Source organism: Salmo salar, chromosome ssa20 (genome assembly GCF_905237065.1).
Source record: "Salmo salar chromosome ssa20, Ssal_v3.1, whole genome shotgun sequence".
Classification (NCBI taxonomy): domain Eukaryota; kingdom Metazoa; phylum Chordata; class Actinopteri; order Salmoniformes; family Salmonidae; genus Salmo; species Salmo salar.
The window spans coordinates 89,355,887-89,427,975 of NC_059461.1; the positions used below are offsets into that span (position 1 = coordinate 89,355,887).

Genomic DNA, 72,089 nt, shown 5'->3' on the forward strand with positions numbered 1-72,089 from the left:
AGGTGGGTAGAATGTAACGCCCTGCTGCTTCTAGAGGAGGGTAGAATGTAACGCGCTCTGGCGGTGATGTGAATCGTTGGACCCTATTGTGGCTGAAGTGACGAGTCTCTTACAGACAGAAACACTTTGTAAAAGGTGTTTAATTAAAACTGGTTGAGAAACTTTTTGACTGTACCTCTCCTTATGACCTTTACCCTGCCGTACTCCTCACAGTCACATGATAAACCAACTTACTGTTTCCAGAAGGGCTCTCTGACATGTCCGTCTGTAATACCTCTCCAGACATCACCCCTGTGCCCATGGCTAACGGGGTGGCGGTGGCAGCTAAAGCGCGTCCTGATGGTAAGCCTGGTCTGATCTCCAACGGCATGCCCAGCACCGTGGTGCACTGCAGAGAGACCACAGAGAGAAGCCTGGCCAACGGAGGGGTGGGGGTGCCCAACGGACACGTGTCCCCCGTCCAGGACAGCCCCTTGATCGGGTACATCATCGCCATGCACAGGAAGATGGTGGGTACCACAGAATAAAATATTTTACAGAATAAATGAATTAGAATAGAATGTTATATTCACCTCACACTCACTGGCCAGTTTATTACGTACACCCATCTATTACTGTGTCGGACCCCCCTTTTGCCTCCAGAACAGCCTGAATTCTTCGGCGCATTCTACAAGGTGTCAGAAACGTTCCACAGGGATGTTGGTCCATGTTGACACGATGGCATCACGTAGTTGCTACAGATTAGATGGCGGTACATTCATGCTGCCAACAGCCCGTTCCATCTCATCCCATTATATTCTATTGGGTTAAGGTCCGGGGACTGACCAGGACACTCAGTAAACTGAACTCGCTGTCATGTTCCAGGTAATGTTTTACTACTCCTCAGTTGTCCAGTGTTGGTGATCGCGTGCCCACTGGAGCCGCTTCTAGCTGATAGGAGTGGAACCTGGTGTGGTCGTCTGCTGCAATAACCCATCCCTGACAAAGACCAACGAGTTGTGTTCCAAGATGCCGTTCTGCACACCACTGTTTTTCTGTGCTGTTATTTGTCTGTTTGTGGCCCGCCTCTTCGCTTGCACGATTCTTGCAATTTTCCTCTGACTTCTCTCATCAACGAGCTCTGTAAACCCTAGACACTGTCATACATGAAAAGCCCAGGAGGGCGGCTGTTTGTGAGATACTAGATCCAGCACGCCTGGCACCGACGATCATACCTCGCTCAGTCGCTTAGGTGACTCGTTTTGCCCATTCTAATGTTCAATTGAACAGTAACTGAATGTCTCGATGCCTGTCTGTCTGCTTTGTATAACACGCCAGAGCTACGTGACTCACTGTTGGTAGGAGCGATCCATTTCCGTGAACGAGGTGGTGTACCAAATAAACCATCCGGTGAGTGATTTATATATAGAGGGCCTTCAGAAACTCCTCACATCCCTTGACCTTTTTCCACATTTTGTTGTTTTACAGCCTGAATTTGAAATTGATTAAATTTAGATTTTTGTTTTGTCACCGGCCTACACACAATACCCCATAATGTCAAAGTGGAATAATCTTTTTCAAAATGTTAACAAATTAATAAAAGCTTTAATGTCTTGGTTTATGGGAAGCCTAAATAAGTTCAGGAGTAAAACTGTGCTTAACAAGTCACATAATAAGTTACATGGACTCTGTGTGCAATAATAGTGTTTAACATGATTTTTTAATGACTACCTCATCTCTGTACCCCACACATTATCTGTAAAGTCTCTGTCAAGCAGTGAATTTCAAACACGGATTCAGCTACAAAGACCAGGGAGGTTTTTCAATGCCTCGCAAAGACGGGCACCTATTGGTAGATGGGTAAATAAAGTAGACATTGAGTATCCCTTTGAGCATGGTAAAGTTATTAATTACACTTTGGATGGTGTATCAATACACCCAGTCACTACAAAGATACCGGCGTCCTTCCTAACTCGGTTGCCGTAGAGGAAGGAAACCGATCAGTGATTTTACCATGAGGCCAACGGTGACTTTAAAACAGTTACAAAGTTGAATGGCTGTGACAAGAGAAAACTGAGGATGGATCAACAACATTGTAGGGACTCCACAATAGTAACCTAATTGACTAAGTGAAAAGAGGGAAGCCTGTACAGAATACAAATATTCCAAAACTTACATCCTATTTGCAACAAGGCGCAAAAGGAATACGGAAAAAAATCGTGGCAAAGCAATTCATTTTTGTCCTGAATACAAAGTGTTATGTTTGGGGCAAATCCAATACTACAGATTACTGAGTACAATGCTCCATATTTTCAAGCATAGTGGTAGCTGCATCATGTTATGGGTATGCTTGTAATTAGCGATGCACGATATATCAGTGAACATATCGGAATCGGCTGATATTAGCTAAAAATGCCAACATCGTTATTGGCCCGATGTCTGTCTAGTTTAACGCCGATGTGAAAAACCGATGTCAAAGCTGAAGTGCATACCTATATAACGTAGGTACATGACGTAATGACGCATGTGTCATGCAAAATTTGACGTGGCAACACAGCATTCCTAACCTAGCCCACAATGTCTGCTGTGTGGATCGAGCAGTCAACAAGCCGAGCAGTCATTTGGAAGAGTAAGAAAATTTCAGCGAGACGACAACGCGAAAGCAAAAAATAATTAAAGCCAAGATAATGGAATTCATTTCCCTTGACAAGCAACCGCTCTCTGTCGTGGGTGATGTTGGCTTTCGCCGACTGGTCGAGCACCAGTACACACTACCGAGTGCGCTATTTTTCAGATGTTGCCCTACCGGAGTTACACAGTAATAGCGTCACTGCTATTATCTTCATGACATACATACTATGGAACGCCGTTTGGGTCTTTGCGTGTCAAAAAAGATACAGTAGCACTGTCAAAGCTGTACAAAAAAGTCTGCAAACAAGCAAACACCGGCCACGAACGATGTGTTTGCAATACTGCGTTGGTAATAAAGCATAATTTGTTCGACCGCAACTTCTGGGGTTGCTAGATTTAGCTTAGTACCTAGCTAGCACCAGTACAACCAGCCTGAAACAATGACCAGTAGAAACTGCAGGCATTTTCATTATTCTTAGCAATGATTTAGGAATCATTGTCAGTAAGTATTAGCTAGGTTGCCACTTGTTGTTCGCCAATTTAAATTGAACTTCAGTTCATGAAAATAAATAGCTTGCCAGCTACTTAACCCTTAACCCCAAAGCTAACGTTATAAGCAGCCAGCTAGCTTCATCTGGCTAGTGAGGCTCAACCTGACCGGGCTATGTTTTGTGAAGCTAGCCACAATAAGGATTAGGCACAATAGTGGAATTTGCAGTGTGCCTTCAAATTAAAACTATGTCATTGACAGTGATGCAAATGAATACAAATAGTATAATTGTGCCATACTTTTATTTTGAAGGCTAACCGTAAAGTCCACTTGTGGCTAATCCTTATTGTGGCTAGCTTCACATACTAAGATGGGTTCGACCCCAATTAATCAAATAAGAACTGTCTTATAAATGAGGGTTATTTTAGATGATGACACCTAGCTATATAGTTAGCTAGCTAACTATAGCTACTGAAACAGATTGTCATTTTGGGGGAAGAACATTGTTTGCATCCATAAGCTAGCTAGCTTTTTTTATAACCAGCACTGTAGATGCGCGAGACAACTTTACCAGCGTCATAGCATGCGTATCGATGAATCGTTGTGACATATGAAATACGAGTTTACTACATAAAAAATGAATGACCGTGTAAACATTTTCAGGTCCTGACTGGCCAACAAACTTATTTGACACGCAAAGAACCAAACGGCGTTCCGTAGCAGAGACCCCAAACGGCGTTCCGTAGCAGAGACCCCAAACGGCGTTCCGTAGCAGAGACCCCAAACGGCGTTCCGTAGCAGAGACCCCAAACGGCGTTCCGTAGCAGAGACCCCAAACGGCGTTCCGTAGCAGAGACCCCAAACGGCGTTCCGTAGCAGAGACCCCAAACGGCGTTCCGTAGCAGAGACCCCAAACGGCGTTCCATAGAAATCCTGGTTGAGAATGAAACGACTGAAGAAATGAACAATGAAACAGCACAGCAAGTAAGTGAAAGAAATAGGTTTTGATTATGTTTTACTGGTAATGGGGACATACGTAAATGCCAACAAAATAACTTTTTGGTCAGTGTGTGTGTGTGTAACCTTTATTTAACTAGGCAAGTCAGTTAAGAACACATTCTTATTTACAATGACGGCCTACCCCGGACGACGCTGGGCCAATTGTGCGCCGCCCTATGGGACTCCCAATCACAGCCGGATGTGATACAGCCTGGATTCGAACCAGGGACTGTAGTGATGCCTCTTGCACTGAGATACAGTGCCTTAGACCACTGCGTCCGTGTGTGTGTGTATTAACTATTTAACTGTACTAGAATGCTTAAAAGGCCACTAAAATTGCAAATATTGGGTATGTTTTTTGTTTTTTTTGCAAGGAAGATATCGGTATCGGCCAAAAATGTCATATCGATGCATCACTACTTGTAATCGTTAAGGAGTTTTTCAGGATAAAAAAGAAACAGAATGGAGCTAATCACAGGCAAAATCCTGGAGGAAAACCTGGTTGTCTGCTTCCACCAGACACTGGGAGATTAATTCACCTTTTAGTGGGACAATAACCTAAAACACAAGGCCAAATCTACATTTTAGGCTTATCAAGAAGACTGTGAATGTTCCTGAATGGCCGAATTAAATGTATATATTAGATAGATACAGAACCAGTCAAAAGTTTGGACACACTTACTCATCCAGGGTTTTTCTTTATTTTTACTATTTTCTACATTGTAGAATAATAGTGAAGGCATTAAAACTATGAAATAACACATATGGAATCATGTAGTTACGACAAAAGTGTTAAACAAATTAAAATATATTTGAGTTTCTTTGACGCAGCCACCTTTTGGCTTGACAGCTTTGCACAGTCTTGGCATTCTCTCAACCAGCTTCAAGGTGTGCCTTGTCAAAAGTTAATTTGTGGAATTTCTTTCATCCTTAATGCGTTTGAGTCAGTCAGTTGTGTTGTGACAAGGTAGGGGTGGTATACAGAAGATAGCCCTATTTGGTAAAAGACCAAGTCCATATTATGGTAAGAACAGCTCAAATAATAAGAAACGACAGTCCATCATTACTTTAAGACATGAAGGTCAGTCAATCCGGAAAATGTCATGAACTTTGAAAGTTTCTTCAAGTGCAGTCGCAAAAACCATCAAGCGCTATGAAACTGGCTCTCATGAGGACCGACACAGGAAAGGAAGACCCAGAGTTACCTCTGCTGCAGAGGATAAGTTCATTAGAGTTATCAGCCACAGAAATCATAAATTAACTGCCCCTCAGATTGCAGCCCAAATAAATGCTTCACAGAGTTTAAATAACAGACAAATCGCACAATCAACTGTTCAGAGGAGACTGCGTGAATCAGGCCTTCATGGTCGAATTGCTACAAAGAAACCACTACTAAAGGACACCAATAATAAGAAGAGACTTGCTTGTGCCAAAAAAACACGTGCAATGGACATTAGACCGGTGGAAATCTGTCCTTTGGTCTGATGAGTCCAAATTTGAGATTTTTGGTTCCGTCTTTGTGAGACGCAGAGTAGGTGAACGGATGATCTCCGCAGGTGTGGTTCCCTCCGTGAAGCATGGAGGAGGAGGTGTGATGGTGTGGGGATGCTTTGCTGGTGACACTGTCAGTGATTTATTTAGAATTCAAGGCACACTTAACCAGCATGGCTACCACAGCATTCTGCAGCGATACGCCATCCCATCTGGTTTGCACTTAGTCCCACTATCATTAGTTTTTCAACAGGACACAATGACCCAACACAGCTCCAGGCTGTGTAAGGGCTATTTGACCAAGAAGGAGAGTGATGGAGTGCTGCATTAGATGACCTGGCCTCCACAATCACCCGACCTCAACCCAATTGAGATGGTTTGGGATGAGTTGGACCGCAGAGTGAAGTAAAAGCAGCCAACAAGTGCTCAGCGTATGTGGGAACTCCTCGAAGACTGTTGGAAAAGCACTCCTCATGAAGCTGGTTGAGAGAATGCCAAGAGCGTGCAAAGCTGTCAAGGCAAAGGGTGGCTACTTTGAAGAATATGAAATATCAAATATATTTGGATTTGTTGAACACTTTTTTTTGATTCCATATATGTTATTTCATAGTGTTGATGTCTTCACTATTATTCTACAATGTAGAAAATAGTAAAAATAAAGAAAAACCCTGGAATGAGTAGGTGTTCTAAAAGTCTTGACTGGTAGTATGTATGTATGTATGTATGTGTGTGTGTGTGTATATGTGTATATATATATATGTATATGTGTGTGTGTGTGTGTGTGTGTATATATATAATAATAGCAGCACTATGTATGTGTATATATGTGTGTGTATATATATAATAATAGCAGCACTGTGTGTGTGTGTGTGTGTGCTGCTATTGTGGACAACAGGCACTCTCCGCGTTGCCACTGCCCTAGTGATGTCTTTTTAGGAAGGAAGTTGTCCAGGCCACTTTAATGTCTGTTTTTAGATGATATTATATCTACATGCACGCAGCAGTTTCCACACTTAAATCTCTCGACGCTTGTTTTCCACTGTGCCCTTAGTCATTTTAGAACGCTCCATTGTATCAAAAGTTGAGTTGGGCATCTTTGTCGTTAAGAAGAGGTTCAGTGTTCTGTTTATTTACAAAGCCCTCCTGCAGAATGTTCCCGACTGTATCTGTCGACACTGGTCAAGGTCACAACAATAGAATTCAGTACAAGAGCACAATACTGAGTAGTGCTAGAGGTTCCAATGGGGGCTTCTGATTTAGGGAGACCTGCATTTTTCTTTTCTTATGCTCCTGAGATGTGGATGTGTTGCAGGTGGGGCTCAGGGTTGGATGTGGGGCTCAGGGGAGGCTCAGGGTTGGATGTGTTGCAGGGGAGGCTCAGGGGAGGCTCAGGGGAGGCTCAGGGATGAATGTGTTGCAGGTGGGGCTCAGGGATGAATGTGTTGCAGGTGGGGCTCAGGGTTGGATGTGTTGCAGGGGAGGCTCAGGGGAGGCTCAGGGTTGGATGTGTTGCAGGGGAGGCTCAGGGATGAATGTGTTGCAGGTGGGGCTCAGGGTTGGATGTGTTGCAGGTGGGGCTCAGGGTTGAATGTGTTGCAGGGGAGGCTCAGGGATGAATGTGTTGCAGGTGGGGCTCAGGGTTGGATGTGTTGCAGGTGGGGCTCAGGGTTGAATGTGTTGCAGGGGAGGCTCAGGGGAGGCTCAGGGTTGGATGTGTTGCAGGGGAGGCTCAGGGATGAATGTGTTGCAGGTGGGGCTCAGGGTTGGATGTGTTGCAGGTGGGGCTCAGGGTTGAATGTGTTGCAGGGGAGGCTCAGGGGAGGCTCAGGGGAGGCTCAGGGTTGGATGCGAGGCTCAGGGTTGGATGTGTTGCAGGGGAGGCTCAGCCTTAAACATTAGTGGGGTGCTCTAACTGAACGTTTGCTTTGTTTTATAATGTAGTATTTTATTGTGTTTTGTACTGATGTGGGTGTTTGTATTGTGGAAAAGAGACTTGGTCTCTGACACCCTGTTAAAGTAAAATATATAGAAACCGTAAGGAGAGTCTAGTATCAATGAGGTAATACATTTCTCATGTTTCAGCATCGAGGTTCGTAGTTCTGACAGTTTTTTTTTTCATTCCTGTGTGTCCTCCTGTAGATGCGGACGGAGTTGTATTTCCTGTCCAGTCAGAAGAACCGTGCCAGTCTGTTTGGGATGCCTCTGATCGTTCCCTGTACGGTTCACACCAGGCAGAAGGACCTGTATGATGCTGTCTGGATACAGGTGGTCCGTCTGGCCAGCCCTCTGCCCCCGCAGGAGGCCAGCAACCATGCACAGGACTGGTCAGTACCCCACACACACACACACGCCGCACCACATCACAGACACACACAGGGCTAGTGGGCAAGTCTCCACTTGATTGACTGAACAGGGTTATTATGGCTATTCAGGACGTCTCCCGTTGATGGGAAGGTTATCTTGATTAAAGGTTATTTTTATTGACTGAATGATATTGATATTGTTTATAAGTTGTTAATAATGTAATGTGTGTATTGTGCCCCTACTACAGTGATGACAGTATGGGTTACCAGTACCCCTTCACACTGAGAGTGGTGGGGAAGGATGGCAACTCATGTGCCTGGTGTCCCTGGTACAGGTGAGGCCTTTTCCACAATCATCATCATCAAAACACACACTTCTCTTCTATTACTGTATCCATCTCATGTAGGGGAAACGGCGTGTGTTGGGGAAACGGCGTGTGTAGGGGAAACGGCGTGTGTAGGGGAAACGGCGTGTGTTGGGGAAACGGCGTGTGTTGGGGAAACGGCGTGTGTTGGGGAAACGGCGTGTGTTGGGGAAACGGCGTGTGTAGGGGAAACGGCGTGTGTAGGGGGCACGGCGTGTGTTGGGGAAACGGCGTGTGTAGGGGGCACGGCGTGTGTAGGGAAAACGGCGTGTGTAGGGGGCACGGCGTGTGTAGGGGACACGGCGTGTGTTGGGGACACGGCGTGTGTTGGGGACACGGCGTGTGTTGGGGACACGGCGTGTGTAGGGGACACGGCGTGTGTAGGGGGCACGGCGTGTGTTGGGGAAACGGCGTGTGTAGGGGGCACGGCGTGTGTTGGGGAAACGGCGTGTGTTGTGGAAACGACGTGTGTAGGGGGCACGGCGTGTGTTGGGGAAACGGCGTGTGTAGGGGAAACGGCGTGTGTAGGGGAAACGGCGTGTGTTGGGGAAACGGCGTGTGTGTTGGTACCATCTCTGTGCTTCTGCTCGTGTGTGTGTGTGACTGTGTTCAGGTTCTGTCGAGGCTGTGCGGTGGACTGTACGGAGGACAGGGCCTCGGTAGGAAACGCCTGCATAGCTGTCGACTGGGACCCTACAGCACTACACCTCCGCTACCAGACCTCACAGGAGAGGGTAATGTTCACTCACCACCCCGTTCACCAAAGTGATTCGCTCTTACAGACAGTGAGTCACGTAGCCGGAGCTTTCTATATAAAGCAGGCAGACAGGCATCGAGGCATTCAGTTACTGTTTTGATTGAATGTTAGAATGGGCATAAGGAATGACAAGAGCGTGGTATGATCGTCGGTGCCATGCGTTCTGGATCCATTATCTCAGAAACGGTTGACCTCCTGGGCTTTTTTACGTACGACAGTGTCTCGGGTTTACCGAGAACGGTGCTGTGGGCGAAAACTGCTCGTTGATGAGAGAAGTCAGAGGAGAATGGCAAGAATCGTGCAAGCTTACAGGCGAGCCACAACCAGACAAATAACTGCTCAGAATCAATCAATCAAATGTATTTATAAAGCCCTTCTTACATCAGCTGATATCTCAAAGTGCTGTACAGAAACCCAGCCTAAAACCCCAAACAGCAAGCAATGCAGGTGTAGAAGCACGGTGGCTAGGGAAAAACTCCCTAGAAAGGCCAAAACCTAGGAAGAAACCTAGAGAGGAACCAGGCTATGAGGGGTGGCCAGTCCTCTTCTGGCTGTGCCGGGTGGAGATTATAACAGAACATGGCCAAGATGTTCAAATGGTCATAGATGACCAGCAGGGTCAAATAATAATAATCACAGTGGTTGTAGAGGACGCAACAGGTCAGCACCTCAGGAGTAAATGTCAGAACAGCATCTTGGAACACAACTCGTCGGTCTTTGTCATGGATGGGCTATAGCAGCAGACGACCACACTGGATTCCACTCCTATCAGCTAAAAACAAGAAGAAGCAGCTCCAGTGGGCAGGCCGTCACCAACACTGGACAACTGAGGAGTGGAAAAACATCACCTGGTCCAACGAATCCTGGTTCCTGTTGTGTCATGCTGATGGCAGAGTCAGGATTTGGCGTAAGCAGCATGAGTCCATGGCTCCATCCTGCCTGGTCTCAACGGTACAGGCTGATGCCAGAGTCAGGATTTGGCGTAAGCAGCATGAGTCCATGGCTCCATCCTGCCTGTTCAGTACACTGATGCCATCAGGATTTGGCGTAAGCAGCATGAGTCCATGGCTCCATCCTGCCTGGTCTCAACGGTACAGGCTGATGGCAGAGTCAGGATTTGGCGTAAGCAGCATGAGTCCATGGCTCCATCCTGCCTGGTCTCAACGGTACAGGCTGATGGCAGAGTCAGGATTTGGCTCCATCCTGCCTGGTCTCAACGGTACAGGCTGATGGCAGAGTCAGGATTTGGCTCCATCCTGCCTGGTCTCAACGGTACAGGCTGATGGCAGAGTCAGGATTTGGCTCCATCCTGCCTGGTCTCAACGGTACAGGCTGATGGCAGAGTCAGGATTGGCGAGGTCCATGGCTCCATTCTGCCTGGTCTCAACGGTACAGGCTGATGGCAGAGTCAGGATTTGGCTCCATCCTGCCTGGTCTCAACGGTACAGGCTGGTGGCAGAGTCAGGATTTGGCTCCATCCTGCCTGGTCTCAACGGTACAGGCTGGTGGCGGTGGGGTACTAGTGTAGGGAATGTTTTCCTAGCACATTAGATCCCTTCATACCAATTGAGCAACAGTTGAACGCCACACCTTGTAGAATCCATTCCCTGAAGAATTCAGGCTGTTCTGGAGGCAAAGTTGGATCCGACCCAGTACTAGATGGGTGTACCGAATAAACTGGCCACTGAGTGTATATCATATAGAATATCCTACAGCCCTATACATACTGCTTCTATACAGCCCTACACCTCCCTCTACCAGACAGGAGCGTGTCAGTCATCAGATCCTATAGGACAGAATTACATCCACACAGGTGCTGGAGATATGTTGAGTATAAAGACGCATGATGGCACCAGAGACCTTTACCCAAATCAAATCACATCAAGGCTTCCTATCTCCCCTGGCTCTGTCCCTGATCTTAGAAATGTAGTGAGGAGGAGAGTCACAGGCCCCTCTCTATCTGTCCCGTCTAACCCTAACCCCCTTCTCCCTGTCCCCATCTGTCCAGTCTAACCCCCTGTCCCCATCTGTCCAGTCTAACCCCCTGTCTCCATCTGTCCCGTCTAACCCCCTTCTCCATCTGTCCAGTCTAACCCCCTTCTCTATCTCCCTGTCTAACCCCCTGTCTCCATCTGTCCAGTCTAACCCCCTTCTCTATCTCCCTGTCTAACCCCCTTCTCCCTGTCTCCATCTGTCCAGTCTAACCCCCTTCTCTATCTCCCAGTCTAACCCCCTGTCTCTATCTGTCCAGTCTAACCCCCCTTCTCCCTGTCTAACCCCCCGTCTCTATCTGTCCAGTCTAACCCCCTGTCTCATCTGTCCAGTCTAACCTCCCTGTCTCCCTGTCCACATCTGTCCCGTCTAACCCCCTGTCTCCATCTGTCCAGTCTAACCCCCTGTCTCCATCTGTCCAGTCTAACCCCCTGTCTCCATCTGTCCAGTCTAACCCCCTGTCCCCATCTGTCCAGTCTAACCCCCTGTCCCCATCTGTCCCGTCTAACCCCCTTCTCCATCTGTCCAGTCTAACCCCCTGTCCCCATCTGTCCAGTCTAACCCCCTGTCTCTATCTGTCCAGTCTAACCCCCTGTCTCTATCTGTCCAGTCTAACCCCCTGTCTCCATCTGTCCAGTCTAACCCCCGTCTCCATCTGTCCAGTCTAACCCCCTGTCTCTATCTGTCCCGTCTAACCCCCTTCTCCATCTGTCCAGTCTAACCCCCTTCCCCATCTGTCCAGTCTAACCCCCTGTCTCCCTGTCCCCATCTGTCCCGTCTAACCCCCCTTCTCCATCTGTCCAGTCTAACCCCCTTCCCCATCTGTCCAGTCTAACCCCCTGTCTCCCTGTCCCCATCTGTCCAGTCTAACCCCCTGTCCCCATCTGTCCAGTCTAACCCCCTGTCTCCCTGTCCCCATCTGTCCCGTCTAACCCCCTTCTCCATCTGTCCAATCTAACCCCTGTCCCCATCTGTCCAGTCTAACCCCCTGTCTCCATCTGTCCCGTCTAACCCCCTGTCTCCATCTGTCCAGTCTAACCCCCGTCTCCTCATCTGTCCCGTCTAACCCCCTTTTCCCTGTCGCCATCTGTCCCGTCTAACCCCCTTCTCCCTGTCTCCATCTGTCCAGTCTAACCCCCTTCTCCATCTGTCCCGTCTAACCCCCTTCCCTATCTGTCCCGTCTAACCCCCTTTTCCCTGTCGCCATCTGTCCCGTCTAACCCCCTTCTCCCCGTCTCTCTCTCTCTCTCTCTCTCTCTCTCTAGATAGTGGAGGAGCACTGTAGTGTGCAGCAGAGTCGCAGGGCCCAGGCTGAGCCCATCAGTCTAGACAGTTGTCTGAAGGCCTTCACCAGTGAGGAGGAGCTGGGAGAGGATGAGCTCTACTACTGCTCCAAGTGCAAGACCCACCGCCTGGCCACCAAGAAACTGGACCTGTGGAGGCTCCCGCCTATACTGGTCAGAACACTGACACACACACACACACACACACACACACACACACACACACACACACACACACACACACACAGTAGCTAGATGTTATGAGGCTGCCACCCATACTGGTCAGAACACTGACACACACACACTGTACGCTGTAGTTAGATGTAATGAGGATACCAGATACTAGTGTTGCACAGTATACCCAAACTTCGCGACTTTTTCGAAACGAGAAGATGAAAAACGGTTCGGTACTAGATGTGTCTCACTTCATGTACGGATTGAGAGGATTCAGTCTGTCTTGTAATTTGTCTGAATCTTCTCAAGGGGGCGGTAGTAAGCTAGCCAGGCTACTTGTCTTCTCTAGGGGGCGGTAGTAAGCTAGCCAGGCTACTTGTCTTCTCTAGGGGGCGGCAGTAAGCTAGCCAGGCTACTTGTCTTCTCTAGGGGGCGGCAGTAAGCTAGCCAGGCTACTTGTCTTCTCTAGGGGGCGGTAGTAAGCTAGCCAGGCTACTTGTCTTCTCTAGGGGGCGGCAGTAAGCTAGCCAGGCTACTTGTCTTCTCTAGGGGGCGGCAGTAAGCTAGCCAGGCTACTTGTCTTCTCTAGGGGGCGGCAGTAAGCTAGCCAGGCTACTTGTCTTCTCTAGGGGGCGGCAGTAAGCTAGCCAGGCTACTTGTCTTCTCTAGGGGGCGGCAGTAAGCTAGCCAGGCTACTTGTCTTCTCTAGGGGGCGGCAGTAAGCTAGCCAGGCTACTTGTCTCCTCTAGGGGGCGGCAGTAAGCTAGCCAGGCTACTTGTCTTCTCTAGGGGGCGGTAGTAAGCTAGCCAGGCTACTTGTGCATGCAGCTGACACAGCCCGAGCCACATTTGATAAGCAAGGGAGAGGAGAGAGAATGCCGACAGCATGGCTTCTTCTAAGGAAAACATCATACCTCCACGTCCGCAGCTTGTTGACAACTGGCTCCAGAAAACTGGGAGTAATTTGTTTACAAAGCAGATGAGGACCAGCCCACCAAAACAACTAAGCAACAGGTGTTACAAAGCAGTGCAGTGGAAGGGAGGTTTAGTTCCAGAACAACAAACTATTTTCCACATTACATTTGCATTGGAACGCTATTCTACTAGCAACTAAATTCGAATATTTTTTCGTGATAATGACGTGAACGTATCCCAAACATTAGGAACACCTTCCTAATATTGAATGGCACACACACACACACACACACACACACACACACACACACACACACACACAGTCTCAAGGTTTAAAAATCCTTCTTTAACCCGTCTCCTCCCCTTCATCTACACTGATTTGAAGTGGATTTAACAAGTCACATCAATAAGGGATCATAATTTTCACCTGGTCAGTCTGTCATGGAAAGAGCAGGTGTTCTTAATGTTTTGTACACTAAGTGTATTCAACATGACATTATGAGCATTATAATGAGCATTATAATATGATTACAAAAGTAATGTGAAATGCACTCATAATTTATCTATGACAGCAATATACTGTACACAACGCAACATGTAAAGTGTTGGTTTCATGTTTCATGAGCTGAAATAAAAGATCCCAGAAATGTTCCATGTGCACAAAAAGTTTATTTCTCTAAAATGTTGTGCACAAATTTGTTTACATCCCTGTTAGTGAGCATTTCTCCTTTACCAAGATGATCCATCCACCTGACAGGTGTGGCATATCAAGAAGCTGATTAAATAGAATGATCATTACACAGGTGCACCTTGTGCTGGGGACAATAAATGGCACCTCTAAAATGTACAGTTTTGAGGGAGCGTGTAATTGGCATGCTGATTTAAGGAATGTCCACCAGAGCTGTTGCCAGATAATTTTGTTAATTTCTCTACCATAAGCCGCCTCCAACGTCATTTTAAAGAATTTGGCAGTACATCCAACCGACCTGACAACTGCTGACCAAGTATAACCACACCAGCCCAGGATTTCCACTTCTGGCTTCTTCACCTGCAGAATTATCTGAGACCAGCCACCCAGACATATGATGAAACAGAGGAGTATTTATGTCTGTAATAAAGCCCTTTTGTGGGGGAAAAACTCATTCTGATTGGCTGGGCCTGGCTCCCCAGTGGGTGTCCCTATGCCCTCCCAGGCCCAACCATGGCTGCGCCCCTTCCCAGTCATGTAAAATCCATAGATTAGGGCCTAATGAATTTTATTTATATTGACTGATTCCCTTATATGAACTGTAACTCAGTACAATCGTTGAAATTGTTGCATGTTGTGTTTTTATATTTTTGTTCAGTATATTTACACTACTTTGCATTTGTCTGGGCTTGTTAGCAGTAGCCAGCTAGCAGCCCTGGGTGGAGCATTGCACCATGGGAGTTGAAATGCACTCTGGGAATTGTAGTATTTTGTTGCGTTACAGCCTGTAATTTTAAATGGATATTTATTTGGATTTCATGTAATGGACATATAAAAAATAGTCCAAATTGGTGAAGTGAAATGAAAAAAATTACTAATTACTTGCATGCATAAGTATTCACCCCCTTTGCTATGAAGCCCCTAAATAAGATCTGGTGCAGCCAATTACCTTCAGAAGTCACATAATTAGTTAGATTGCACACAGGTGGACTTTATTACTTTTTTCCCAAGATGGCGTAGCAATTCAGACGTCCTTTGTCTTCCTCTTGTCGTGTCCCGTGTATATATATATTTACATATTTTCTTCGCATATCTTTTTACATATTTTTTTTTTCTTCTAAAAACTCAACCTCAAAACACTCTCCTGCAACCCGCCTCACCAATTTAAAAAAGAAAAGTATTATTTACCTCATCTGAAATCCACAACAGAAGCTAGCCAGAGGTTAGCCAGTTCACTGGCTAACGTTGGAGTTCAGCTAGCCACGGTTAGCGGTCCTCAGCTATCCATTAGCTCGAAAAGCTATCGGCAATTTTTGTACAGCGCGACTCAGACCAGAGCTTACCGGACCTATTCTCTCTCCATATCCCCGGATTTCTACCGCAGGCTCTGGACGTTTACACCTGGATCTTGCAGCTAGCTAACTGCTACCTGAGTGACTATTGGCAACGTTGGTCCCGGAGTTAACATAAATCATTCCGGAGCTAGCCAGCTGAAGAGTTTCATCAGCCACTCCTGGGCTATTCCGGAGCTAGCCAGCTGAAGAGTTTCATCAGCCTCTCCTGGGCTATTCCGGAGCTAGCCAGCTGAAGAGTTTCATCAGCCACTCCTGGGCTATTCCGGAGCTAGCCAGCTGAAGAGTTCCATCAGCCTCTCCTGGGCTACAATCACCTATCCGGACCCGTTTTACTGCCGATGCGGAGCCCCATCGGGCCTTCACGACTGGACCACCGACGTTATCTGCCCGAGGGAGTTATCCAACTGGCCCCTCCGTTGCGACGTAACCCGAATGCCCATCTGCGGCCCACTAATCGTTAGCTGTCATATCGACTGCTATCTGAATAGGTCTGTCGGACAATTTTCTTGGGCCACTATAACTAACTATTTTACCACACAGAACCCCACTAATCTACAGACGGAATCGCACGAGGTGGCTAAAAACAGACCTCCATCTTCTACCAGCTTGCTACCTATGGCTCGGCTAGCTATCTAACTCTCACTTGACCCTTTGATCACTCGGCTAAGCATGCCTCTCCTTAATGTCAATATGCCTTGTCCATTGCTGTTCTGGTTAGTGTTTATTGGCTTATTTCACTGTAGAGCCTCTAGCCCTGCTCATTATACCTTATCCAACCTCTCAGCATGTGTGGGTGGAGGAACTATGACATCTTTTGGTTTCAATGATGTTTCTAGAGACAATATCTCTGTCATCATCACTCAATGCCTAGGTTTACCTCCACTGTACTCACATCTTACCATACCTTTGTCTGTACATTATACCATGAAGCTATTTTATCGCCCCCCCAGAAACCTGCTCCTTTTTCTCTCTATTCCGGACATCACAGACGACCAATTCTTATAGCTTTTAGCCGTACCCTTATACTTCTCTGTTCCTCTGGTGATGTAGAGGTGAATCCAGGCCCTGCAGTGCCTAGCTCCACTCCTACTCCCCAGGCGCTCTCTTTTGATGACTTCTGTAACCGTAATAGCCTTGGTTTCATGCATGTTAACATTAGAAGCCTCCTCCCTAAGTTTGTTTTATTCACTGCTTTAGCACACTCTGCCAACCCAGATGTCCTAGCAGGGTCTGAATCCTGGCTTAGGAAGTCCACCAAAAACTCTGAAATCTTCATCCCTAACTACAACGTTTTCAGACAAGATAGAACGGCCAAAGGGGGCGGTGTTAGCCTGCAGAGTTCTGTCCTACTATCCAGGTCTGTACCCAAAGAATTTGAACTTCTACTTTTAAAAATCCATCTCTCTAAAAACAAGTCTCTCACCGTTGCCGCCTGCTATAGACCACCCTCGGCCCCCAGCTGTGCTCTGGACACCATATGTGAACTGATTGCCCCCCCATCTATCTTCAGAGCTCGTGCTACTAGGTGACCTAAACTGGGACATGCTTAACACCCCAGCCATCCTACAATCCAAGCTTGACGCCCTCAATCTCACACAAATTATTAATGAACCCACCAGGTACCACCCCAAAGCCGTAAACACTGGCACCCTCATAGATATCATCCTAACCAATTTGCCCTCTAAATACACCTCTGCTGTTTTCAACCAAGATCTCAGCGATCACTGCCTCATTGCCTGCATCCGTAATGGGTCTACGGTCAAACGACCTCCACTCATCACTGTCAAACACTCCCTGAAACATTTCAGCGAGCAAGCCTTCCTAATCGACCTGGCCCTGGTATCCTGGAAGAATATTGACCTCATCCCGTCAGTAGAGGATGCCTGGTTATTTTTTTTAAATGCCTTCCTCACCATCTTAAATAAGCATGCCCCATTCAAGAAATTTTGAACCAGGAACCGGTATAGCCCTTGGTTCTCCCCAGACCTGACTGCCCTTAACCAACACAAAAACATCCTATGGCGTTCTGCATTAGCATCAAACAGCCCCCGTGATATGCAACTTTTCAGGGAAGTTAGAAACCAATATACACAGGCAGTTAGAAAAGCTAAGGCTAGCTTTTTCAAGCAGAAATTTGCTTCCTGCAACACAAATTCAAAAAAGTTCTGGGACATTGTAAAGTCCATGGAGAATAAGAACACCTCCTCCCAACTGCCCCCTGCACTGATGCTAGGAAACTCTGTCACCACTGATAAACCCATTATAATTGAGAATTTCAATAACCATTTTTCTACGGCTGGCCATGCTTTCCACCTGGCTACCCCTACTGCAGTCAACAGCACTGCACCCCCCACAGCTACTCGCCCAAGCCTTCCCCACTTCTCCTTCTCCCAAATACATTCAGAGCTGGTAATGGGTGCACCTCAGCGACGCTCAAGGTCCTAAATGATATCGTAACCGCCATCGATAAGAAACAATACTGTGCTGCCGTTTTCATTGACCTGGCCAAAGCTTTCGACTCTGTCAATCACCACATCCTCATCGGCAGGCTCAATAGCCTTGGTTTCTCTAATGATTGCATCGCCTGGTTCACCAACTACTTCTCTGATAGAGTTCAGTGTGTCAAATCGGAGGGCCTGTTGTCCGGACCTCTGGCAGTCTCTATGGGGGTGCCACAGGGTTCAATTCTTGGGCCAACTCTTTACTCTGTATATATCAATGATGTCGCTCTTGCTGCTGGTGAGTCTCTGATCCACCTCTACGCAGACGACACCATTCTGTATACTTCTGGCCCTTCTTTGGACACTGTGTTAACAACCCTCCAGACGAGCTTCAATGCCATACAAATCTCCTTCCGTGGCCTCCAACTGCTCCTAAATACAAGTAAAACTAAATGCATGCTCTTCAACCGATCGCTGCCTGCACCTGCCCGCCTGTCCTGCATCACTACTCTGGACGGTTCTGACTTAGAATATGTGGACAACTACAAATACCTAGGTGTCTGGTTAGACTGTAAACTCTCCTTCCAGACTCACATCAAACATCTCCAATCCAAAGTTAAATCAAGAATTGGCTTCCTATTTCGCAACAAAGCATCCTTCACTCATGCTGCCAAACATACTGTCGTAAAACTGACCATCCTACCGATCCTCGACTTTGGCGATGTCATTTACAAAATAGCCTCCAATACCCTACTCAACAAACTGGATGCAGTCTATCACAGTGCCATCCGTTTTGTCACCAAGCCCCATATACTACCCACCACTGCGACCTGTACGCTCTCGTTGGCTGGCCTTCGCTTCATAATCGTCGCCAAACCCACTGGCTCCAGGTCATCTACAAGACCCTGCTAGGTAAAGTCCCCCCTTATCTCCGCTCACTGGTCACCATAGCAGCACCCACCTGTAGCACGCGCTCCAGCAGGTATATCTCTCTGGTCACCCCCCAAAGCCAATTCCTCCTTTGGCCGTCTCTCTTTCCAGTTCTCTGCTGCCAATGACTGGAACGAACTACAAAAATCTCTGAAACTGGAAACACTTATCTCCCTCACTAGCTTTAAGCACCAGCTGTCAGAGCAGCTCACAGATCACTGCACCTGTACATAGCCCATCTATAATTTAGCAACAACTACCTCTTCCCCTACTGTATTTATTTATTTTATTTATTTTATTTTGCTCCTTTGCACCCCATTATCTCTATTTCTACTTTGCACTTTCTTCTACTACAAATCTACCATTCCAGTGTTTTACTTGCTATATTGTATTTACTTTGCCACCATGGACTTTTTTGCCTTTACCTCCCTTATCTCACCTCATTTGCAGACATTGTACATAGACTTATTTTTCTACTGTATTATTGACTGTATATTTGTTTTACTCCATGTGTAACTCTGTGTTGTTGTATGTTGTCGAACTGCTTTGCTTTATCTTGGCCAGGTTGCAATTGTAAATGAGAACTTGTTCTCAACTTGCCTACCTGGGTAAATAAAGGTGAAATAAAAAAAATAAAAAAAATGTAAGTGTCACATGATCTCAGTGTATATATACACCTGTTCTGAAAGGCCCCAGAGTCTGCAATACCACTAAGCAAGGGGCACCACCAAGCAAGCGGCACCATGAAGACCAAGGAGCTCTCCAAACAGGTCAGGGGACAAAGTTGTGGAGAATTACAGATCAGGATTGGGTTATAAAAAAATATCTGAAACTTTGAACATCCCACGGAGCACCATTTTAAATCCATTATTAAAAAATGGAAAGAATATGGCACCACAACAAACCTGCCAAGAGAGGGCCGTCCACCAAAACTCACGGACCAGGCAAGGAGAGGCAACAAAGAGACCAAAGATAACCCTGAAAGAGCTACAAATCTCCACAGCGGATATTGGAGTATCTGTCCATAGGACCACTTTAAGCCATAGACTCCACAGAGCTGGGCTTTACGGAAGAGTGGCCAGAAAAAAAACATTGCTTAAAGAAAGAAATGAGCAAACATGTTTGGTGTTAGCCAAAAGGCATGTGGGAGACTCCCCAAACATATGGAAGAAGGTACTCTGGTCAGATGAGACTAAAATTGAGCTTTTTGGCCATCAAGAAAAACGCTATGTCTGGCGCAAACCCAACACCTTTCATCACCCCGAGAACACCATCCCCACATTGAAGCATGGTGGTGGCAGCATGCTGTGGGGATGTTTTTCATCGGCAGGGACTGGGAAACTGGTCAGAATTGAAAGAATGATGGATGGCGCTAAATAAAGGGAAATTCTTGAGGGAAACCTGTTTCAGTCTTCCAGAGATTTGAGACTGTGACGGCGGTTCACCTTCCAGCAGGACAATGACCCTAAGCATACTGCTAAAGCAACACTCGAGTGGTTTAAGGGGAAACATTTAAATGTATTGGAATGGCATAGTCAAAACCTGGGGGGGGGGGATAGTTATGCACACAAGTTTTCTGTTGTTATGTCTTATTTCTTGTTTTCACAATAAAACATATTTTGCATCTTCAAAGTGGTAGGCATGTTGTGTGAATCAAATTATACAAACCCCCCCCAAAATATTTTAATTCCAGGTTGTGGGCAGCAAAATAGGAAAAATGCCAAGGGGGGTGAATACCCATAAAACCTGGTTAAACTGACAATTTTTCCAATTGTTTTTCCGCCATTTCATTTTTCTGATAATGGATTTTAGAAACACTGAAAAAAAGGGCTGTGTTTCGTGTAGGCTTACAAAGCGTGATGTTTATAACCATGTAAATCTCTCTCTCTCCTAAAATCCCCTATGGAAAAAATGAATTGTGGGAAAATGATTGGAACCATTTCCCTGTATGACCGCTAGGTTTTATGGGTATTATGACTTCTACTGTGGTACTCTGTGGTCTGTCAGTATTAGACATGTCATGACCCCACCTGCCTGTGGGGAAAACAACCTGTGGTTACCTAGGTTACCCCATTTGGCTCACAGCAAAAACACTTGACCTTTTTCAAATACAATTTTGTTGTTGTCGGCTTGTTTTAGTAAATAACAAAACTACATTTTAAGAAAAGTACAATATGTCTAAAGATTACTTTTCAACATTGCCTGCTCCCGAGCGTTTTCACTCCTTACAAAAATGTAGTATTCTAGGGCTTCCCTCATGCCCCTTTTCTTGACGGTGCTAGCAGCCACGTGACTGAGTGCTACCGACTGGAACATTAAGCTAGCCAAGACCAACAACACCAAAAAAACTGACTATAAAGCAACAAGTAGTTAGTAGGAGTACAAACAGACTATACTCAACAAGTTAAATATCTTACTTGTGATGAATTGTTTTCCGCAAACATACTGTATGTACGTGTAGCCTACTTGGACACGCCGGTCCCCACATTTCCAACTCTCTCACGCCATCTGTACTTTTTACTTTACTTTTTATACTATTTATATTTTTGCCAACTTTTACTTCACCACATTACCCCCCCAAAAAATAATGTACTTTTTACTCCATACAATTTCCTTGACACCCAAAAGTACTCGTTACATTTTGAGTGGAAAATGGTCCAATTCACACACTTCTCAAGAGAACGTCCCAGTTCATCCCTACTGCCTCTGATCTGGCGGACTCAAGTCAAATCAAATTGTATTTGTCACATGTGCCGAATACAACAGGTGTAGACCTTACAGTGAAATGCTTACTGACAAGCACTTAACCAACAATGCAGTTTTAAGAAAATATCATATATATATTTTTTTAAGTTAAGAGATAAGAATAACAACTAATTAAAGAGCAGCAGTAAATAACAATAGCAGGGCTATATACAGGGGGTACCGGTACAGAGTCAATGTGGAGGCTATATACAGGGGGTACCGGTACAGAGTCAATGCGGGACTATATACAGGGGGTACCGGTACAGAGTCAATGTGGAGGCTATATACAGGGGGTACCGGTACAGAGTCAATGTGGAGGCTATATACAGGGGGTACCGGTACAGAGTCAATGTGGAGGCTATATACAGGGGGTACCGGTACAGAGTCAATAGCGGGGCTATATACAGGGGGTACCGGTACAGAGTCAATGTGGAGGCTATATACAGGTGGTACCGGTACAGAGTCAATGTGGAGGCTATATACAGGGGGTACCGGTACAGAGTCATTGTCAATGTGCAGGGGCACCGGTGTCGAGGTAATTGAAGTAATATGTACTCACTAAACACAAATGCTTTGTTTGTAAGTTGTGTTGGAGTGTGCCAATGGCTATCATGCCGTCTGGTTTGCTTAATATAAGGAATTTGAAATGGTTTATACTTTTACTTTTGATACTTAAGTACAGGCCAGCAGCATACCACCCTGCATCCCACTGCTGACTTGCTTCTGAAGCTAAGCAGGGTTGGTCCTGGTCAGTCCCTGGATGGGAGACCAAATGCTGCTGGACATGGTGTTGGAGGGCCAGTAGGAGGCACTCTTTCCTCTAGTCTAAAAACAATATCCCAATGCCCCAGGGCAATGATTGGGGACATTGCCCTGTGTAGGGTGCCGTCTTTCGGATGGGACGTTAAAGGAGTGTCCTGACTCTCTGAGGTCATTAAAGATCCCATTGCACTTATACTAAGAGTAGTGGTGTTAACCCCGGTGTCCTGGCTAAATTCCCAATCTGTCCCTCATACCATCACGGTCACCTAATCATCCCCAACTTAATTTTGACTCATTCAATATCTCCTCTCCCCTGTAACTATTCCCCAGGTTGTTGCTGTAAATAAGAATGTGTTCTCAGTCAACTTACCTGGTAAAATAACGGTTCAATAAAAATAAAAATAAACATTTTAGAAATTCCATTTACTTTTGGTACTTAAGTATATTTAAAACCAAATACTTTCAAACTTTTACTCAAGTAGTATTTTACTGGGTGACTTTTGAGTCATTTCCTATTAAGGTATCTTGACTTTTACTCAAGTCTGATTATTGGGTACTTTTTCTTTTGTTATTTCTGTATGACAAAAATCGACAATGAAGTTGTCTCTTTGACCACCATTTCTAAATGGGAAAGAATATTAGTTTTATGCCCAATTTATGGCCGTGGTCGAAGGGAATTATTTATTACGTGAATATCGACTCGGAGTATAGGGAAATAATGCATGCTATCGAATACCATGCAAGCCAATCATTTTAACATTTTTTTACATTTTAGTCATTTAGCAGACGCTCTTATCCAGAGCGACTTACAGTAGTGAATGCATACATTTCATGCATTTTTATTTTTTTTTTGTACTGGCCCCACGTGGGAATCGAACCCACAACCCTGGCGTTGCACACACCATGCTCTACCAGCTGAGCCACAGAAACAAATATTCAATGCTATGGTATAATTAGCTATAATGAATCATAGGTCTAATAAATATCATGGCATATGACCCAATACGTCCAAAGACTAGCAAATTAACCCCTGATATGTATCAAATTACATTTTAAAATAGTTCATATGTAATTGTACACTTTATTTTCTATGCTCTGCGTCTCAGGAATGGTTTTGCATCAGGAACATTTAAGATATTGTTGTATTATTTAACATAGTGTTTTATTTGTTGAAGAACTGAATATAAAACACATTCTGTGTTATTTTAGTTGGTCACCAGTTATCAACATGTTGTTTAATGTTTCTCTAAATTAAGCCCAGTGGTTATTCTGTGACTTTAGATATTAGGCTTTTTTGGGGGGGGGTTCACGTATTTATGTATTGAGTATCGTGATACTAATCCAGGTATCGAAGTAAAAATTCTGGTATCGTGACAACACTATCAGATACTGTAGTTAGATGTTATGAGGCTACCAGATGCTGTAGTTAGATGTTATGATGCTACCAGGTAGTTAGATGTTATGTGGCTACCAGGTAGTTAGATGTTATGATGCTACCAGGTAGTTAGATGTTATGAGGCTACCAGATACTGTAGTTAGATGTTATGAGGCTACCAGATACTGTAGTTAGATGTTATGAGGCTACCAGATACTGTAGTTAGATGTTATGATGCTACCAGGTAGTTAGATGGTATGAGACTACCAGATACTGTAGATAGATGTTATGAGGAAGTAGTGCACTATAGAGAATAGGGTGCCATTTGGGAGGTACCTTAAGTTTTTCAGAACATCCACAGGATGGTGCACATGATACACTACTACATGGCACCCAGCCTCACTACATGGCGCCCAGCCTCGCTACATGGCGCCCAGCCTCGCTACATGGCGCCCAGCATCGCTACATGGCGCCCAGCCTCACTACATGGCGCCCACCATCACTACATGGCGCCCAGCCTCACTACATGGCGCCCACCATCACTACATGGCGCCCACCATCACTACATGGCGCCCAGCCATCACTACATGGCGCCCACCATCACTACATGGCGCCCAGCCTCACTACATGGCGCCCACCATCACTACATGGCGCCCAGCCTCACTACATGGCGCCCACCATCACTACATGGCGCCCAGCCTCACTACATGGCGCCCACCATCACTACATGGCGCCCAGCCTCACCACATGGCGCCCAGCCTCACTACATGGCGCCCACCATCACTACATGGCGCCCAGCCTCACTACATGGTGCCCACCATCACTACATGGCGCCCACCATCACTACATGGCGCCCACCATCACCACATGGCGCCCAGCCTCACTACATGGCGCCCACCATCACTACATGGCGCCCACCATCACTACATGGCGCCCACCATCACTACATGGCGCCCAGCCTCACTACATGGCGCCCACCATCACTACATGGCGCCCAGCCTCACTACATGGCGCCCAGCCTCACTACATGGCGCCCACCATCACTACATGGCGCCCACCATCACCACATGGCGCCCAGCCTCACCACATGGCGCCCAGCCTCACTACATAGTATGATTGAAATGCAGTATACTTTACACCACTATTTCCTTTATTATTATTATTATTATTATTATTTAAAGAGCAAGAGCTCATTATTATCAATGTAAACAGACGTATCTACATCAATGTTTCATTAGTTTATGCTGTTGCTTGGCTCTGCATTGCAGATAGTACACCTGAAGAGATTCCAGTTTGTGAACGGTCGCTGGATCAAGTCTCAGAAGATCGTCCAGTTTCCCAGAGAGAGGTTTGACCCTAGTGTTTACCTGGCTCCCCGGGAGGCGGGGCTTAACGGGCTACACAGTGTGCAGAGCCGCAGCGAGGGGGAGGAGCTACTGAGGATAGGAGGAGGAGAAACCGTGTCCTCCATCTCCGCCCCTGCTGGGTTCCTCAACATCCTCAAAGGTCTGATATCATCCTGTCTACATCCCAAATGGGACCCTATTCCCTTTATAGTGCATAGTCCCTATGGATCCTGGTCAAATGTAGTGCACTTATATAGGGAATAGGGTGCCATCTGTCTCGCTCCTGTCTCAATCCTGGCTATGTTTCATTGCTTCATCTGTTTCAAGTGACTGTTGCTTCCAAGTCCCTGATTAGCTTGATGATAGCCCAGTGATCTGCAGTAGTTTCCCATTGTTAAACAAACCAGTCATTCGGAAAGAGGTAATAAAACACACTGAAACAACCGAAACCAGAGCAAGCATATATTTATATCTATTCATAGTGCACAATACACCACATAGCCCATATACACAGGAAGAATGAGGTCAAGCTGTTTTACTGAGTCTCGCTCTCTCTCTTTGTGTCTCCACAGCCTCTCCAGCTTCAGGCAGGAAGTCAGCCCCTCCCTCTTCCATCAGCTGTACCAGCAGCCCCTGCAGCAGCCCCAAGACAGGAGGAGGGTCAGGGGGCGCAGGCCACAGACAGACCCACCTCAGGCTCCCCCAGCTGGGCAGCCGTCACCGCCTCTCCAACAGCAAGGAGAACCTGGAGGGTAGTACCAGGGAGGGGGGCAGCGACTCCGACACCGAGCCCAGGGAGGGAAGACTGCAGGCGGACACGGAGGGTGGGCTCGTGGGAGTGAGGAGCGAGCCGGAGATGTCCACCACAGACGCACTTAGCAGCCTCAGTGACGTCATCGTGATGAACGGGGACAGCGGTGGCCATAGCAACGGGCCACAGCGCACGGAGGCCAGTACGGCGCCCAGCATGAACCTAGAGACAGCCACCGCCCTGCTGCACCAAAGAGACAACAGCCTGGAGAACATCTACAACTTATATGCAATTTCAGTGAGTGCTTCCAAAACTTCTTGGAGGTTAGCCTCCTAACCTATACCTCAGGAAGTTTGGATTTAGTTTAATATAGTTAGTTTAGTGTGTGTGTGTGTGTGTGTGTGTGTGTGTGTGTGTGTGTGTGTGTGTGTGTGTGTGTGTGTGTGTGTGTGTGTGTGTGTGTGTGTGTGTATAGTTAGATATTTTGGGTTCCGACTGACTAGAAGGTTGGTGTAGATTAGAAAGCCTCTACGCCCCAAAATGGCACCCTATTCCCTATATAGTATACTACTTTTGACCAGGGCTGGCACCCTATTCCCTATATAGTATACTACTTTTGACCAGGGCTGGCACCCTATTCCCTATATAGTATACTACTTTTGACCAGGGCTGGCACCCTATTCCCTATATAGTATACTACTTTTGACCAGGGCTGGCACCCTATTCCCTATATAGTATACTACTTTTGACCAGGGCTGGCACCCTATTCCCTATATAGTATACTACTTTTGACCAGGGCTGGCACCCTATTCCCTATATAGTATACTACTTTTGACCAGGGCTGGCACCCTATTCCCTATATAGTATACTACTTTTGACCAGGGCCCATATTGTGTTATTTAATAGGAGGTTCTCTCTCTCTCCACAGTACCATTCAGGTATCATGGGAGGTAATAGGAGGTTCTCTCTCCACAGTGCCATTCAGGTATCATGGGAGGTAATAGGAGGTTCTCTCTCCACAGTACCATTCAGGTATCATGGGAGGTAATAGGAGGTTCTCGCTCCACAGTGCCATTCAGGTATCATGGGAGGTAATAGGAGGTTCTCTCTCCACAGTACCATTCAGGTATCATGGGAGGTAATAGGAGGTTCTCTCTCCACAGTACCATTCAGGTATCATGGGAGGTAATAGGAGGTTCTCTCTCCACAGTACCATTCAGGTATCATGGGAGGTAATAGGAGGTTCTCTCTCCACAGTACCATTCAGGTATCATGGGAGGTAATAGGAGGTTCTCTCTCCACAGTACCATTCAGGTATCATGGGAGGTAATAGGAGGTTCCTTCTCTCCACAGTACCATTCAGGTATCATGGGAGGTAATAGGAGGTTCTCTCTCTCTCTCCACAGTGCCATTCAGGTATCATGGGAGGTAATAGGAGGTTCTCTCTCCACAGTACCATTCAGGTATCATGGGAGGTAATAGGAGGTTCTCTCTCTCTCCACAGTGCCATTCAGGTATCATGGGAGGTAATAGGAGGTTCTCTCTGTCTCTCCACAGTGCCATTCAGGTATCATGGGAGGAGGACATTATGTGACCTATGCCAAAAACCCCAACAACAAATGGTACTGTTACAATGACAGCAGCTGTAAGGTAAGAACACACACTCACACACTCATCCTCTACTAATAGTCAATATAATCTAGCAAACCAATTAGTCACTTTAAGGACTAGACATCTCTCTTTTCAAGTGCGTACTTAAGTTTTCCGTATCCTCCCTAGGAAGTGCACTCAGAGGAGATGGACACGGACTCCGCCTACATCCTGTTCTATGAGCAGCAGGCAGTGGACTACTCTCAGTTCCTACCAAAGACTGATGGCAAGAAGATGGCCGACACCACTAGCATGGACGAGGACTTTGAGTCTGACTACAAGAAGTACTGTGTCCTGCAGTGATCAGGATCACACCCTCGACCGACACACCTACCCTTCAACACTCTGCCTGTAACTCTGGACCGACCCACCTACCCCTCAACACTCTGCCTGTAACTCTGGACCGACCCACCTACCCCTCAACACTCTGCCTGTAACTCTGGACCGACCCACCTACCCCTCAACACTCTGCCTGCAACTCTGGACCGACCCACTCAGCCATACACGTATGGAAAGGAAATTACACAACGCTTCTTCTTCAGCCCGTCACTGGTCGCCAAGAAGCACAAAATGGTCATCACAAACTGAAGCACTTGTTTTCGTATATCAGCTGGGTTCCCCTTGTTGTTTTGAAGGCTAGTGACAAGGTTGCCAAGAGAACAACATTTTAAGCCCCACATAAAGCACTAAACTGGTGTACAGGAGGACCCCCCCGTATGGTGTTGGATTGTCATCACATAAAGCACTAAACTGGTGTACATTTAGCCTGAGGGACCCCCCGGGTCAACTACATTGCTGAGACCCCCCCGTATGTGTGTTGGATTGTCATCACATAAACTGAGATTGCTTTCCTGTTGTGCGTCTTCCTCCGCTGCAGCCATCAAAATATGTCCACACAACCTACATAATGTCTGGCTCTATAACTCTATACAGTAACGGTAGGATGAAGATTATTGTGTTGTTTTATTGATAACATCTCCCTTGGAGAACCCCTTTATGTTCCTTCTTCAGTAGCGATACTGTCAGTACAAAAACAACTCGTATTGCTACCTCACTGTCGCTTGCATTTCATTGGCCAATTGGAACTGTAAAATATCTGTGACAATATTAAAACCTCACACACTTCCTCTTTTGATGTCACACACACACACACACACACACACACTTCAGAAAATGATGATCTCACTTTATGAAGAAAGATTCCACAAAATCGAGGTGTTTGACCAAAATGTGGCTCTTGCCAAGCAGCTGCCAAAACAAAAATGTGTGATTGCTGATCAACATCGAATGAATTTAGGGCGTTGATTGTAGTCGTTTTAACTCACAAGCTTGAGTTTAAATCTGGGTTATGTTCTGGACAGGTGCCATAGAGGATGTTTCAGAGATTCATATATATATATATATATTTTTTTTTATTTGTTCTCTCTTTCTCCAAATACTTATTTTATTGAGATGTATTTTTATTGTATTTTTTTTAATGCACAATTTGGTTCATTTAAAGGTTGTTGTCGTCTCTGTTTGTCTACAGTACGTTGTAGGGAGCTAGTCTGATACTGTAAATGAATAGGGTACATCCCAGATGGCACCCTAATTCCCTAGTGCACTACTTGTGACCTGGGCCCATAGGGAATTGGGTGCCGTTTGGGATGCAGGCTAGGACTGCCTGTCAAATTTCCATGTTATATCTAGTCTTCACTGCCCCATTCTCTCAACAATACCATGTTATATCTAGTCTTCAATGCCCCATTCTCTCAACAATACCATGTTATATCTAGTCTTCAATGCCCCATTCTCTCCACAATACCATGTTATATCTAGTCTTCAATGCCCCATTCTCTCAACAATACCATGTTATATCTAGTCCTCAATGCCCCATTCTCTCAACAATACCATGTTATATCTAGTCTTCAATGCCCCATTCTCTCCACAATACCATGTTATATCTAGTCCTCAATGCCCCATTCTCTCCACAATACCATGTTATATCTAGTCTTCAATGCCCCATTCTCTCCACAATACCATGTTATATCTAGTCTTCACTGCCCCATTCTCTCAACAATACCATGTTATATCTAGTCTTCAATGCCCCATTCTCTCAACAATACCATGTTATATCTAGTCCTCAATGCCCCATTCTCTCAACAATACCATGTTATATCTAGTCTTCACTGCTCCATTCTCTCCACAATACCATGTTATATCTAGTCTTCACTGCCCCATTCTCTCAACAATACCATGTTATATCTAGTCCTCAATGCCCCATTCTCTCAACAATACCATGTTATATCTAGTCCTCAATGCCCCATTCTCTCAACAATACCATGTTATATCTAGTCCTCAATGCCCCATTCTCTCCACAATACCATGTTATATCTAGTCCTCAATGCCCCATTCTCTCCACAATACCATGTTATATCTAGTCCTCAATGCCCCATTCTCTCCACAATACCATGTTATATCTAGTCTTCACTGCCCCATTCTCTCAACAATACCATGTTATATCTAGTCTTCAATGCCCCATTCTCTCAACAATACCATGTTATATCTAGTCCTCAATGCCCCATTCTCTCAACAATACCATGTTATATCTAGTCTTCACTGCTCCATTCTCTCCACAATACCATGTTATATCTAGTCTTCACTGCCCCATTCTCTCAACAATACCATGTTATATCTAGTCCTCAATGCCCCATTCTCTCAACAATACCATGTTATATCTAGTCTTCACTGTCCCATTCTCTCAACAATACCATGTTATATCTAGTCCTCAATGCCCCATTCTCTCAACAATACCATGTTATATCTAGTCCTCAATGCCCCATTCTCTCAACAATACCATGTTATATCTAGTCTTCAATGCCCCATTCTCTCAACAATACCATGTTATATCTAGTCCTCAATGCCCCATTCTCTCAACAATACCATGTTATATCTAGTCCTCAATGCCCCATTCTCTCAACAATACCATGTTATATCTAGTCCTCAATGCCCATTCTCTCCACAATACCATGTTTTTATCATTTCAATCAGCTGCTAGATAAAATAATCTGTGGTAAAACACTACTTAAAGTGCGCTGTCATTTGGTCTTCATAGCGCTGTCATAAGTATGATATATATGTCATAACACACTATGATGGTTAGTGATGACCCACATTTCATGGCAGGTATGCTGACAGGTGTTATGGCATCTTTTTAACAACACTAGGAAGACTACGGTAGTGCACATTGCTAGATCTGTTCGTGACTGTGGCCAAGCCGCTTGCCAAATGTCTGCTTCCTCTGTCTGTCATACATGTGTTTCCATGTCGACTTGGCAGAGATGTGACATAGTCAAGCCAAAGTGTTACACAGATTCTACTGGCCAATCAAAGGCTCACATTTTAGTGCTCTGAGAAAGATCAAACCTGATTTGGGGCGGTTGTCACTAGTTACCACAGCCACAAAGTCGAAATTGGCTATATTGTACAAATTCATGATTACAAAAAATATGCTTTTTGTTCTTATTTTAAGGTTTAGGCATAAAGTTAACAGTGTGGTTATGTTTAAAAACAGATTTTTAAGAAGATAAGTTTTAGAAATTGATGGGGTTTAGTCATAATTATGACATTGTGGCTGTGGTAACTAGTGATGACCGATTTGGGCAGAAAGACTGCATTATCAGGAGATTTTAGTTCAGTGGACTGTCAGAGGAGACGTTGCCCTTTGTTCCAATACTTGAGAAATGCATCCTTCCTACATTCCTTGAAGTAATCACAGAGCTGAAGTGGTTGGGTTGGTGAAAGTACCATGGTGGTAACCTTCGATTGTAGCTATCCAATCACTTATAGATATGTGATTACCTTAAGGAAGGAAGGACGCATTTCTAAAGTATTGGAACAGGCCCAGTGTACTGGAAGAATGCACCTGAACCACTTTATTTTATTTCACCTTTAACTTTAAAGTCATTGAGATATTTTTGTTTTTTGTCTGGCTTTTAGTAGCAGCTCTTCTGTAGAGCGGCCATCTTTTTACGTCACCGCTGTGAACAGATGTTTCTTCCCAGGAAAACAATACGATACTCAACGGTTCTCGTTATTTAGGATTTCTAAACGTTCGACTATAGTGAGGTTGTCCTCCAAGCAAGTTCCAGATTCATTCAGGAGAATGTAGGGTGATCCTTAAAGATTCATTCAGGAGAATGTAGGGTGATCCTTAAAGTTAACCCCTTCAAAAGTTGTTGATACTATATTTTTTTGGGGGGGGGGATTATGATCGTCATGGATGCACTGGATAACATTTCTGTCATTGAATGAAATGGTATTTTCCTTGTCAGAAAATGTATTGTGAGATTAATGCAGATTGAATTACTGAACGTTCTTTTGTCTTTTTTTTAATATATTTCTCTTCCCACCCACTGTAAAACGATGTCTAACTATTGAATGTTATAGGGAATTTTGTCCATTATTTTAAATACACTCTACATGACCAAAGGTATGTGGACACCTCCTGGTCGAAAATCCCATTCCCAAATCATGGGCATTAATATGGAGTTGGTCCCGCCTTTTGCTGCTATAACAGCCTCCAGTCTTCTGGGAAGGCTTCCCACTAGATGTTGGAACATTGCTGCTGGGACTTGCTTCCATTCAGCCACAAGAACATTAGTGAGGTGGGGCACTGATGTTGGGCGATTAGGCCTGGCTCCCAGTCGGCGTTCCAATTCATACCAAAGGTGTTCGATGGGGTTGAGGTCAGGGCTCTGTGCAGGCCAGTCAAGTTCTTCCACACCGATCTCGACAAACCATTTCTGTATGGACCTCACTTTGTGAACGGGGGCATTGTCATGCTGAAACAGGAAAGGGCCTTCCCCAAACTGTTGCCACAAAGTTGGAAGCACAGAATCATCTAGAATGTCATAGTATGCTGTAGCGTTAAGATTTCCCTTCACTAGAACTAAGGGGCCTAGCCTGATCCATGAAAAACAGCCCCAGACCATTATTCCTTCTCCACCAAACATGGAATCCGCCAAACACAAATTCGTCCAATGGCTGAGAGCTGTACGCCACTCCAGCCGATGCTTGGCATTGCGCATTTTAGGCTTGTGTGCGGCTGCTCGGCCATGGAAATCCATTTCATGAAGCTCCCGACGAACAGTTCTTGTGCTGACATTGCTTCAAGAGGCAGTTTGGAACTCGGTATTGAGATTGTGTGGCCTACCACTTTGCGGGTGAGCTGTTGTTGCTCCTAGATGTTTCTACTTCACAGTAACAGCACTTACAGTCGACCAGAGCAGCTCTAGCAGGGCAGAAATTTAACGAGCTGACTTGTTGGAAAGGTGGCATCCTATGACGGTGCCGCATTTGAAAGTCACTGAGCTCTTCAAGTAAGGCCATTCTACTGCCAATGTTTGTCTATGGAGTTTGCATGGCTGTGTGCTTGATTTTTATACACCTGTCAACAACAGGTGTGACTGAAATAGCCAAATCCACTCATTTGAAAGGGTGTCCATACTTTTGTATATACAGTGTACATCACTTCATTCCAATAGAACAGTCCCATGTTCCAATGTTTACACTAGCATACAGTAGCACTTAGAATGCCTACCCAATACATTGCTTCATACTAAGTAGTGGTTTAGTGTGGATATCTGAACCGCATATCCAAGTCAAACAAAGCGGCTTTCTACATTTTGCTTGAGAAGAGTCCCAAATGGCATCCCCAATATACCCTTTGGAGTGCCCCATTTGGGACTTGGTTTGTAGCGATGCAGTGGCTCTGAACTCTGCTGTATGGGCTAGATGTGCCCTGCACTGAGACTCATTTAAGCGAGACAGGAAATTAGGACTTGTGTCACAAACATCACCCTATCCCTATGTCGTGCACTACTTTTGACTAGGGCTCTGGTCAAAAGTAGTGCACCATGTAGGGAATAGGGTGGCATTTTATACCTTGCCCTTTACCGCATCTTCAGCACTCTTTACCAGCAGCAAGCACAGAGATGCCATCCTGGAACCCATGGCCCTACTGGTTCACTTCAGATCCAGTCAGCTACATTTTGTTCTGGATTCCTATGAGCATTTCAATCCTGTGAAGCCCAGGGCTAATGTATTAACTGACCAGTGAACACCCCTCCCTCTGTGGCAGGATGGTATGACCCGTTGGCAGATAGTGCAGTCTACTACTGAAATTATTACTTTTTGTCCTCCCTTATTTTTGATGGATCAGAAAGAGATGTATTAATTTAAATTATCTTTTTATTTTGTAAAAAGTGTTTAAAGAATAAAAATGATATTGCACTGACATTGAAAATGTACATAAAGTGTTTTGTAAATAAGCCGTTAAAACAGATGTATTTGAATATGAACTGTAAAAGAGAAAACAATACTGTACTTGTAGTTGTATATGGTGTGATGATACTGTTGATCTGTAACTAATATCCAAGCAACACATTCAATACAACAGATGCAATTAAGGCATTCATTTGATGGGTTGGTTTTCTTGTGTGTGCGTGCAGTTGTCTGACGTGTGTGTGTGTGTGTGTGTGTGTGTGTGTGTGTGTGTGTGTGTGTGTGTGTGTGTGTGTGTGTGTGTGTGTGTGTGTGTGTGTGTGTGTGTGTGTGTGTGTGTGTGTGTGTGTGTGTGTGTACGTGTGTGTGTGTACGTGTGTGTGTGTGTACGTGTCAGAGAGTGAGGGCTCCAATCATGCTTGCAGCAGGCCCATCCTGCAGGTCTAGGTATTGTGAGATGAGTTCGTATCTGTGAGCGGAAACCCCAACCTTCCACGTTTAGTCCGTGTCTCTTTCTGCAGAACAGACCAGCTAGCAGCTGTGGTGGTTGGAACAGTTACTTCCCCGAAACAAAGACTCACAGCATGTTATTTATGACTGACCCCAAAAAAAACTACAGACAGTCGGTGCGTCCTAAATGGCAACCTATTCCTTACATAGAGCCCTATGGGCCCTGGTCAAAAGTAGTGCACTGTATAGGAAATGGGGTGCCATTTGGGACGCAGATGGGACCGAACTTCACTGTGAAGCATCTATTTCCAACTGAAGAAGTTTTGTCTATTTGGCTGTCTGCTTCGTACTCCTCCATATAGATCATATCATTCGTATTCATTATATCCTTCACTGCCCATAATTGATCTGAAAGAAAGGTCATACGATACGGATAGTTCCTCCAACATTTCGTGGACCTGGGTGTTCGTTGTATAGATGCTGTAAGTGTCTCTGTCAGTCAGACGGCTCGGTCTCGGCGTCAGGGGTTTTCGAAAACCACGGAATGCTACTGTGCATTTCCCCTCTCCGTGCAGTGTGCTTCTCGAGCAAACAAAAACCCCTCCTTCTGACTCCAATAACACAGGATATGATGTATTCTATTTCCTCTCAACGGGTGTCTTCTCTTCAAGGGGTCTCAGAGAAAAGCAGATAGTAGGCTATCACTGTTATCTACAGAGAATCATTCTGTGAGTTACGTCTAGAGGACGTCCAGGTATGTTGTTGGGCAGTGCCAGTTTAAAAAGTTAGTGCAGTGTGTTATGAAACAGATGTATACTCACCAGGGACCCTTTTTGAGAGGACAGGTAGGGTTAGACAAGTAGGTAGGTGGCGGTCTCTGTTCTTTTACAAGGACTTCTGAATCCTCACTGACATGCTGTCTGCATGAACAAGGATGAGTGACTGGATGACATGACGGCCTCCATGAACAATTCAACCACCCAATTCTCCAAGTGAGTTCACCTGGAATGGAAATGGAATTTAAGCCTATACCTCGATGTAATCTTATGTGAATAATTATATGTCTGAAAGTTAAGTACATTGCTGTACATAGTGGGACCTATCTTGTGTGCTTGTGTGTACCTAAACTCTCGTCTGGCACTTCCAGCATGAAGTTGGACCTACCTCATTACCTCCTCATCGGGGTGTGTCTGCTCATCATCCTGGTTTTCATAGTGCTGGGGACTCTGTGGCTGAAAAAGTAAGACGGCTCACCTCAATGTGTTTGTGAGAAATGGTCTGTATTCTACTTTTCGATTAAACATTGCGGTTTGAAGTTACGTGAGCCTGTGTCAGCTACTACTGTAGGGACGCTGAGCAAAGGAAAGCTGTGTAGACTTAGACTATAGATACTGTATAAGAGGAGATTCAGAAGGGGCCAAGCACTGCGTCTCCCAACAACTGCAAATTAACAACCTTCAGCAATTTTGGAATTAAATTAATAAGCGGATCCAAAAAAGAGTTACAAAAAAATTGAAATCATACTGGAAAATGGTGAACTTGATCATCAGAGGAATTGTGTAATGGATAACTGGAAGAATGGTTTTGCTAACCTATTTTCAGGCAATAATATACCATCTTGTGTTTGATGATGACTTAAATTATACTTATAACTTATAGAATCGGTTGGAAATTGAGATGAAATAGGGCTGGATAAACCTCAAACTCATTCCCGACTGAAACATTTACTATGGAGGAAGTTGGGGAAGGCTTTTGAAAAAGGCAATAACAAGAAGAAAAACGACAGGAATTGAGGAGCTTCCAAAAACGGTCTGAAAATCTCCTAGGTTACTGCAGATTCTATTATGTCCTTTTTCAAATGTGTTTTGAAAATGGTACCATCCCTTCAACTTGGTACAGATCAATCATTCTAGCGTTCCAATAAACTACAGGTCAGCCTTATTAGCAGTCTATAGTTATACTCTGGGATCTTAAACGAGTTCAGTTATACTCTGGGATCTTAAACAACAGGTTCAGTTATTTTTTTTTAAACATTTTAGTCATTTAGCAGACGCTTTTATCCAGAGCGACTTACAGTAGTGAATGCATACATTTCATACATTTCACTTCATGCATTTTTTTTTTCTTTTTCGTACTGGCCCGCGGTGGGAATCGAACCAAAAACCCTGGCGTTGCAAACACCATGCTCTACCAACTGAGCCACAGGGAGCCAGTTATACTCTGGGATCTGAAACAACAGGTTCAGTTATACTCTGGGATCTGAAACAACAGGTTCAGTTATACTCTGGGATCTGAAACAACAGGCGCAGTTATACTCTGGGATCTGAAACAACAGGTGCAGTTATACTCTGGGATCTGAAACAACAGGCACAGTTATACTCTGGGATCTGAAACAACAGGTGCAGTTATACTCTGGGATCTGAAACAACAGGTGCAGTTATACTCTGGGATCTGAAACAACAGGTGCAGTTATACTCTGGGATCTGAAACAACAGGTGCAGTTATACTCTGGGATCTGAAACAACAGGTGCAGTTATACTCTGGGATCTGAAACAACAGGTTCAGTTATACTCTGGGATCTGAAACAACAGGCTCAGTTATACTCTGGGATCTGAAACAACAGGTGCAGTTATACTCTGGGATCTGAAACAACAGGCGCAGTTATACTCTGGGATCTGAAACAACAGGTGCAGTTATACTCTGGGATCTGAAACAACAGGTGCAGTTATACTCTGGGATCTGAAACAACAGGTTCAGTTATACTCTGGGATCTGAAACAACAGGTGCAGTTATACTCTGGGATCTGAAACAACAGGTGCAGTTATACTCTGGGATCTGAAACAACAGGTTCAGTTATACTCTGGGATCTGAAACAACAGGTGCAGTTATACTCTGGGATCTGAAACAACAGGTTCAGTTATACTCTGGGATCTGAAACAACAGGTGCAGTTATACTCTGGGATCTGAAACAACAGGTGCAGTTATACTCTGGGATCTGAAACAACAGGTTCAGTTATACTCTGGGATCTGAAACAACAGGTTCAGTTATACTCTGGGATCTTATACTCTGGGATCTGAAACAACAGGCACAGGTATACTCTGGGATCTGAAACAACAGGCTCAGTTATACTCTGGGATCTGAAACAACAGGTTCAGTTATACTCTGGGATCTGAAACAACAGGTGCAGTTATACTCTGGGATCTGAAACAACAGGCACAGGTATACTCTGGGATCTGAAACAACAGGTTCAGTTATACTCTGGGATCTGAAACAACAGGTTCAGTTATACTCTGGGATCTGAAACAACAGGTTCAGTTATACTCTGGGATCTGAAACAACAGGTTCAGTTATACTCTGGGATCTGAAACAACAGGCACAGTTATACTCTGGGATCTGAAACAACAGGCTCAGTTATACTCTGGGATCTGAAACAACAGGTGCAGTTATACTCTGGGATCTGAAACAACAGGCTCAGTTATACTCTGGGATCTGAAACAACAGGCTCAGTTATACTCTGGGATCTGAAACAACAGGTTCAGTTATACTCTGGGATCTGAAACAACAGGCACAGTTATACTCTGGGATCTGAAACAACAGGCTCAGTTATACTCTGGGATCTGAAACAACAGGTTCAGTTATACTCTGGGATCTGAAACAACAGGTGCAGTTATACTCTGGGATCTGAAACAACAGGTGCAGTTATACTCTGGGATCTGAAACAACAGGCACAGTTATACTCTGGGATCTGAAACAACAGGTGCAGTTATACTCTGGGATCTGAAACAACAGGTTCAGTTATACTGTGGGATCTGAAACAACAGGTGCAGTTATACTCTGGGATCTGAAACAACAGGTGCAGTTATACTCTGGGATCTGAAACAACAGGTTCAGTTATACTCTGCGATCTGAAACAACAGGTGCAGTTATACTCTGGGATCTGAAACAACAGGTGCAGTTATACTCTGGGATCTGAAACAACAGGCTCAGTTATACTCTGGGATCTGAAACAACAGGTGCAGTTATACTCTGGGATCGAAACAAAGGGCAGTTATACTCTGGGATCTGAAACAACAGGCACAGGTATACTCTGGGATCTGAAACAACAGGTGCAGTTATACTCTGGGATCTGAAACAACAGGCACAGTTATACTCTGGGATCTGAAACAACAGGTGCAGTTATACTCTGGGATCTGAAACAACAGGCGCAGTTATACTCTGGGATCTGAAACAACAGGTTCAGTTATACTCTGGGATCTGAAACAACAGGTGCAGTTATACTCTGGGATCTGAAACAACAGGTTCAGTTATACTCTGGGATCTGAAACAACAGGTGCAGTTATACTCTGGGATCTGAAACAACAGGCACAGTTATACTCTGGGATCTGAAACAACAGGCACAGTTATACTCTGGGATCTGAAACAACAGGTTCAGTTATACTCTGGGATCTGAAACAACAGGTTCAGTTATACTCTGGGATCTGTCAACAACAGGTTGGGGTCAATCATATCGAAGGCTGTACTGAAATCTAACAGTACAGCTCCCACAATCTTCTTATTATCAATTTCTTTCAACCAATCATCAGTCATTTGTGTCAGTGCAGTAGAGCATGGTGTTTGCAATGCCAGCATGGTGTGTGCAACGCCAGGGTTGTGGGTTCGATTCCCACGGGGGGGCCAGTACAAAAATGCATGAAATGAAATATATGAAATGTGTGCATTCACTACTGTAAGTCGCTCTGGATAAGAGTGTCTGCTAAATGACTAAAATGTAAAATGTAAATGTCCATGTTGAGTGCCCTTCTCTATAAGCATGGTGAACATCTGTTGTTCATTTGTTTACAGAGAAATAGCATTGTATTTGGTCAAAGACCATTTTTTCCCCCAACAGTTTGCTAAGAGCTGGCAGCAGGCTGATAGGTCTGCTGTTAGAACCAGTAAAGGCTGATTTACCTCTCTTGGGTAGCGGAAGTACTTTGGCTTCCCGCCAGGCCTGAGGACAAAGGTTCAGATTAAAGATATGACAGAAAAGGCTTTAGATGTGCCAAGTGAAACTGCAACAACAATACTTCAATAAATCTTGACATTAGATCTTCTCTAAGTATTACAGGGATATGGCTCTATATATATATATATATACAGCAACACTTCCCCCATAAGCATTCCTGTCTCTTCTATAGATGTTATATCCTTGTATTTCTACTGCTGTATCATCAAATGAATTATCTGAGTCTCAGAAAGTCTTCGGAAAGTATTCAAACCCCTTGACTTTTTCCACATTTTGTTACATTAGTCTTATTGTAAAGTTGATTCATCGTTTTTCCCCCTCATCAATCTACACACAATACCCCTAATGACAATTTTTTTTTAAACGTGTTTTTAGAGATTTTTGCTAATTTATTAAAAATAAAAACTGAAATATCAGATTTACTCAGTACTTTGTTGAAGGACCTTTGGCAGCAATTACAGCCTTGACTCTTCTTGGGTATGATGTTACAAGCTTGGCACACCTGTATTTGGGGAGTTTCTCCCATTCTTCTCTGCAGATCCTCTCAAGCTATGTCAGGTTGCTGTGCAGCTATTTTAGGTATCTCCAGAGATGTTCAATCGGGTTTAAGTCCGGGCTCTGGCTGGGCCACTCGGGGACATTCAGAGACTTGTCCCGAAGCCATTCCTGCATTGTCTTGGCTGGGTGCTTAGGGTCTTTGTCCTGTTGGAAGGTGAACCGTCATCCTAGTCTCAGGTCCTGACTGCTCTGGAGCAGGTTTCCATCAAGGATCTCTCTGTACTTTGCTCCGATCATCTTTGCCTTGATCCTGACTAGTCTCCCTGTCCCTGAAAAACATCCCCACAGCATGATGCTGCAACCACCATGCTTCACCATAGGGATGGTGCCAGGTTTCCTCCAGACGTGACGCTTGGCATTCAGGCCAAAGAGTTCAATCTTGGTTTCATCAGACTAGAGAATCTTGTTTCTCATGGTCTGAGAGTCCTTTAGGTGCCTTTTGGCAAACTCCAAGCGGGCTGTCATGTGCCTTTTACGCAGGAGTGGCTTGTGTCTGGACACTCTACCATAAAGGCCTGATTGGTGGAGTGCTGCAGAGATGATTGTCCTTCTGGAAGTTTCTGCCATCTTCACATGGGAACTCCACAGCTCTGTCTGAGTGACCATTGGGTTCTAGGTCACCTCCCTGACCAAGGCCCTCAGTTTGGCCGGGCAGACAGCTCTAGGAAGAGTCTTTATTTAAAGGGGTGGATCAGCTTTAATATTGCGGAAAGATTGTTGCTTCCATCAATGTAATTGTCTGCATTTCCAATCCCCCATATATTTCCAATCCCCCATATATTTCCAATCCCCCATATATTTTTGGGGTAAATATACATACATACATACATACATACATACATACATACATACATACATTAACACTTAGGCTTCTACCTTCAGTTTATGCATATTTTACAGACAATCTATTTTACACTAGTTATATTTTGTTTGTTTTTAGTCCTTCCTCTATTTCTGATGTCCATCCAGTTTGATTTATATTTGTAACTGTGCTATTTCACAAAGTTTCTGAACCTATATACATTTTACAGACCCCGTATGTTTTACATTGGTTATCTTGTTATTAGTCCCACCCTTCAGCTCCATTCAACCCCTCCCATCTATCTCTCTTAACACCATCCATTTTGGATTTCTATTTGCCATATATTTTTCAACTGTGCTGTGATGCTTCACAAAAGTACTGAACCTTTCTATTCTCATAGCTTCTACAGATTGTAAATTAAAGATTTTTTTTAAATTCTAAAATAATAATTATATTATTGATTGATTGACTATGGCTTTTCAAATCACCCAGTATTGCTATCTGCAGCGTTAGTTCTAGGTAAATGTTGCAATTCTTCAGCCATTCCTGGACCTGTGACCAAAAACAAGCTACATATGGACAGTACCAAAATAAATGATCTAATGACTCTGGCTCCTCACAGCAGAATCTGCAGAGCTGGGAAGATTGGATCCCCCATATATATAACATTATATTGATTGCAAGACGTTTGTATAATAATTTAAATTGAGAAATTTGAAGTTTTGAATCCGACGTTGTTTTGCGTGTCGAAAAATCTCTTCCCAACTATTTTGCAATTTATATGGCACAGCTGTCAAATGTTTGGTCCTTAATTGGTATGTTTTTACTCATCACAATTGTCTTTAACCATTTATTTTCTTTAATGCAGGGCTGACAGACAAGTTCCTTACTTTTTCCCCCTTCCACTTGCCTCTTCCATTTATGTGGTAATGCTGCAATTAGTTGGTTGTAATTTTAGGTAGAGCAGAGTCTTGGTGGTTTCAAACTTCTTCCATTTAAGAATGATGGAGGCCGCTTGGGGACCTACAATGCTGCAGATATTTTTTGGTACCCTTCCCCAGATCTGTGTCTCGAACACAATCCTGTCTCGGAGCTCTACGGACAATTCCTTCGAGCTCCTGGTTTGGTTTTCGCTCTGACATAAACTCTCAACTGTGGGACCTTATATAGACAGGTGTGTGTGCCTTTCCAAATCATGTCCAATCATTTGAAGTTGTAGAAACATCTCAAGGATGATCAATGAAAACAGGATGTACCTGAGCTCAATTTCGCATCTCATAGCAAAGGGTCTGAATACTTATGTAAATACTGTTTTTAATTTGTAATATTGTGTGTAGTTTGCTGAGTATTTTTTTTTAAACAAACAATTTTAGAATAAGGCTGTAATGTAACAAAATGTCAAAATTCAAGGGGTCTGAATACTTTCCTAGTGCACTGTATAAATGTTATCTGATCTTAGCAAGTAATTGATTTCATGAACCTTATTTCTAAGGCTACATATATTAATATGGGCTATGTTCAGCCCTTTCCTGGGTAGCTTATCAGAGATAGACATAATACTGAAAAGACAAAACAAAGCACGATAAAAATTATATACATTCAGCAGTCCGTTAATCAATTGGTGTGGGTGTGTTTGCTGCGGGGTTGAAGCTACGAACCCATAGGCTTGGAACTCTCACCCATTCCAGGCTTCTGGGAAGGAGGGCGGACAATGAGCCTATCATAGTAGATGTAAGCAATGTCCTCACGCGTTCTGGCAGCTTTCGTGGCTGGGATAATTTCGTTCCTCTTCTGGCGCACAGCTTCAGGATAGTCCTCATTAAGGAAGATATAAGGCCTCTCAAGTTCTTGGCCCTTTCCAGAACAGCTACATTACCTTGTCCTTGAACCCCAGGAACTTGACCGCTATCGACCTGGGCCTCACACCTGGGCCGGTAGTGGGTTTTACCGTCCTGTGGGCTAACTCCACCTCAATCTTCCTGTGGTCCATTTTCAATTTCTCAGAGATAATTTCCCTCACTTTGTCCTCAGACTCCGTCCAGGTCTCATGTGGAGATTCTGTAATTCCGTCACCAACCATGTTATTCCACCTTGATTGTCCCTAGAGATAATCAAATGTATCCGTCATTGTGATCATGGATTCACACACACAACTGATGTCCCCTCTCAATGACTTAAAGATTGCTGTCATCTTCCAGTTCTCCTGTTTTAAACTAATATAGCTGACCCTAGGAGAACTGCAAACCGTTCTTCAGGTCATGGACCTCTCTGGTCAGGTCCTCCATTCTTTTATTAGTTGACTCCACCCGTATTTGAACAAAACACTTGAAGCTATTTTCTTGTTGTTGTAACAACTGCTTGTAGAACTATTTGTGTTTGTTTAAAATATCCAGGACACCAATAATAAGAAGAGACTTGCTTGGACCAAGAAACACGAGCAATGGACATTAGATCGGTGGAAATCTGTCCTTTGGTCTGATGAGTCCAAATTTGAGATTTTTGGTTCCAACCGCCGTGTCTTTGTGAGACGCAGAGTAGGTGAACTGATGATCTCCACATGTGTGGTTCCCACCGTGAAGCATGGAGGAGGAGGTTTGAAGGTCCCTTGCTTGACACTGTCAGTGATTTATTTTGAATTCAAGGCACACTTAACCACCATGGCTACCCTAGCATTCTGCAGCGATACGCCATCCCATCTGGTTAGCGCTTAGTGGGACTATCATTTGTTTTTCAATAATGACCCAAAACACCTTTAGATTGTGTAAGGGCTATTTGTCCAATAAGGAGAGTGATGGAGTGCTGCACCAGATGACCTGGCCTTCACAATCACCTGACCTCAACCCAACTGAGATGGTTTGGGATGAGTTGGACCGCAGAGTGAAGGAAAAGCAGCCAACAAGTGCTCAGCATATGTGGGAACTCCTTCAAGACTGTTGGAAAAGCATTCCAGGTGAAGCTGGTTGAGAGAACGCTTCAGTCTCCTGTGGACAGGTAAATGAGTTGAAGACTGAATGTTTTCCCACTCTGTTTGGAGTCAAATAAGGCAACATGCTCTTCCCAACTTTTTGTCATTTTTGTAAATGACTTGGCACCAGCAAATCAAGTGTTCTAACCTAGGAGTTCAATTAGATGACATGACATGACTTTGGGGATATTATTGTACACAGATGAAAATGTTCTCCTTCCACCCTTGAGAAAGGAACTCAGTGCTGTATTTAAGGAAGCAGATCTACCACACATATATTTAGAAACAAGTTACAATGCAATGTTAACATGATAAAACACAGGTTAAAACTAAGCTACAAAGACAAATGGTCAACGGACATAATGGCTAAAACCAAAACTCAGAACCTCCAACCAGATCAGAAATGGCTACGATCAGAACCTTATGAACCTTAACCTTTCACCTTGTGTGCCCAGTTAAGAACTGTGCATGATAGAGTAAAAACATTTTTGTAAATGTATTAAAAATGACTTATTTACATAAGTATTCAGACCATTTGCTATGAGACTCAAAATTGAGCTCAGGGGCATCTTGTTTCCATTGATCATGCTTGAGATGGAGTCCACCTGTGGTAAATTCAATTGATTGGACATGATTTGGAAAGACACACACCTGTCTATATAAGGTTCCACAGTTGACAGTGCATGTCAGAGCAACAACCAAGATATGAAGTCGAAGGAATTGTCTGTAGAGGAGGATTGGATTGTGTTCAAGGCACAGATCTGGGGAAGAGTACTAAAATATTTCTGCCGCATTGAAGGTCCAAGAACACAGTGACCTCCATCATTCCTAAATGTTTCCTAGAAGTTTGGAACAACAAAGACTCTTCCTAGAGCTGGCCGCCCGGCCAAACTGAGAAATTGGGGGAGACGGGCCTTGGTCAGGGAGGTGACCAAGAACCTGATGTTCACTCCACCAATCAGGCCTTTATTGTAGAGTGGCCAAACGGAAGCCACTCCTCAGTAAAAGGCACATGACAGCCCGCTTGGAGTTTGCTAAAGTTACCTAAAGACTCTCAGACCATGAGAAACAAGATTCTCTAGTCTGATGAAACCAAGATTGAACTATTTGGCCTGAATGCCAAGTGTCACGTCTGGAGGAAATCTGGCACCATCCCTATGGTGAAGCATGGTGGTGGCAGCATCATGCTGTGGGGATGTTTTTCAGCAGCAGGGACAGGGAGACTAGTCAGGATTGAGGGAAAGATGAACGGAGCAAAGTATAGAGAGATCCTTGATGAAAACCTGCTCCAGAGCACTCAGGACCTCAGACTGGGGCGAAGGTTCATCTTCCAACAGGACAACGACCCTAAGCACACAGCCAAGACAACGCAGGGGTGGCTTCGGGACAAGTCTCTGAATGTCCTTGAGTGGCCCAGCCTGAGCACAAACTTGAACCTGATTGAACATCTCTGGAGAGACCAGAAAATAGCTGTGCAGCGACGCTCCCCATCTAACCTGACAGAACTTGAGAGGATCTGCAGAGAAGAATGGGAGAAACTTCCCAAATACAGGTGTGCCAAGCTTGTACCGTCATACCCAAGAAGACTCAAGGGTGTCACGCCCTGACCTGAGAGAGACGTTTTTCTCTGTTTGGTTAGGTCAGGGTGTGACATGGGGTGGGCATTCTATATGTCATATTTCTATGTTGTTTTTTTCTTTTATTGGCCTAGTATGGTTTCCAATCAGAGGCAGCTGTCTATCGTTGTCACTGATTGGGAATCAGATTTAGGCAGCCATTTTTCCCTCCTTCAGTGTGGGATGATGTTTTTGTCAGCTCAGTAAGCCTGCAGAATGTGACGTTCGTTTTTTCTTTGTTTGTTATTTTGTTTGAGTGTTCTGAGTTACAATAAATATGAGCACTTTCCACGCTGCACCTTGGTCTACTCATTTTGACGATCGTCACACAAGGCTGTAATCGCTGTCACAGGTGCTTCAACAAAGTACTGAGTAAAGGGTCTGAATATTTATGGAAATGGATTTCATGCACTTAAAAAAAAAAATTGCAAAAAAACCCCCAAACATTTTGCTTTGTTGTTATGGGGTATTGTGATGTCATTATGGGGTATTGTGATGTCATTATGGGGTATTGTGTGTAGATTGATTGATGGGGGGAAAAAACTATTTAATCAATTTTAGAATAACGCTGTAACGTAACAAAATGTGGAAAAAGTCAAGGGGTCTGAATACTTTTTGAATACACTGTACTACATAGTATATTGTCTGTCAGCCATTCCCATATGGACCATCTATACACGGAACATCCTCCCTTCTGGCTGTTCAGGTATCGTTCCCTGGAGAGGACCATTCGGGACCTGCGAGGAGGAAGGCCTCTGGGAAATGTACTTTCCACTCCAGACTCCCCGGTCCTCTCTCCTGCTTCCCTCAGCCCGCACCCCGTCACCTTGACAGAGAAGCTGGGGCAAGAGGACCCTGAGGAGCAGACATCACTACAGAGAAACAAGAACAGGTCTGTCACTAACAGACTGCTTTGGAGGCCACCACAACAGGTATGCATACATTTGCTACACACACACATGCGCATAGGACTATACACACACACACAGGAACACACACACAGATAGGATCTACAGACAGTGTGTATGGATGATGTACAGTAGGTAATAACCATATTGTATATCAGAGGAGGCTGGTGGGAGGAGCTATAGGAGGACGGGCTCATTGTAATGGCTGGAATGGAAGAAATGGAATGCTATCAAACACATTGAATCCACATTTTACTCAGTTCTATTAATTCCATTCCAGCCATTACAATTAACCCATCCACCTATAGCTTCCCCCACCAGCCTCCACTGTTGTATACAGTTTAAAAAGTATACAAAAGTTGAGTAAGTCTATTAACAGTATAACAACCACATTGATGTGATTATCCCCAGGGTCCCCGCTTCACCAAGTCAGACCTCAGTCTGCTGCAGCTCATCAAGGCAGGGAAGGAGGGAGTCTTCTACAAGGCCAGGATGACACGGGGAACCTGCAAGGGACATGGCATGTTCACCTGCAAGATCACCAAAGAGGGTACAGTAGGCTAGGCTAGGCTAGGCTAGGCTAGGCTAGGCTAGGCTAGGCTAGGTTAGGCAAGGCTAGGCTAGGTTAGGCAAGGCTAGGCTAGGCTTATATTAGTCCTATTTCACACATGTACAAGTGTGTATTAATAAGCGTGTGTAAATTGGAAATGTGTTTTTTTTTGCATGTCCCAACTCTTCTAGAGTCACCCTCAGAGAGTAGGGTCAGGGTCTGTATAAGGAATAGCGTGTTATTTGAGATGTACACAAAGAGCCAAGGCTCTACGCTGACCTTTTACAAGGAGGACATGTTGAGAAATGTAGGTGCACACAAAGAAATTTAGGGGCATAATGAAAAATATATGAATGAGTGATGGTATAGAACGGCATAGGCAAGATGCAGTGGATGGTATAGAGTACAGTATATACATATGAGATGAGTAATGTAGGGTATGTAAACATTACATGAAGTGGCATTGTTTAAAGTGGCTAGTGATACATTTATTACATCCATTTTTCCATTATTAAAGTGGCTGGAGTTGAGTCAGTATGTTGGCAGCAGCCACTCAATGTTAGTGATGGCTATTTAACAGTCTGATGGCCTTGAGATAGAAGCTGTTTTTCAGTCTCTCGGTCCCAGCTTTGATGCACCTGTACTGACCTCACCTTCTGGATGGTAGCGGGGTGAACAGGCAGTGGCTCGGGTGGTTGTTGTCCTTGATGATCTTTTTGGCCTTCCTGTGACATCGGGTGGTGTAGGTGTCCTGGAGGGCAGGTAGTTTGCCCCCAGTGATGCATTGTGCAGACCTCACAACCCTCTGGAGAGCTTTACGGTTGTGGGCAGAGCAGTTGCCGTACCAGGCGGTGATACAGCCCGACAGGATGCTCTCAATTGTGCATCTGTAAAAGTTTGTGAGTGTTTTTGGTGACAAGCCAAATTTCTTCAGCCTCCTGAGGTTGAAGAGGAGCTGCTGCGCCTTCTTCACCACGCTGTCTGTGTGGTTGGACCATTTCCGTTTGCCCGTGATGTGTACGCTGAGGAACTTAAAACTCTCCACCCTCTCCACTACTGTCTCGTCGATGTGGATAGGTGGCTGCTCCCTCTGCTGTTTCCTGAAGTCCACGATCATCTCCTTTGTTTTGTTGACATTGAGTGAGAGGTTGTTTTCCTGACACCACACTCCGAGTGCCCTCACCTCCTCCCTGTAGGCCGTCTCGTCGCTGTTGGTAATCAAGCCTACCACTGTAGTGTAGTCTGCAAACTTGATGATTGAGTTGGAGGCGTGCATGGCCACGCAGTCGTGGGTATATGCGTTTGCGGAAGTTAGAATAACAATGATCCAGGTTTTACCAGCCCTGGTAGCACAATCGATATGCTGATAGAATTTAGGGAGCCTTGTTTTCAGATTAGCCTTGTTAAAATCCCCAGCTACAATAAATGCAGCCTCAGGATATGTGCTTTCCAGTTTACATAGAGTCAAATGAAGTTCGTTCAGTGCCGTCGATGTGTCTGCTTGGGGGGGGGGGGATGTACATGACTGTGATTATAATCGAAGAGAATTCTCTAGGTAGATAATGCGGTCGGCATTTGATTGTGAGGAATTCTAAGTCAGGTGAACAAAAGGACTTGAGTTCCTGTATATTGTTATGATCACACCACGTCTCGTTAATCATAAGGCATACACCACCGCCCTTCTTCTTACCAGAGAGATGCTTGTTTCTGTCGGCGCGATGCATGAAGAAACCAGGTGGCTGTATCGACTCCGATAGCGTGTCTCGAGTGAGCCATGTTTCCTTGAAACAAAGAATGTTACAGTCTCTGATGTCTCTCTGGAAGGCTACCCTTGCTCGGATTTCGTCTACCTTGTTGTCAAGAGACTGGACATTGGCGAGTAGTATGCTCAGGAGCGGTGCGCGATGTGCCCGTCTACGGAGCCTGACCAGAAGACCACTCCGTCTGCCCCTTCTACGGCGTCGTTGTTTTGGGTCGCCGGCTGGGATCCCATCCATTGTCCTGGGTGGTGGGCCAAACAGAGGATCCGCTTCGGGAAAGTTGTATTCCTGGTCGTAATGTTGGTGAGTTGACGTTGCTCTTATATCCAATAGTTCCTCCCGACTGTATGTAATAAAACCTAAGATTACCTGGGGTAACAATGTAAGAAATAACACATAAAAAAAACGAAATACTGCATAGTTTCCTAGGAACGCGAAGCGAGGCGGCCATCTCTGTCGGCGCCGGAAGTAATATTCCTGATGTGGAAACTGCCTGAAAATTCTTTCATTATGTTTTTTTCCCCAAATAGTAATCAAACATTCCCCATTCCACAGGTTCAGAGTTAAAGCCCCATTCCACAGGTTCAGAGTTAATGCCCCATTCCACAGGTTCAGAGTTAAAGCCCCATTCCACAGGTTCAGAGTTAATGCCCCATTCCACAGGTTCAGAGTTAATGCCCCATTCCACAGGTTCAGAGTTAAAGCCCCATTCCACAGGTTCAGAGTTAAAGCCCCATTCCACAGGTTCAGAGTTAATGCCCCATTCCACAGGTTCAGAGTTAATGCCCCATTCCACAGGTTCAGAGTTAAAGGGAGGGATAATCGATGCTTTTCTTCTGAGCTGTCCTGTATTATTCATGAACGTAATCTAGCCTGGGCTAAAGCAAGGAAATCATGTTCTGATGCTGATTGGCTTCTTTTAAGGCAGCTACGATACAAGTGTTATTTTCTTCTCAGGAAGGCCAAGTCTGAATATTTTATGTCTGTTACCACTGATAAACTGAATGATCCTAGAAAGTTGTGGAAGCCTATTAAGTCTATGTCTGGAAACAGTGATGTTAATGAATTACTGTCATGTCTATTGAAGGACTCTGTTGCTGTATATGACAAAACTGAAATGCTGAATTGTTTCAATGAGCACTTTGTATCATCTGGTAGGCTGTTTTATTCAGTGTCCTCTGTCTCTGTACAACTCTGTGTGGATGAACCAGTGAGAGCTGGTCAAACTTTTAGCTTTTTGCCATTCTCAGTGCAGGACGTACATAAAGCCCTGAACTCCTTAGATCAGAGAAAGCCTGGAAGTCTTGATCTTCTTGATCCCTGAATTTTTATTAAAACTGGCAGCTGATTCAATAGCTGATGTCACGTCCTGACCATAGAAAGATGTTATTTTCTATGGTAGAGTAGGTCAGGGCGTGAAAGGGGGTGTTTTTCTATGTTTTCTATTTCTATGTTGTCAAGGTCTAGTTTTGTATTTCTATGTTGGGTTTTGTTTGGGATGATCTCCAATTAGAGGGAGCTGGTCCTCGTTGTCTCTAATTGGAGGTCATACTTAAGTAGGGGTGGGTTTATGGGAGATTATCTTTGAGTCAGTGTATGTTTCACCTCTGCGTCACAGTTTGTTGTTTTTGTCATTCAGTTTATTTATGTATTGCACAGTTTCACAGTGTAAATAAAATGTGGAACGACACACACGCTGCACTTTGGTCCGCTCCTCCTTACGACAACCGTGACAGCTGAACCATATCTGTTCAATTTAACCCTGGAATGTAATGAAATTCCAAAGATCTGTAAATCAGCATTTGTCCTACCAGTTTTAAAAGGGGGAGATCCAACTCTTTTAAATAATAATAGGCCAATCTCAACGCTGTCACCACCGGAGGAAATATTTGAAACCCTTGTGAGTGAACAGCTAAAATAGTTTTTATATACTAACTCTATTTTATCAATGTACCAATCAGGCTTCAGGAATAAGCATAGCACAATTACAGCAGCCATGAAGGTTTTAAATGATATCACTGAAGCCTTTGACAAAAATAGCACTGTCTTTCACTTTTGATACAGTTGATCATGCTGTACTGAGGCATTGTCGAGCGTCGGTCTTTCGGAGAAAGCAGTTGCATGGTTTGCCAACTATCTGTCTGATAGAACTCAGTGCACTCAATTTGATGGGCTCATGTCTGTTAAATTGTAAGTCTTTAATGGTGTGCCCCAGGGCACTGTACTTGGTCCCCTCTTATTCTATTTAGATAAATAATTTTGACAAAAATTTGCTAAATGCGTAACTTCACTTTTATGCTGATGATACTATCATTTATTGTTGTGTCTCGTCTCAAAGTGGAAGAACTTGTCCCGATTTGGTGTTTTTAAATCATTGATGAAGGATTTTGAGGCTGATTCCCTGACCTGACAATGTTTTTAATTTGCTGTTTTATGATTTTGTTATACTCCTGTAAATTCTATATTTTTTACTAGATTACCTGTAGTTTTTCATGTTGTCTGTAAATGGGTAATGAATTGGTGCTGCCTATCTTTCCCAGGACGCTCTTGAAAAAGATATTTAAAATCTCAATGAGCCCTTCCTGGTTAAATAAAGGTTCAATTAAATAAATATGCGAGTAAAACCCGGAGAGTTCAATCTGGTTTTCACTAATAGCATCCATTTTGTCCTGTAGGTGTGACCCCTAAGCGAATGGAGATGGAGGTATCCATTATGAGGAAGCTGGTGCACCACAAGAACGTTCTCCAGCTGCTGGACTGGAACACCACTGAAGGTAAGAACAGACAGCACCTCCAGCTGCTGGACTGGAACACCACTGAGGGTAAGAACAGACAGCACCTCCAGCTGCTGGACTGGAACACCACTGAGGGTAAGAACAGACAGCACCTCCAGCTGCTGGACTGGAACACCACTGAAGGTAAGAACAGACAGCACCTCCAGCTGCTGGACTGGAACACCACTGAAGGTAAGAACAGACAGCACCTCCAGCTGCTGGACTGGAACACCACTGAGGGTAAGAACAGACAGCACCTCCAGCTGCTGGACTGGAACACCACTGAGGGTAAGAACAGACAGCACCTCCAGCTGCTGGACTGGAACACCACTGAGGGTAAGAACAGACAGCACCTCCAGCTGCTGGACTGGAACACCACTGAGGGTAAGAACAGACAGCACCTCCAGCTGCTGGACTGGAACACCACTGAGGGTAAGAACAGACAGCACCTCCAGCTGCTGGACTGGAACACCACTGAGGGTAAGAACAGACAGCACCTCCAGCTGCTGGACTGGAACACCACTGAGGGTAAGGAGGGAAAACGAGCTGAACTTCAGGGTTGCGTCCCAAACGACACCCTACTTTTATAGTGTGCTATATTTGACCACTCTGGGTGACTGCATTATTTACATTGTCTGTCTCCATATAGAGTAGAAAAAGAGTGGCGTCTTATCTATAATATATTACCTACAACTACTGCAAGCTGAATTCTAGTGTGTGTGTGTGTGTGTGTGTGTGTGTGTGTGTGTGTGTGTGTGTGTGTGTGTGTGTGTGTGTGTGTGTGTGTGTGTGTGTGTGTGTGTGTGTGTGTGTGTGTGTGTGTGTGTGTCCTCCCAGAACCCTATGTGTTGATCATGGAGTTTGTGAGCAACGGAACCCTGCGGAGCTTCCTTCAGACCCACAGAGACAAACTGATCTCTGACCCTGAGCTACAGAGCTTGTTCACCATTGCATCCTATCACATCGCACTGGCCATGGAACACCTCCGATCCAAAATGGTACCCACTTTCCTCCTCCCACTCATTCCTTATGACACCAAACTGCCAATGGCATTAACTGCTCTTGGACCAGTCAGTCAGTCAGAAACTGTTCTGGGGTCTGTGTTCCAGATGGTGCACTTTGACCTATGACCAGTTCTTACAGACAGTTAACCCTTACACACAGCTACAGAACATCATGATACACACAGTACAGTCAGAAAACAGTAACTGTTCTGGGATCTGTCCTTACAGACGGTGTTACACACCGTTTAGGTGACAGTAACTGTTCTGGGATCTGTCCTTACAGACGGTGTTACATACCGTTTAGGTGACCGTAACTGTTCTGGGATCTGTCCTTACAAACGGCGTTACATACCGTTCAGGTGACAGTAACTGTTCTGGGATCTGTCCTTACAGACAGTGTTACATACTGTTCAGGTGACAATAACTGATGTGAGATCTGTTCTTACAGGTTGTGCATTGTGACGTAGGATCTGTTCTTACAGACGGTAGCCCAAACATACAACAACAGTACATCTGACAGTAACTGTTCTGGGATCTGTCCTTACAGACGGTGTTACACACCGTTTAGGTGACAGTAACTGTTCTGGGATCTGTCCTTACAGACGGTGTTACATACCGTTCAGGTGACAGTAACTGTTCTGGGATCTGTGTTGTGTTTCAGGTGGTGCACTGTGACCTGGCCCTCAGGAATATCATGGTAAGCAGGTTTCCCTGGGAGGTAAAGGTGTCAGAGTTTGGTCTGGCCAGAGACCTGACCCGCATGAAGAGCCGCCGCAGCAGTCGCAGGAAACACCCACGGGTCAGCCACACACACACACACACACACACACACACACACACACACACACACACACACAGGGTTCAGTAACAAATTCATGGGGGGGGGGACCAGTCACAGGAAGATTGACAATGCTTTTTAGGACAGGAATAGACTTAATCTGTCCTAGGAAACTGGCCTTACCGTGATAATGGTTTCAGTGTGAGTTTTAAAGGGTAACTGTTTCCAATGTGTGGTTATGTGTATAGGAACGTGTGCCTCTACGCTGGTACCCCCCTGAGTACTTCAGAATCAACTATTACAGCTTCAAGGGGGACGTGTGGGCATTTGGCATCGTGCTGTGGGAGATACAGACATTTGGTGAGTTTCGTGTTCATAAACAATGGAAACAAAAAATGTCTAACATCATTTACAAGCCTGTATAGTTGGCTGCCTAGTTGTCCATAAGGATGACAAGCCTGATATTTGTATTTATCTAATCTTTTTATTTACCTAGATAAGTAAATTAGAACGAATTCTAAATTCTATGTAAAATCTAACACCTTGGACATAACACAGTGGGTACTTATGGTTCCCAGGTACCTTACCATACCATGACCTGGAGACACCAGAGGCCGTCGTCTATCACATCTGTGCCGGTCACAAGAATAAAGACCCCGAGGGCTGCAGGCCAGAGATGTGAGTGACCGTGACGTCACTGATATTGTATCACAGGCTGCATCACATCCGGCCGTGATCGGGAGTCCCATAGGGCGGCGCATAATTAGCCCAGAGTCATCCGGGTTTGGCCGGTGTAGGCCGTCATTGTAAATAAGAATTTGTTCTTAACTGACACTTGCCTAGTTAAATTAAATAAGTAAAAAATATTTGATAGTGTTGTGGTTACAGCAGCGACAGGGTCATGTTCAGTAGGGCACAAAACAAAAATCTGTGTTCTTATTGTATAAGTTTAGGTAAGACCTCTTTATTTAACCCTAACCCTTATTGTATAAGTTTAGGTAGGACCTCTTTATTTAACCCTTATTGTATAAGTTTAGGTAGTACCTCTTTATTTAACCCTAACCCTTATTGTATAAGTTTAGGTAAGACCTCTTTATTTAACCCTAACCCTTATTGTATAAGTTTAGGTAGGACCTCTTTATTTAACCCTAACCCTTATTGTATAAGTTTAGGTAGTACCTCTTTATTTAACCCTAACCCTTATTGTATAAGTTTAGGTAGGACCTCTTTATTTAACCCTTATTGTATAAGTTTAGGTAGTACCTCTTTATTTAACCCTAACCCTTATTGTATAAGTTTAGGTAAGACCTCTTTATTTAACCCTAACCTTTATTGTATAAGTTTAGGTAGGACCTCTTTATTTAACCCTAACCCTTATTGTATAAGTTTAGGTAGGACCTCTTTATTTAACCCTTATTGTATAAGTTTAGGTAGGACCTCTTTATTTAACCCTAACCCTTATTGTATAAGTTTAGGTAGTACCTCTTTATTTAACCCTAACCCTTATTGTATAAGTTTAGGTAGGACCTCTTTATTTAACCCTTATTGTATAAGTTTAGGTAGGACCTCTTTATTTAACCCTAACCCTTATTGTATAAGTTTAGGTAGGACCTCTTTATTTAACCCTTATTGTATAAGTTTAGGTAGTACCTCTTTATTTAACCCTAACCCTTATTGTATAAGTTTAGGTAAGACCTCTTTATTTAACCCTAACCTTTATTGTATAAGTTTAGGTAGGACCTCTTTATTTAACCCTAACCCTTATTGTATAAGTTTAGGTAGGACCTCTTTATTTAACCCTTATTGTATAAGTTTAGGTAGGACCTCTTTATTTAACCCTAACCCTTATTGTATAAGTTTAGGTAGTACCTCTTTATTTAACCCTAACCCTTATTGTATAAGTTTAGGTAGGACCTCTTTATTTAACCCTTATTGTATAAGTTTAGGTAGGACCTCTTTATTTAAAAGCCTGAACACAACCCAGGCGTGCACAGCCCCTCTGTGGAATACTGGATGAAGCCGATAGGTTGAAAGTATTCTAGGGCTTCGTCAGAAATGGCTATTCACTATATAGTGCACTACATTTGACCAGGACCCATAGGGGTGCACTATATAGTGCACTACATTTGACCAGGACCCATAGGGGTGCACTATATAGTGAACGGGGTGTCATTTGGGATGCATACTAGCTCTCGTTCTCTCTCTCCCTCCCTCTCTCGCCCCCTCTCTCTCTCTCTCTCTCTCTCTCTCGCCCCCCTCTCCCCCCTCTCTCTCTCCCCCCTCTCTCTCTCTCCCCCTCTCTCGCTCTCCCTCTCCTCTCTCTCTCCCCCGCTCTCGCTCTCTCGCTCGCTCTCTTTCCCCCGCTCTCGCTCTCCCTCTCCCCCGCTCTCTCTCTCCCCGCTCTCGCTCTCCCTCTCCCCCGCTCTCTCCCCCGCTCTCTCTCCCCCGCTCTCTCTCCACCTCTCGCTCTCGCCTCTCTCGCTCTCGCCTCTCTCTCTCTCCCCCGCTCTCTCTATCTCTCTCCCTCTCTCCCTCTCCCTCTCTCCCTCTCAGACTGCAGATAATGCGAGACTGCTGGATGGAACCCTACACTTCCAGGCCCTCCTTCTCAGACATAGTGAGAATCCTGGAGGACATCATGGAGAATGATTCAGTAAGCCACCTTCCATCCACCGCTTCCTCTTCTTCTTCTTCTGTGGAGTTATAGGACAGTTATAAACCCATAGCAATAGAATCTTCTAGGCTTTTGGATTCGTCTATAGCATTGGTCACCAACCTTTTTTGAGTCGAGATCACCGTCAAAAAATAGTTTTTAAACATGATTTAAAAAAACGTCAGCCTATGTAACCTATTAACCTATTCAAAACAGTACTGTAGTAATGAGGTCTGTGCAGTTGGCTGTAGGCCCAACACATTATCACCACATATTGGCTTTGATTGAATTGCCCTGCCAATGCATTGTTGTTCTTCTGAAACCATTTTTGAGGTTATGATCACACCGGTAATAGATCAGTTCTTGTATTACTTGTGAGGCGCCGCTTTAGTGAACATGAATCATGACTTTTATATTTTACTGGGCTGATGGTGTCTGCGTCTGTCAGTCTCAGCGGAGGGACGGAGAGAGCAGCAGACTGAGGGTCCGCCTTTCAACATCCCTCCTCTCTCCCTTTCCTCCACTGACACTGACCAATAAAGAAACACCGTCTTCTAGAAGGTTGCGAAACTCGAGTCGCACTGCATTATTTTTGCCTCGTGCAGAAATTCATGAACAGAGAAAGTGAAATATTCTTCAATATTAAAAAGAAAAGTCTCAAGCCGTTAATAACAACAAGACAAGCCTATAGATACACTTTGCGACTCATTCATTGCAGCTGCAGTGCTTGTTGTAGCACTGAGTGGAAATAGGAAGAACGCTCATTTTATGGCTTATAAAAGTGTTGAATACAAAGTGTTGACAGTACTGAGTAAAAAGTTAAACATGAACTCACTCATAAAAACAGCAGCTCTTTGCTGTATTCATTGACATTGAATATATATATATATTTTTTTAACCAGGCAAGTCAGTTAAGAACAAATTCTTATTTACAATGACGGCCTAGGAACAGTGGGTTAACTGCCTTGTTCAGGGTCAGAACGACAGATTTTTACCTTGTCAGCTCAGGGATTCAAACTTGCAACCTTTCGGTTACTAGTCCAACATTCTAACCACTAGGCTACCTGCCTCTAACCACTAGGCTACCCTGCCTCTAACCACTAGGCCACCTGCCTCTAACCACTAGGCCACCTGCCTCTAACCACTAGGCCACCTGCCTCTAACCACTAGGCCACCTGCCTCTAACCACTAGGCTACTCTGCCTCTCACCACTAGGCCACCTGCCTCTCACCACTAGGCCACCTGCCTCTAACCACTAGGCCACCTGCCTCTAACCACTAGGCCACCTGCCTCTAACCACCAGGCCACCTGCCTCTAACCACTAGGCCACCTGCCTCTAACCACTAGGCCACCTGCTTCTAACCACCAGGCCACCTGCCTCTAACCACTAGGCTACCTGCCTCTAACCACTAGGCCACCTGCCTCTAACCACTAGGCCACCTGCCTCTAACCACTAGGCCACCTGCCTCTCACCACTAGGCCACCTGCCTCTAACCACTAGGCCACCTGCTTCTAACCACCAGGCCACCTGCCTCTAACCACTAGGCCACCTGCCTCTAGCCACTAGGCCACCTGCCTCTAACCACTAGGCTACCTGCCTCTCACCACTAGGCTACCTGCCTCTAACCACTAGGGTACATGCCTCTAACCACTAGGCTACCTGCCTCTAACCACTAGGCTACCTGCCTCTAACCACTAGGGTACCTGCCTCTAACCACTAGGCTACCTGCCTCTAACCACTAGGCTACCTGCCTCTAACCGCTAGGCTACCTGCCTCTAACCACTAGGCTACCTGCCTCTAACCACTAGGGTACCTGCCTCTAACCACTAGGCTACCTGCCTCTAACCACTAGGCAACCTGCCTCTAACCACTAGGCTACCTGCCTCTAACCACTAGGCTACCTGCCTCTCACCACTAGGGTACCTGCCTCTAACCACTACGCCACCTGCCTCTAGCCACTAGGCTACCTGCCTCTAACCACTAGGCTACCTGCCTCTAACCACTAGGCTACCTGCCTCTAACCACTAGGCTACCTGCCTCTAACTACTAGGCTGCCCTGCCTCTAACCACTAGACCACCTGCCTCTAACCACTAGGCTACCTGCTTCTAACCACTAGGCTACCTGCTTCTAACCACTAGGCTACCTGCCTCTAACCACTAGGCTACCTGCCTCTAACCACTAGGCCACCTGGTTTTAAACGTTCTGAAATCTCACAGTATCAACTCGGCTGTAGCTTTTTTTTACTCCTGCTACGTTACTGCAGACGGGAATCTGAGCCATCCGATTGGCCGGTGGTCGGTCCATAGTGCACTTGATTTGCTCCCCCTGGGGAATGCAGTTTGTCACTACCCGGCGCGCAGGGCAGCTGAAACGGTTGTAACTACCGTCAAAAGCTCACAAATAAAAAATACAAAAAATAGGAACACAAGGCTTAGCGTTGGGTTTTTACAGAAATGTTTGGCGATTTGACCGGTTGGTGACTACTGGTCTATAGTTCTAGTTCAATGGTTGAACTTCTCACTTCTCTCTCTCTCTCTGTCATCTCTCTGATCATGTGGTGCATCCCAATAGAATAGTGTCTTCATCTCCTCGCCTATTTACCTTCATTTGATTTTTTTTTTTTAAATGTGGACTGACTATAGACAGTAAAACTTCCTGTAAAACCTCCTGTAGGCATCCTGCAGGTTACACTTGTCCTGTGACTTTAGAACCACAGGACAGGTCTCACAGCAGTAGCATGGTCCAGATACATAGACGACTTGCGTAGGGCTTTTTTTATTTATTGAAATGAACATCTCTTTGTAGGATTATGTGGATGTGGAGAACTCAAGACTTCTGGCAACGAGAGAGACGGACAACCACGACTCAAAAAGCATCAACCATTTCTGAACTTAGCCGTTTTGATCAGTCAAACATCTAGACATTGACAACTCGGCTTTGAGATTTTTCACCTCTATTAAACCAGGCAAGTCAGTTAAGAACAAATTCTTATTTACAATGACAGCCTACCGGGGAACAGTGGGTTAACTGCCTTGTTCAGGGGCAGAACGACAGATTTCTACCTTGTCAGCTCGGGGATTCGATCTTGCAACCTTTCAGTTACTAGTCTAATGCTCTAACCACTAGGCTACCTGCCTCTAACCACGAGGCTACCTGCCTCTAACCACTAGGCCACCTGCCTCTAACCACTAGGCTACCTGCTTCTAACCACTAGGCTACCTGCCTCTCACCACTAGGCTACTCTGCCTCTAACCACTAGGCCACCTGCCTCTAGCCACTAGGCCACCTGCCTCTAACCACTAGGCCACCTGCCTCTAAACACCAGGCCACCTGCCTCTAACCACTAGACTACATGCCTCTAACCACTAGGCCACCTGCCTCTAGCCACTAGGCCACCTGCCTCTAACCACTAGGCCACCTGCCTCTAACCACCAGGCCACCTGCCTCTAACCACTAGGCCACCTGCCTCTAACCACTAGGCCACCTGCCTCTAACCACTAGGCCACCTGCCTCTAACCACTAGTCCACCTGCCTCTAACCACTAGGCTACCTGCCTCTAACCACTAGTCTACCTGCCTCTAACCACTAGGCTACCTGCCTCTAACCACTAGTCTACCTGCTTCTAACCACCAGGCCACCTGCCTCTAACCACTAGTCTACCTGCCTCTAACCACCAGGCCACCTGCCTCTAACCACTAGTCTACCTGCCTCTAACCACTAGTCTACCTGCCTCTAACCACTAGGCTACCTGCCTCTAACCACTAGGCTACCTGCCTCTAACCACTAGGTTACCTGTCACCCCAAATGCCCCAGATGATGCTGTATCTAAACTGATCGACTGTACATACGATACCTGGAATTGATAACGAAGTCGTCAATGTGAAGCTACTATCTCATGGTCATTTTAAATCATTTGAAATGATATACAGTTAATTCTACATGTTCTTAATGGCGCTACTGCCACCTATGTAAATAAACTGTAAGAAGTAATAATGACTGTAATATTTCAGGAAATACCATTTTTATTCATTACCAAGAAAATGGGTTGTTTAATAATAACAGTGGTTGATGCTTGGCTGGGTCATCTTGGACCAAGGAGTATTAGCACAAAATGGAACACTATTCCCTATATAATGCACTACTTTTGACCAGAGCCCTATGGGGTAAGTAGTGCACTATATAGGGAATAGGGTGCCATTTAGGGAAATGCACAACGACAAAAGTGGAAGTTCTTGTTGAGCAGCTTTGTATTCTTAGCTGCACAATGAATTTCCCTGTTGGAACAATAAAGTCTGAATTCAAAATCCAATTGGGACTGGTCTCTTTTAATACTGTTGTAAACACACTGTAGACAGACCAGGATTAGTATACCTCACACCTTGACCCCCTCAACAGGAGTCATTTCACAGTATGACTTTATCTCAAATGGCACCCTATTCCCTACATAGTGCACTACTTTTGATAAGAGCCCTATGGGCCCTGGTCAAAAGTGTTTTTTTCATTTATTTTTTATTTCACCTTTTATTTAACCAGGTAGGCCAGTTGAGAACAATTTCTCATTTACAACTGCGACCTGGCCAAGATAAAGCAAAGCAGTTCGACACATACAACAACACAGAGTTACACATGGAATAAACAAACATACAGTCAATAATACAATAGAAAAAGTCTATATACAATGTGAGCAAATGAGGTAGGATAAGGGGGGCGAGGCAATAAATAGGCCATAGTGGCTAAATTATTACAGTATGGCAAATGAAACACTGGGGTGATGGATGTGCAAAAGATGAATGTGCAAGTAGAGATACTGGGGTGCAAAGGAGCAAAATAAATAACAATATGGGGATGAGGTAGTTGGATGGGCTATTTACAGATTGGCTATGTACAGGTGCAGTGATCTGTGAGCTGCTCTCACAGCTGGTGCTTAAAGCTAGTGAGGGAGATAAGTGTTTCCAGTTTCAGAGATTTTTGCAGTTAGTTCCAGTCATTGGCATCAGAGAACTGGAAGGAAAGGCGGCCGAAGGAGGAATTGGCTTTGGGGGTGACCAGTGAAATATACCTGCTGGAGCGCGTGCTGCGGGTGGGTGCTGCTTATCTCAGTGAGCTGAGATAAGGCGGGGCTTTACCTAGCAAAGACTTATAGATGACCTGGAGCCAGTGGGTTTGGCGACGGATATGAAGCGAGGGCCAGTCAACAAGAGCATACAGGTTGCAGTGGTGGGTAGTATATGGGGCTTTGGTGACAAAACGGATGGCACTGTGCTAGACTACATCCAATTTGCTGAGTAGAGTGTTGGAGGCTATTTTGTAAATGACATCGCCAAAATCAAGGATCGGTAGGATAGACAGTTTTACGAGGGTACGTTTGGCAGCATGAGTGAAGGATGCTGTGTTGCGAAATAGGAAACCGATTCTTGATTTAATTTTGGAGATGCTTAATGTGAGTCTGGAAGGAGAGTTTACAGTCTAACCAGACACCTTGGTATATGTAGATGTCCACATATTCTAAGTCAGAGCCGTCCAGAGTAGTGATGCTGGACGGGCGAGCAGGTGCGGGCAGTGATCCATTGAAAAGCATGCATTTAGTTTTACTTGAATTTAAGAGCAGTTGGAGGCCACGGAAGGAGAGTTGTATGGCATTGAAGCTCGTCTGGAGGGTAGTTAACAGTGTCCAAAGAAGTGCCAGAAGTATACAGAATGGTGTTGTCTGCGTAGAGGTGGATCAGAGAATCACCAGCAGCAAGAGCGACATCATTGATGTATACAGAGAAAAGAGTCGGCCCGAGGATTGAACCTTGTGGCACCCCCATAGAGACTGCCAGAGGTCCGGACAACAGGCCCTCCAATTTGACACACTGAACTCTGTCAGAGAAGTTGGTGAACCAGGCGAGGCAGTCATTTGAGAAACCAAGGCTGTTGAGTCTGCCGATAAGAATGTGGTGATTAACAGAGTCGAAAGCCTTGGCCAGGTCGATGAATACAGCTGCACAGTATTGTCTCTTATCGATGGCAGTTGTCATGACGTTGGCCTGTGGGTAAGGTTTATGACCCCCCCCCACCTTTCTCCCTTCCCCTCTCTCTCTGACCCTACTGAAGGACTGCTGTCCTGTTAAATATAGAGAGTCTGGGAACATCAAACAAATGGGGAAAGGAACCATATTTTGGTAATAAAACCAGTTGGAAATATGCTTGATAACGTAATAAGTATGGATGTCAGTTCGTTGTTATCTGGGACATTATGATTGATGACAGGACGACATAAACTGTACCTGAGAAAGTATACACTCTCTAGTTATCAGAGTAACATGGAATTGTTATGCAATTGAAATGTTTGATATTGAAATTGTTTGTTAGGAGATGAAATGTAATTTTAGCTTCCAAATGAGAGATTTGGGTTTTCATAAGGAAAGTGCCCTGCTTGATCAGTGGCCCACCCCTGTGAAGAGGGGGGGTTATAAACGATGAAACACGTCCTTCCCCCCTCTCCACTATATAAGCCTTTGACGAAAAGATAACCATGTTGTTCCAGTACGGGAGGTCTGCAGCCTCTACGTTAGAAGGACACACATGTCAAGAACAGAACTAAGCAAACCTCGGCGTGAGCTATGGTATGAACTGGTATGAACTTTGAGCTTATTCACTACAGAAGTGCTACTTCCTAGCCGTTGAGTTAGCAGCGGCCGCTGCTTACGTGGGCTAGGAAAGGACGGACGACGGATCCAGTCTAACAACCAGACGAAGATACCACCACGTATCCAACTGACCACCATTGACATTCTTCCGAAAACAGGGAGATCTGTTGGCCAACCCGGCCAGCATCTACGACCAATCTACCGAAGCGCAGCTCAGAGTAAATATTTATTGCATTTTCCTTTTCCAAATGGGCGGTAATTTAGAATGCATAAGATAATGTATTTACGATAGCATAGCTGCTGTTTCTGTGTTCCTAAATCTTCCCGCTCTTTCATTGAAGTCCAACCCCCTTTCCTTTGTGTAACCAGCCATGATACAGGGGTGAATTCTGTATGACATCATTGTATTCTGTGTATTTGTAATTCTGTGTGATTAGTTAGGTATTTAGTAAATAAATAATTAAACCCAATTTTGTATTGCTGATTCAACATGTTAGCCAGGGTTCGTGAAGATAACCAAGAATTTACAACTTTCATTATGAGACTGAAAATAAGATAAGGGTTAATATTGACTGCTATCGATGTAAAATATTACTAAGTATTTTAAGAGTTTATTCGGAAGATAACAGCTCTATAAACATTCTTCCGTGGTGCCCCGACTTTCTAGTTAATTCCATTTACATGATTAGCTTAATCAGGTAATATTAATTACAGAGAAATCATTTTATAAGTTAGCATGTCATATCACTTAATCCGGCATAGCCAAAGACACGACATTTGGAGCCCCCGTGCGAGGAATCTAAAATAGGATGATGCTTTCATTTTGATTCAGCATATATAAAATTGAAAAGCAGATTACATAATATACCAAGTTTATGATTACATTATGGGAATTGTAGACCGGAATTATTGGTGCGTGTGTGTTCCGGAGAATCGCCTCCGTGTTGTGCTCTGACGTAGTCAGTGGGTAGCATAAACTATACATGTATGTATGATGGCTGATAAAGCTATCTGAGAAATAGCGCGTTTGGCCAAACGCTAAGCTATTTCTGCCTTGCGCGTTTCAGACGCGTGTTGGCTAGGTCATTATTAATTTCTCGAGCGAGGACAAAGAGCCAGCCGATTGAAATTTAGGAGAGATTAGCTTGACCAGCGATAAGTATCTCTCTGTCTCTCGCGTTTCGATGCGAGTAGACCACGGTGCATTTCGTTGTTTCCCGCGAGTTCCGGTTAAAACATCGTCAAATATCGCCGAAAAGGGTTTGAACATAATACGTTATAAGTAAAACCTTTGCCAAGGGAATCCTATGTTGAGCATTTTTCAGGCATCTAGTAGCATTAGCTTGCTCGAGATGCTAAGCTAACAAAAGGGAAAACAGCCATTTTGTTTGTGCCACATTGTAATTCATCCGACTTGAGTTGGATTTCAGCGTGTGCCAGCAGGGACCTCTGAAGGGAGTCACCAGTACTTTCCTTCAAATAATTAGTCAGGTGACACTCAAGTCGTTACTCGTGATATCCAGACGGATATCGATGTTTTTTTCAATTGAACTAATAAGTGAAATTGCCAGATTTACATTCTCAAGTTTAAATAATATCCTTATTGATGAGTTTTCTAAATGAGACATTGTAATCTTTTTCCACATTAACCTAGATGAATAAACCTCTCAGGTTAATTAAAGTTTAAATCCCAAATAGCCTATACAGGTTTGATTTATCATTAAAATTGATCAATCAGTAAAATTTGGTTTTTGCAAAACCCATTCAGTAATCCAGTACTGACAGAAGTCCCGCCCCAGCGGGAATCCCATGTGGCTTCGGCCCAAGGAAGAAGTGTACCATAGTGGGGAGTGTTCCCAACATTTAATCTACTGTTTACACTTATGATATCCAATCAATGGAGATTGTATGGATTATCATCTCATTCAATTGAATAAGTTAAATTGTTGAACATACCTTAATGTTCTTCCAATCAAATGAGACACTTTTAAACTTCCCATATTAACCTGGATGAAGCAACCTCAGGTTAATTCAAGTCTAATACCAAGATAGCCTACCCAGGTAGGATTAATCATTGGCATTGATTAATTAATTCAATTTGCTTTTGCAAATTCATTCACGTCCAACTTCCACATTACTGGTACAGTACTGATGGTTCGTCAACATCTATGAATAGATTAAACTTGTCTTTGCAGCTTCCAATGAATTCCAAACCCAAACATTGAAAAAAAATAGGAACATTTTTCCTCTAAATTCTTCTAATAATGTGCAAGCTACCAAAGGAGGTGGTCACCACTCCTCCGCTAATTAGTGAACCTCCACCCATAAAAGGATTGATCTCTGACCTCAGCAGTGATACCAACCCTAATTATGCCATTAGAAAAACAACAGCCGAAATTGCGAACGCTCTCCAAAATCAACCATCAAACACAGGCTTTGTGACTGTTCTCTCCACTTTAGCACTTATGTATCACCATCAAAGGTTGGCATCGGTCCAATACCACAGTGCACAGCTGAAGCACGTGCAAGACATGGCTAACATGAGGGCACAGGTGGAGAGAACTGAGCAACTATTGACAAAAGCAGGAAATGAAAACATTCTGCTAGTTGAGGAACTGCGTTTGAAATCGGAACAATTAAAAGTAATTGCAAATACTTATGACGATGAACGAGCACAAATTCTCCAACAAAATCGTCATCTGCAGGAACAACTCGATTTAGCCAAAACTAAATGCGATGTAGTCCACGCCAAACTAGATAAATCTGTCGAGTTATCTACAAACAGGAACGCGCAATTTGATAACATGCAGGCAGTTTTGTTGAACGTTACTCAAGGTAACAATGTTCTACTCCAAATTCTGCAGACCAAAGACGATCAGTTGATGAACACAATGACAAAGTTGGATGACAAATCAGCAGAACTTATTGAAGTCGCTGACCAAATGAATGATGAGAGAACTCAGGTGATGAGGATGGAAATATTGATTTCTAAGCAAGCAAAGGAAATCTCATCACTGAATCTCTCGCTCCGTACTCGAGACCTCTATCTGCAAACCATGACAGATAAGTTTGAGACCGAAAGGAGCAGGTGTGACACTCACGTGTCCAAAATTGGTACACTAAGCGCTCAAGTGGACTCTGCAATGCAGCAGAAGACCACCCTTAGGTACCATCTGGAGGAAGTCCAGAATGGTCACGCTCTACAGCATGACTACCCATCCAAGCAACCGGAGTCCGGTACTCAAAGGAGTGAAGACGATAGGTTTCAGACATTGCCTCCATCATGTGTCCCTCAGTCTTCTCCTCTTGGCCATTCGGCACTGAGTAATATGGAGCCTCTTGGCCAACAAAGCCAAAGCTTGGCTTCTCCTCTTGGCCTGTCGGCCCCAATTTCTCCACAGGATGAAGCCAACCCTCTCCGCCCGCTTGGCGCGGAATACCTTGACAAACTCGTCAAGAATTTCCCCACCTTTGACCCCGTTCCAGGTCAGCCAAACGATACTGAGACGTTCCTAGCTGACATAGAGGACGCGTTGGGTGGCTACCCGAATGCTACGGGTTCTGACAGGGTTTACCTGTTGAAGCGAACGTCGAATAGACACGTGACGAGGTTTATTCGCCTACAACAGCAACACGTGCTAAATGACTACGCTAAACTTGCCACAGCTTTGAAATTAGAATTCAGTGGTTCTGCGACTCGCAAACACGGTAGCTCACTGGCTAACACGGTCAAACAAGCTCGGAACGAACACCCACAAGCTTTCTATCATAGGCTTCGTTCAGCTTACTTTGGCCTACTCACGGAAACAGGAATGGAAGAGCTGTTACCATTCAAACAAATGTTTCTGTCGAACATGTATCCCACATTCATTACCTACTTGGGCCCTGCAGCCCACGTTGGCTTGCCTATCTTACAACTCAGAGAGCTTGCAAGCACAGCTTTTGAGGCATCAAAAGCTCGCAACTCTAAGAGCCCTGACCACTCGGTTTTGAAGTTTGACCAGGAGCACTCACTCCAGTTAGAGGGTGCATTATCAGGTATTGGAGCGTCGAGAGATGACGCACCACAACAGTTTCTACCACGAAACCATGATTCCAATAACCGCCGCGGTCGAAATAACTGTAAAGTACGTCGCCTTCAAAACGACTACCGCTACAATCGACCTGTTCGCTACGTTCCTGCACCCAACCCACACAAAGTGTCAGAGCACAAGGGTAACAAAGGGTTGAAGGACGATCAAAACGTAGACCAATGTTCTCCAGAAGTCCCACTACGGGAAGAACTAAAGCGAGAACAATTTGAGAAAAGGGTAAAAGATAAGTCACAAGGACTAGACGGGGAATTACCGGACACCAGGTCCGCAGAAATTAACACCCATAGCAAGGACGTTAAAGTTCAAATTTCTCCCGCTCTCATTCAAGACCCTATCCAGGGCCCGCTTGATCAAGAAACAAGCCCCCGGGCTCTGTCTATAGACTCTGATACAAAAGTTGCGAAGAAAAAGGTGAAACGCTTCGTTAAAGCCAAGCCCACTCAAAATCGGAAAAGTCAATCTGCTTCCATCTTGAACAGACATGGCACATCACATCGTTGCGAACGACCACTCCACTTTGTGGGGAATATGTCCACTAACCACGAATCTAAACGGCCATACCTGGAAACAGTCCTGGAGGATTGCTTAGATTGTCATGCGCTAATTGATTCGGATGCGACAATATCACTCATCTCTCAAACATTGTTTGATGATCTAAAAAGGGCTTTGAAGCCAACTAAACGTTGGTTAAAAGTGGAACGATGCGACACTAAACTTCGAGGGGTCACTCAGACTACCTCGCCTCTCACATTGAGAGTCATGCTGAAACTACACTTCCAGGACGTATCGCTCGTTCACCCTGTGTATGTTACCAGCCTCGAAACTGTAACCCTGCTACTTGGAGCAGACTTGATGGATCGGTTACTCCCATTGATGGATTGGAAAACCAACCAGCTATGGTCACAGGCCACAGTGCCTTCTCCACTGACCACACTGTCTTCCCCTAATGCTAGCTGCAACGCAGTCCTTCATGAGGGGTATCTGTCGAAAGCACCCCTTGGGAAAAAGACGTTTAGAAACCTCTTGGTGCAGAATCCGATTCAAGGAGATATTACGATATCTCGACACATTCCATCAGCCAATCTGATTGACCATTCTTTTCATGATTTCGAGCCAGCTGTCTCTGTGAATGAGCAACTTCCCTCCTCCTTGCAGTCGTGCAATACGGTAGTTGAGATGAACTTCTCTTGCCCTTTGGACACTTCCGCAAGCACTGCGGCCGTCTCAGCAAGAAAAACATTGATGCGCAGAGTACACTCTGCTTCCGATGATACACCTTCCGCTTTGTTGGGGACTGTCACCCCTTACAATGACACTAATGGCGTCAGTCCAGCAACTGACCCGATGACTCCCACGGGTGAAACACTTTGCGATATCACAGACCGATATCCTCGTCTCAGTTTGCAGGTACTGAAGAGGTTGCCACACGCGGACGCGGTGGTGACTGACAGAACTCGACAGCCACTGAGGGTGTTGAAGCACAAACACCAGGAGATTTGGTGGAAAGGTTACAGCCATTCTCATAATAACGCGGCCACTGACAACTCGTACATAGGGTCCGACCTTTTCGTTTGCGCCTCGGACACCAACACCACCCGCTGGTGGGGGGGTCCCGAGACACAAAGGGGGGGAATAGTAGCCCAGACCCATGATGAGCCTCATCGAGGCCGGTGGGGGGGGTCGAGACTACGGACAACACCGTACGAGGCCGCCAGAGCATAAATCAAATCTAGTTGTAAACTCCCCTATGAGAACAGTGAGGTGCAGACAGGCCCCTAGACGGGGATTATCTTAGAACACGTCTAAGATAGTACTGAGGTGTACCACACTGGTCGTAAAGGAAGTCCAATGGACTTGTCCACCTCCAAAACAAATGGCAACAATAATCATTCCTTGCCATGTGTAGGTTCAACTACAGTACAACTAGTAATATGCTCCAATCATGTGTTCCGGTAGATAATATTTCAGAATAAATCGGTAGGACAACTGGACCCTTGAATACCAGTACCAATACCGCAGTCAGTCCAGCAACACTCAGTAAGAGGATTAGTAACCTCACAAGTTAAATTGCTATTGATAATAGCGACATAGGAGTCACTCAGAGTGCAACACGGGGAAGGGAATCTCCATTGCACTCTTCCAATGGTTAACACATGCCACTAATAAATAGAACCCTCCGTTCAGGAGAAAATTATTAGAAGTCATGAACCATGATCACACCACGTACGACTGGTCTAATACTTAGAGTACTTCCGTCGTGAGGTTAGCTCCGTGGATAACATAGCTAAGAAATTGACTTCATACCTACTGCCACTACAATAGTGGAAGACACAGTGACTTGTAGAAAACTACTACAGACTCCCTTGACACCAATTCTGACTGACCTCCAGGCATTGACCTGAAAATTACCTGACTACGTCAGACTCATTCTGAACAAGTTGTAATCTGCCAGGATACTTGGTTTTCTTCCCTTGACATGCGCGATTGTGTAAGCATAAATGCACATGCACAATGGAACATCCAATTAGGATTTATGCTAGGATCACTTAAGGGTCCAAGCAAAATACCAGCCTTAGTAAAGTTGAACGTTTACTTCTAGGTCTGTGACTCTACAGCACTCACCAGTTTTCTAACCAGAAGTCCATAGGTCATCCTGTAGACTGCCCAAAACTAGTGCCTTACAGCTGTAGACTTATCATATAGTTGTCAACTTAGGATAGTACCCTAAGCGCCACCCCGCAAATTAGGAAAGCCCTAGATATGACATTAGACAATGCCATGATAGGGTCATTTTGCCAAGACCATGGACGTAGATAGAATACAGTCCAATTAGATGATTAAGGTGGCATAACTATTTTGTTTTGTTTATGCTTTCATTAATTATGTTTATTTTCTTTGGCACATAGAAAGTGATAGAGCCATAAACAACTCCCCCATACAACCATCAGTTAGTACCACAACGCCGCTCATTTGGGAGGAAATGTAATGATATATTTCATGAGTGTGTGTGCGTTGTTAACATCTGCCTAAGTTACTGCCCAGATATTCCAGTCTGGACGACCAGACGACGGGTCCGGAACGGCGATCCCAATCCGGACATCCGCTGCCGAGTCATGGAACGGACTTCTTCATTTGCAGAGACCCTACCCGGGTCGACCACCAGAGGGGGGACTGCAAAGCAACCACCAACTGGACATCTACTGCCCAGCCTTGGAGCGGACTTCTTCATTTGCAGACACCCTACCCGGGTCGACCGCCAGATGGGGACCACAACGATGATCCACAACCAGGACAACCCACGTTCATTTTTATGTTGGTTTATAACATGCAGGTTAATCGCAAGATTGAACCCAACATGGGGGGACTGTCATGACGTTGGCCTGTGGGTAAGGTTTATGACCCCCCCCATAAATACCTTTCTCCCTTCCCCTCTCATACTGACCGTACTGAAGGACTGCTGTCCTGTTAAATATAGAGAGTCTGGGAACATCAAACAAATGGGGAAAGGAACCATATTTTGGTAATAAAACCAGTTGGAAATATGCTTGATAACGTAATAAGTATGGATGTCAGTTCGTTGTTATCTGGGACATTATGATTGATGACAGGACGACATAAACTGTACCTGAGAAAGTATACACTCTCTAGTTATCAGAGTAACATGGAATTGTTATGCAATTGAAATGTTTGATATTGAAATTGTTTGTTAGGAGATGAAATGTAATTTTAGCTTCCAAATGAGAGATTTGGGTTTTCATAAGGAAAGTGCCCTGCTTGATCAGTGGCCCACCCCTGTGAAGAGGAGGGGTTATAAACGATGAAACACGTCCTTCCCCCCTCTCCACTATATAAGCCTTTGACGAAAAGATAACCATGTTGTTCCAGTACGGGAGGTTTGCAGCCTCTACGTTAGAAGGACACACATGTCAAGAACAGAACTAAGCAAACCTCGGCGTGAGCTATGGTATGAACTGGTATGAACTTTGAGCTTATTCACTACAGAAGTGCTACTTCCTAGCCGTTGAGTTAGCAGCGGCCGCTGCTTACGTGGGCTAGGAAAGGACGGACGACGGATCCAGTCTAACAACCAGACGAAGATACCACCACGTATCCAACTGACCACCATTGACATTCTTCCGAAAACAGGGAGATCTGTTGGCCAACCCGGCCAGCATCTACGACCAATCTACCGAAGCGCAGCTCAGAGTAAATATTTATTGCATTTTCCTTTTCCAAATGGGCGGTAATTTAGAATGCATAAGATAATGTATTTACGATAGCATAGCTGCTGTTTCTGTGTTCCTAAATCTTCCCGCTCTTTCATTCAAGCCCAACCCCCTTTCCTTTGTGTAACCAGCCATGATACAGGTTCCGTTCACCAGGACGTTTTCTGTATGACATCATTGTATTCTGTGTATTTGTAATTCTGTGTGATTAGTTAGGTATTTAGTAAATAAATAATTAAACCCAATTTTGTATTGCTGATTCAACATGTTAGCCAGGGTTCGTGAAGATAACCAAGAATTTACAACTTTCATTATGAGACTGAAAATAAGATAAGGGTTAATATTGACTGCTATCGATGTAAAATATTACTAAGTATTTTAAGAGTTTATTCGGAAGATAACAGCTCTATAAACGTTCTTCCGTGGTGCCCCGACTTTCTAGTTAATTACATTTACATGATTAGCTTAATCAGGTAATATTAATTACAGAGAAATCATTTTATAAGTTAGCATGTCATATCACTTAATCCGGCATAGCCAAAGACACGACACAGTTATGATATCGTTTAGGACCGTGAGCGTGGCTGAGGTGCACCCATGACCAGCTCGGAAACCAGATTGCATAGCGGAGAAGGTACGGTGGGATTCGAAGTGGTCGGTGATCTGTTTGTTAACTTGGCTTTCGAAGACCTTAGAAAAGCAGGGTAGGATATATCTGGGTCTGAAGCAGTTTGGGTCTAGAGTGTCTCCCCCTTTAAAGAGGGGGATGACCGCGGCAGCTTTCCAATCTTTGTGGATCTCAGACGATACGAAAGAGCGGTTGAACAAGCTAGTAATAGGGGTTGCAACAATTTCGGCTGATAATTTTAGGAAGAGAGGGTCCAGATTGTCTATCCCTGCTGATTTGTAGGGGTCCAGATTTTGCAGCTCTTTCAGAACATCAGCTATCTGGATTTGGGTGAAGGAGAAATGGGGAGGCTTGGGCAAGTTGCAGTAAGGGGTTGTTGACCAGGGTAGGGGTAGGGGTAGCAAGGTGGAAAGCATGGCCAGCCGGAGAAAAATGCTTATTGAAATGCTCAATTATCGAGGATTTATCATTGGTGTCTCCTAGCCTAGTGCAGTGGGCAGCTGGGAGGAGGTGCTCTTATTCTCCATGGACTTTTTGGAGTTAGAGATGCAGGATGCAAATTTCTGTTTGAAAAAGCTAGCCTTTGCTTTCCTAACTGCCTGTGTATATTGGTTCCTAACTTCCCTGAAAAGTTGCATATCACGGGGGGTATTCGATGCTAATGCAGAACGCCACAGGATGTTTTTGTGCTGTTCAAGGGCAATTAGGTCTGGAGTGAACCAAGGGCTATATCTGTTCCTGGTTCTTTTTTTTGAATGGGGCATGCTTATTTAAGATGGTGAGGAAAGCACTTTTAAAGAATAACCAGGCATCCTCTACTGACGGAATGAGGTCAATATCCTTCCAGGACACCTGGGCCAGGTCGATTATAAAGGCCTGCTCGCTGAAGTGTTTTAGGGAGCGTTTAACAGTGATGAGGGGTGGTCGCTTGACTGCAGACCCATTACGGACGCAGGCAAAGTAGTGCATTGTCCTCCTCCTCTCTCTGATCCTCTGT

At 44.7% G+C, this 72,089-nt stretch overlaps 2 protein-coding genes across 3 annotated transcripts in view; both read left to right on the top strand.

Annotated features, from left to right (window-relative positions):
• The window catches only part of usp32 (ubiquitin specific peptidase 32), a 95,482-nt gene extending 67,382 nt beyond the window's left edge, over positions 1 to 28,100 (top strand). For both annotated transcript variants that reach the window (XM_014163631.2, XM_014163633.2), the window contains exons 26-34: positions 283 to 509; positions 7,730 to 7,914; positions 8,142 to 8,228; positions 8,872 to 8,992; positions 12,273 to 12,464; positions 24,944 to 25,181; positions 25,594 to 26,069; positions 27,330 to 27,422; positions 27,552 to 28,100. In XM_014163631.2, coding sequence (XP_014019106.2) covers positions 283 to 509; positions 7,730 to 7,914; positions 8,142 to 8,228; positions 8,872 to 8,992; positions 12,273 to 12,464; positions 24,944 to 25,181; positions 25,594 to 26,069; positions 27,330 to 27,422; positions 27,552 to 27,725 — 1,793 coding nt within the window. In that variant the 3' untranslated portion in view covers positions 27,726 to 28,100. The remainder of the gene's footprint in view (positions 1 to 282; positions 510 to 7,729; positions 7,915 to 8,141; positions 8,229 to 8,871; positions 8,993 to 12,272; positions 12,465 to 24,943; positions 25,182 to 25,593; positions 26,070 to 27,329; positions 27,423 to 27,551) is intronic.
• Positions 28,101 to 34,494: 6,394 nt separating this feature from the next.
• Positions 34,495 to 58,693, top strand: si:ch211-167j9.5 (fibroblast growth factor receptor homolog 1). The gene is made up of 11 exons (XM_014163617.2): positions 34,495 to 35,128; positions 35,284 to 35,376; positions 45,790 to 46,015; positions 46,403 to 46,541; positions 50,977 to 51,075; positions 51,913 to 52,073; positions 52,741 to 52,878; positions 53,106 to 53,217; positions 53,436 to 53,535; positions 55,411 to 55,510; positions 58,318 to 58,693. The coding sequence occupies exons 1-11, from the start codon at positions 35,088 to 35,090 to the stop codon at positions 58,399 to 58,401; spliced, it is 1,293 nt and encodes a 430-aa protein (XP_014019092.1). The 5' UTR covers positions 34,495 to 35,087; the 3' UTR covers positions 58,402 to 58,693.
• Positions 58,694 to 72,089: the final 13,396 nt, after the last annotated feature.

Coding starts and splice junctions, on each gene's coding strand:
- si:ch211-167j9.5 (XM_014163617.2), top strand. CDS start 35,088: ATGACGGCCTCCATGAACAATTCAACCACCCAATTCTCCAA. Junction 35,377..45,789: donor GGGACTCTGTGGCTGAAAAA/GTAAGACGGCTC, acceptor CTGGCTGTTCAG/GTATCGTTCCCTGGAGAGGA. Junction 46,542..50,976: donor CTGCAAGATCACCAAAGAGG/GTACAGTAGGCT, acceptor TTTGTCCTGTAG/GTGTGACCCCTAAGCGAATG.